The following is a 70,475-nucleotide window of genomic DNA, read 5'->3' as shown; positions in this document are numbered from 1 at the left end:
AGATAGGGGTGGGCCGAAGGGCCCGGCCCAGGCCTGAGAGGCCCATTACGAAGAATGGGCCGCCAACGAAGCCTACGAGTCCTGGGGAACCCAGCAGCAGAATTTGAAATTGAGGAGGAGCAATCATCATGGCCCTGACGCCCGCGTCCAATCATGCTTCCGTTAAGCCTAGGAAGACCCACAGAAGGAAAAGGCCTGCAATGGAGAGCATGCGACGAGGCTCCCGAGGCCGGGGATGTGACAGGAAACCTCGAGCCCCGCGCACCTGAGGAGGATCCCAATCTATTGGAGACAGAAATCCTCGGCGCATTCAAATTTCCAGCAAAGCGGGAAGAAGGATTATGACGACGAAATGAGACAGCGTTTGCACCGGTCAACGGCGGACGCCTAACCATATCAGCGAACGAGATTTTTTTCCTGCCCTTAACAAACCACCAGTTGGCATTCTCCTCTTGAAGGAATAATCTGAGTTCATAATTCCAATTTGGTCCACCAGAGTTCCACAAGTTGAAGAAGGCTTTGAATTCCGGACGGACAATGCATCTAGAGTTGTAAATGTGGAACCCAACATCCTTGGAAGAAACCGTGAATCGAAAAACCCGGTCAGCAAGCGAGAGGACCTTGAATCCCCTGGCAAAACCACCAAAAGCAACTTGAAGAAGATGACCAACCGAAACCGAGTCGAGCTTGAAGATGCATCTTCCAAACGAGACAACTAGCCAAAAGGCCGACGGAGAATTCGGACTACCAGAGCAAACAGGAACAGAAAACCGGCGCCTAACATCCGCCTCAAATAACGAGCCCGGCCAGAAGTCCAAACGAGAGAGGTTCATCATCCAGCACGAAGAGGACCAAGCGGGAAGGGGGAGCAAAGAAGACTAAAAAGAGGGGAGAGGAGAGGCCCAGCGTGCACCTTGATCAGAGCCCCCACCCCGCGTCCAAAGACGCCGGCCACGGGGCAGCCTGGTGGTGCGCGGCATCCCCGCCGGTGGATGCCATCTCACTGTTGAGCTCTTCGATGGGTGGAAGCGAAAAGGGACGGGTTACCCATGACTCCTTTAGCAAACTTATGATGTGCTGCAGACCATGCCTGGTTTTAATAGTTAGAGAGGGTGTCCCTGTTACACGGTTTTCGTCACGGTTCAGGGTTGAAAATCAGACTGAATTAAGTACAAAACTTGGAGGTTCTAAAATGTAATTGATTACCATCTGTACAAGTTTGAGGTGTTTTACAGCAGGAATTTCAGAATGCGGTCACTAATATCTACTTTAACTTTGGTGACGTACTCCATACAGCTTTCATGAGAATTTAATAAACTATCATCTTAAGAAATATACTGACATGACACAATAACAAAAAATTAGGGATGATTAGCATCAGCTAAATTTTTCTCTTCTCCTGTCAGCGAAGCTCTCATGGAGGAAGAAATGACTCTCTGCCGGCGCATGGAAATAACAATACCTACGGCGGCCATGACAGCTTCCTAATGACAAGATAATGAGCAAGTAGTGACAGTCAAAATCATTTTATGCACTGCATTTCCTTCGTTCCTTGGCGCCCACCGACCAGCGACCGTCATGGTGTTCGCGTTCGTGGCCGGCAGCCGGGTGGCGGCAGCAGAGGCGCTGACGACGGCGCGGTTCGCCCGCCAGGTGCTCTCCGGGCGATGGTTCACGCTGCTGGCGTGCCTGCTGATCCTGTCGGCGTCGGGCGCCACGTACGCGTTCGGCATCTACTCCCGGGCGCTCAAGTCGGCGCTGGGCTACGACCAGCGCGCCGTGGCCACGCTCGCCTTCTTCAAGGACCTGGGCAGCAACGTGGGCGTCCCAGCGGGGCTGCTCAGCGAGGTGGCCCCGCCGTGGGCGGTGCTCGCCGCCGGGGCCGCCATGAACCTCGCGGGCTACCTCATGGTCTACCTCTCCCTCGCCGGCCGCGTCGCCGCCCCGGCCCCGCCGCCGCTCTGGCTCATGTGCGCCTACGTCTGCGTCGGCGCCAACTCGCAGGCCTTCGCCGGCACCGCCGCTCTGGTGACGTGCGTCCGGAACTTCCCCGAGGCCCGCGGCGCCGTGCTCGGCCTGCTCAAGGGCTACGTCGGCCTCAGCAGCGCCATCCTCGCGCAGATCTACCTCGCCCTCTACGGCGGCGGCGCCGACGCCCGCTCGCTCGTCCTGCTCATCGCCTGGCTCCCCGCTGCCGTCTCCGTCGTGTTCCTCGGCACCGTCCGCGTCATGCCGCCGCCGAATGGCCGGACCAGGAGGAGCACGAGCCGCGGCGGAGTAGGCGACGTGTTCCTCTGCTTGCTCTACATCTCTGTCGCGCTCGCCGCGTACATCCTCGTCATGATCATCGTACAGAGGCAGGCCAGCTTCTCGCGCGCCGCCTACGCCGCGTCGGCAGCCGGGCTCCTCGTCCTTCTCTTCCTGCCCCTCGCCGTTGTCGTCAGGCAGGAGTACCGGATCAAACATGAGCTCGAGGGCTCCCCGAGTGTCGACGCACCCTTGCCCGTGATGGTGACGGTCGTTGAGAAATCCATCGCCATGCCATTGGTAGAGCCGGCGATCACTACTAGCGATACGCCACCGTCTTCCTCTTGCTTAGTAGGAATAAGATCCTTCTTGCGGCACGCGTTCAGCCCTCCGGCGCACGGCGAGGACTACTCCATCCCGCAGGCGCTGGTGAGCGTGGACATGCTGGTTCTGTTCCTGGCTATCGCCTGCGGCGCTGGCGGCACGCTGACGGCGATCGACAACATGGGGCAGATCGGGCAGTCGCTGGACTACCCGCCCAAGAGCGTGGACGCCTTCGTCTCCCTCATCAGCGTCTGGAACTACGCCGGCCGCGTCACCGCCGGGTACGGCTCCGAGGCGCTCCTGTCGCGCTACAGGTTCCCGCGGCCGCTGGCGCTCACGCTCGTCCTCCTCGCGTCCTGCGCCGGCCACCTGCTCATCGCCCTGGGCGTCCCGCGCGCGCTCTATGCGGCGTCGGTCCTCATCGGCTTCTGCTTCGGCGCGCAGTGGCCGCTGCTGTACGCCGTCATCTCCGAGCTGTTCGGGCTCAGGCGCTACCCCACGCTTTACAACTTGGGCGCCGTCGCCAGCCCCGTCGGCGCCTACGTGCTCAACGTGCGCGTCGCGGGCCGGCTCTACGACGCCGAGGCCGCCAGGTGTTAGCGACGTGGAAGGAGAAGGCAGGGAATGGCGTGAGGAAGGGGAAAGAGTTAGAGAAGTTGGGAAGACGGTGGGAGCACGAAGGCTTTTCTGGTATTCTATTTCTTTGATCACCAGTTCATACAGAATACAGACTCAAATACCCTTCACCCTACGACCCAACACATGGCCCACTCGTTTACATAACCCCTTGGCTCGGATATGCGAGCTGCTCCTTGCTGGGACATCGCCGCTCTTCCGCGACGGCTGCCTCGTCTAGCGTCTCCCCTAGACTGCTGCTGACATTCCCCACCGCTTGAAATGTGGCTTGCCCCCAAGCCACTGATGGTAAGAAATTTTAGTTGTCATGCCGGGAGCATCGGTGATAGCCACTAGCCAGCAGTTGCAGATTTTGAGCTACTAGTGTAGTCCTCCACATATGTTGGTACTTCGTTGGTTGGGGCAGTGCACGCAGCAATGACTCCTAGATCTTTCCTCAAGGAGATGGCAAGTGTCACGTTGGGTTTCTGATGCCTGTTGCCATCAAATGGGTCCTTCTGGAGCAGCAAAACATCCTCTCGAGGTGACTCATCTTTGTCCTTGAGAAAAATCATCACTTGGACCGCATACATCAATGCAATCAATGGATCTGTCATCTGATTAACAGCCCAGACAAGTAAACTTGCGTCAGCCGGTGGGAGGCATTTCACTACCCGAGTACAGCCCTCTTCAGATTTGTATTGCATCATCTGTTCATAAAGGCATCTTTGCATCATCAAGAGGATTGTCGAGACACTGTTTCCTTGGGAATCATAGGCACACTGCGTTGATTCTGTTGCAATACCAAAGACACTTGCAGATGATTCTGGTCTGTTCACAGGAAAGCTGTAGATATCAGTATCAAATGGTTGCCAAGGTGTAAGCCTGACGGACAAGCCATCTCCTAGTATCACAACATGCACGGGTGGTGGCCATGGTTGCTTGTACGTCACCGCATCCCAACTACGTCCAAATGACAGCAAGAATCTGCGACGGATCAACATCATGCAGGCCATCAAATTCTGATAAAAATACACGGTATACTGATTTGGACTGAGCCCTATTGCAAAAATATCCGAGGTGATCGTTGACAATATCCCCAGCACCTCACACTCTTGTTCCAACCCAGCCTGCACTGTTCTCTCCCCTTCAAGTGCCTCATCAGAATGCTCCCTAGAACATATCGGCAGTGAATCTAACTCCTGAGTTATCTCAACTTGTTGAACCTGCTTCTTCTCAATCTGAGTGATAGTGACATGCTCAGAAGCTTCCACGGACATAGAGTTCATTTTATGCTTTGACTCAACCTGAGAGAAATGCTCCACCTCAATACTTCTGGTTGTCCTCTCAACAGTTTCACGGTCACTAGTATCTGGTGGCATAGCACACAATTCCTGTTGTGGAGTACTTTGTTCAGCTTGCCCACCCTCAGATATCTCATCTTCAAATGATATTCTCTGATCCTTATCTTTCAATCCACTATCATACTCAGGAGACTGATGAGCAGCAAAGGTCTCCATGGTTTTGCTTGTATTTATCCCATTATTAGGCGTAGCTTCCATACACGCTGGCACAAAGACTACTGCTGCGATCTGTTCATCAATCAGCTGATCAACCACATTATCAACCTTGTCATCATCAGATGTGATGTCAATTATCTCCTCATTGGTACCAATTGTGGTGAAAAACAGCCATGGAATTGGACATAAATCAGCACTTCCACACCCAAACTCAACCTGCATATGAGGTGGTGGCCAAGGCTGTCGATATGGCACTGCATCCCAGCTAAAACAACTTTGTATGAGTTTGAAGCAATTCGTCAAACACCTGTTGGGCGAGGTGGCGAGAACCTCCTCCTCCTCTGCGCTCCTGGTGTTGGACATGGGGATCCCGCTGATACTGGTGGAGTCCTCCTGGAACCTGTTGTGGCTGTAGAAGGCGATGTCGAGCAGGAACCATGTGGCGTCGTGGCCGACGAGGTGCTGGAACAAGAGCTTGCGGATTAGCAGCTCCGTGCTCTTCTTGTACTGACGGATCTCGCACAGCGCGGCGGTGCCCGGGCGGAGCTGGTGCGCCTTCTTCACGCCGCACGTCCTCGTCTCCGACTTGCGCGCCCCCTTCGTTGCCAGCTGCTTCCGCGGCGCCTTGCCGCCCATCGACTTGCGCGCCATCTGCTTCATGCGGGCTATCACAGAGGGGTGGAGATCGGGGAGGCTGCTCTGCTCTGGGGCTCGAACCAGGGATGGGGCTCTGACTTCGCGGGGGCCGATGAGGTGGAGCCCGTGCGCGAACTCCCTAGAGAAGAGACCGAAGGTGTTGTGCTCGACAATGACCATCCCGTCCAACTTCTCCTGGTTGTTGATGTGTTTCGTCTGGACCATCCCTGAGGTCGTGTGTCCAACCTCGTCCGCGACGCTCCTCAACGTGTGTGCCCGCAAGCACGACTTTCCGTCGATGATGGCGCAGTCGAGAACGTGCTTGCCGATGGATGTGTTGAGCGCCTGGTTCAGTGACGGCAAGGAGAAGCGGAGGAGTCGGACTTCGCGGGACAACTCCGTCACGCCGACGAGCCCGTCGTGGACCTTCTCGCGCGGGTTGGAGAGCGCGGCGGTCGCAGGGACCCTGTCGACCTCGCTGTGGGACAGCTCAGAGTCGTTGCTGCCATGGACGGCGCTGACGGGGTCGACGGTCAGGTGCTGTAGCGGTCGGCGCTGCAGCCGCGCGCTGCGACCGAGATGCTGGCGCTGTCCTGGGATGCTGGCGTTGTGCTGGTGCGAGCGGTCCCAGGCGGTGTCGAGGAGGAAGAGATGGTCGTGGCACGAGACGTCGACGGACTCGGTGATGGAGTTGTCGGGCTCCTCGTCGAAAATAGGCTCTCCATGGAAGCCTGTGGGTGGGGCTGCCGAAGAGCTGAACACATCGTCGTCGTACATCGGCGCGGCGACGGAGGAGGTGGCGGAGTTGGAAGATGGCAGCCCTGAGACCGAGTCCTCCATCCTGTGCTCGCCACCACAGCCAGCCAACGCATCGGTCAAGCGGAGCTCCATGTGCGCCATCGCGTCGAGAATCTGCTGTATTGCCGCCTCCATGGGTGCAATATTCCAGGATGCGAGTAGTTCTGATACCAAATGTTAGCGACGTGGAAGGAGAAGGCAGGGAATGGCGTGAGGAAGGGGAAAGAGTTAGAGAAGTTGGGAAGACGGTGGGAGCACGAAGGCTTTTCTGGTATTCTATTTCTTTGATCACCAGTTCATACAGAATACAGACTCAAATACCCTTCACCCTACGACCCAACACATGGCCCACTCGTTTACATAACCCCTTGGCTCGGATATGCGAGCTGCTCCTTGCTGGGACATCGCCGCTCTTCCGCGACGGCTGCCTCGTCTAGCGTCTCCCCTAGACTGCTGCTGACACCAGGCAGCACGGCGGGATGCTGCCCGCCGCTGGGGACAAGGCTTGCATCGGCGTGCAGTGCTTCCGGACGTCGTTCCTCATCATCACGGCCGCCACGGTGGGCGGTGCGCTCGTGTCGCTAGTGCTCGTGTGGAGGACCAGAGACTTCTACAGGGGTGACATATACGCTAAGTTTAGGGACGGAGTGGTGGAGTCGTCGGCGGAGCAGCGGCGGAGCGAGGAGGGTAGTGGAGGTAGAGTGAACGGAGATCAACGACATGAGTAGATGACTACTATATATGGCCAACAGGCCGACCCGGCACGACCCAGCACGGGCCCGGACAATCACGGCCTATCAGCAAACGGACCGGCACGAGTCTACGTGTTTTAACGGGCCGTGTCTGGAGAGCCCACGTTTTCGTGCCGGGCCGGTCCGTTTGGCACGTTCAAAAAACGGTCGTGCCAGCACCAGCCCACCAAAGTTAAAACAACAAAAAAACAACAGAGAATATAGACAAATATAATACATGAGCTGTTTTGTGCAATGCTGCTTCATTAAAAACATTTCTAGGTAAAACTCACCCTTGTAAGAAACCCTAGAAAGGAAAAAAGAGCGCAGCCAGCTCAAAGTTTAGTCACTAAGTTTATATGTGTTACAAATGTATATTACAATACAAAATGACTCTCTCACAATGACTGAATGACAAAGCACAAAACAGATGACCACATCGGAGTCTAGAAGACTAAACTAAGTAGTAAATACCAAAATCACTAAGCAGCAATAGGTTCATCTTCATCAAGGAATAAGTTCTGGAATGAGTCCTCAAGCTCTGGGTTGTCAACACCATGTTGTTCTCTCTTTTCTCTTAATTCCCAATCTTTTAAGCAAGTCAGCATCTCCATATTCTCAGGCAATCAGCGTCGTCGTCGCTCCTCAATTATCCTCCCTGTCAAATTGAAACAAGACTCTGAAGAGACAGTATATGAAAGTCGCCTAGAGGGGGTGTGAATAGGAAAATATGAAATTTATAAACTTTAAGCACAACTACAAGCCGGGGTTAGCGTTAGAAATAAAGTCAAGTCCGAAAGAGAGGGCGAAAACAAATCAACCAAAGAAATAGAGCAAATGACACGGTGATTTGTTTTACCGAGGTTCGGTTCTTGCAAACCTACTCCCCGTTGAGGTGGTCACAAAGACTGGGTCTCTTTCAACCATTTCCCTCTCTCAAACGGTCACCTAAACCGAGTGAGCTTTTCTCCTCAATCAATTGGGTCACTTAGACCCCACAAGGACCACCACAACTTGGTGTCTCTTGCTTTGATTACAAAGGTGTTGAGAACAAGAATGGGAAGAAGAAAAGTGATCCAAGCGACAAGAACTCAAATGAACACAAATATCTCTCTCACTAGTCACTAATTGTTTGGAGTGATTCCGGACTTGGGAGAGGATTTGATCTCTTGTTTGTGTCTTGGAGTGAAGTCTAGAGCTCTTGTATTGAATGCAATGGCTGAAAACTTGGATTGCCTTGAAGTGGTGGTGGTTGGGGGTATTTATAGCCCCACCCACCAAAATGGCCGTTGGGGAGGCTAGCTGTCGATGGGCGCACCGGACAGTCCGATGCGCCAGCCACGTCACCCAACCGTTAGGGTTCGACCGTTGGAGCTCTGACAGCCTGGGCCACCGGACAGTCCGGTGGTGCACCAGACAGTCACTGTTCACTGTCCGGTGCGCCTTCTGGCGCCTGCTCTGACTCTGCGGGAACTATCCGCGCACTGTAGCTCACTGTTCACCTTTTGCAGACGATCGTTGGCGCTGTAGCCGTTGCTCCACTTGGCACACCGGACAGTCCGGTGAATTATAGCGGAGTGGCTTTTCCAGAAACCCGAAGGTGGTGAGTTCGAGTTGATCCACCCTGGTGCACCGGACACTGTCCGGTGGCACACCGGACAGTCCGGTGCGCCAGACCAGGGCAGCCTTCGGTTGGTTTTGCTCCTTTCTTTTTGAACCCTATCTTGGACTTTTTATTGGTTTGTGTTAAACCTTTGGCACCTGTAGAACTTATAATCTAGAGCAAACTAGTTAGTCCAATTGTTTGTGTTGGGCAATTCAACCACCAAAATCATTTAGGAAAAGGTTTTTACCCTATTTTCCTTTCAATCTCCCCCTTTCTGGTGATTGATGTCAACACAAACCAAAGCAAATATATAAGTGCATAATTGAACTAGTTTGTAAGGTAAGTGCAAAGGTTGCTTGGAATTAAACCAATTAAAACTTTCATAAGATATGCATAGATTGCTTTCTTCTTATTTAACATTTTGGACCACGCTTGCACCAATTGTTTTGTTTTTGCAAATGTTTTTGGAAATTCTTTTTCAAAGTCTTTTTGCAAATAGTCAAAGGTGTATGAATAAGATTTCGAGAAGAATTTTTAAGATTTGAAATTTTCTCTCCCTGTTTCAAATGCTTTTCCTTTCACTCAAACAAAACCCCCCCTTAATGAAATTCTCCTCTTAGTGTTCAAGAGGGTTTTATAAATTGAAATAAGATCAATTGTTTTAGATACCAATTTTTGATAAACTCCTCCTTAAAATATAGATACTAATTGAGATAGCATTTCTTAGAGGAATACTAATTTGAAGGATATCAATTGAAAACAACTTTGTTTCGATTTTTTTTGAAATTGGCGTGGTGGTGCGGTCCTTTTGCTTTGGGCTAATACTCTCTCCCCCTTTGGCATCAATCGCCAAAAATGGAGTCTTTAGAGCCCTTTTTAAATTCTCTCCCCCTTTGGCAAACAATATATGAGTGAAGGATTATACCAATGTGGAGAGCGATGCGGAGTGATGGCGAAGGGTAAATAGTATCGGTAGAGTGGAGTGGAAGCCTTGTCTTCGCCGAAGACTCTGTTTCCCTTTCAATCTATGACTTAGCATGTAATACACTTGGAAACACATTAGTCATAGCACATGAAAGAGATATGATCAAAGGTACATAGATGAGCTATGTGTGCAATGTATCAATCAATGTTCCGAGAATCAAGAATGTTTAGCTCATTCCTAAGTTTGGTAAAGGTTTTCTCATCTAATGGTTTGGTAAAGATATCGGCTAATTGTTCTTTGGTGCTAACATAAGCAATCTCGATATCCCCCCTTTGTTGGTGATCCCTCAAAAAGTGATATCGAATGGCTATGTGCTTAGTGCGACTGTGCTCAATGGGATTATCCACCATGCGGATTGCACTCTCATTATCACATAGGAGAGGGACTTTGGTTAATTTGTAGCCATAGTCCCTAAGGGTTTGCCTCATCCAAAGCAATTGCGCGCAACAATGGCCTGTGGCAATATACTTGGCTTCGGCGGTAGAAAGAGCTACTGAATTTTGTTTCTTTGAAGCCCAAGATACCAGGGATCTTCACAAGAACTGACAAGTCCCTGATGTGCTCTTCCTATCAATTTTACACCCTACCCAATCAGCATCTGAATAACCTATTAAATCAAAAGTGGATCCCTTAGGGTACCAAAGACCAAACTTAGGTGTATGAACTAAATATCTCAAGATTCTTTTCACGGCCCTAAGGTGAACTTCCTTAGAATCAGCTTGGAATCTTGCACACATGCATACAGAAAGCATAATATCCGGTCGAGATGCACATAAATAGAGTAAAGATCCTATCATCGACCAGTATATCTTTTGATCTACGGATTTACCTCCCGTGACGAGGTCGAGATGCCCATTAGTTCCCATGGGTGTCTTGATGGGCTTGGCATCCTTCATTCCAAACTTGGTGAGTATGTCTTGAATGTACTTTGTTTGGCTAATGAAGGTGCCCTCTTGGAGTTGCTTCACTTGAAATCCTAAGAAATACTTAAACTCCCCCATCATAGACATCTCGAATTTTTGAATCATAATCCTACTAAACTCTTCACAAGTAGATTTGTTAGTAGACCCAAATATGATATCATCAACATAAATTTGGCATACAAACAAATCATTTGCAATGGTTTTAGTAAAGAGTGTAGGATCGGCTTTGCCGACTTTGAAGCCCTTAGTGATAAGGAAATCTCTTAGGCATTCATACCATGCTCTTGGGGCTTTCTTGAGCCCATAAAGCGCCTTAGAGAGTTTATACACATGATTAGGGTACTCACTATCTTCAAAGCTAGGAGATTGCTCAACATAGACCTCCTCCTTGATTGGCCCATTGAGGAAGGCACTTTTCATGTCCATTTGATAGAGCTTAAAGCCATGGTAAGTAGCATAGGCAAGTAATATACGAATTGACTCAAGCCTAGCTATGGGTGCATAGGTTTCACCGAAATCCAAACCTTCGACTTGTGAATATCCCTTGGCCACAAGTCGGGCTTTGTTCCTTGTCACCACACTATGCTCATCTTGCTTGTTGCGGAAGACCCACTTGGTTCCTACAACATTTTGGTTAGGACGTGGAACAAGATGCCATACCTCATTCCTCGTGTAGTTGTTGAGTTCCTCTTGCATTGCCAACACCCAATCCGAATCTCTTAATGCGTCTTCCACCCTGTATGGCTCAATAGAAGACACAAAAGAGTAATGTTCACAAAAATGAGCGACACGAGATCGAGTGGTTACCCCCTTATAAATATCGCCGAGGATGGAGTTCACGGGGTGATCTCGTTGTATCGTGGTGGACTCTTGGGTGTGGCGGTCTTGGACCCTGATCATCTTCCTTGTCTTGATCATTGGCATCTCCCCCTTGATCATTGTCCTCCTCTTGAGGTGGCATCTTCTTGATCCTCATTCTCATCATCTTGAGCTTGATCCTCATCTTGGGTTGGTGGAGATGCTTGTATGGAATATGAAGGTTGATCTTGTGCTTGTGGAGGCTCTTCGGATTACTTAGGACACACATCCCCAATGGACATGTTCCTTAGCGCGACACATGGAGCCTCTTCATCATCTAGCTCATCAAGATCAACTTGCTCCACTTGAGAGCCGTTAGTCTCATCAAACACAATGTCACAAGAAACTTCAACTAGTCCAGTGGATTTATTGAAGACTCTATATGCCCTTGTGTTTGAGTCATAACCAAGTAAAAAGCCTTCTACAGCCTTAGGAGCAAATTTAGATTTTCTACCTCTTTTAACAAGAATAAAACATTTGCTGCCAAAGACTCTAAAATATGAAACATTGAGCTTTTTACCGGTTAGGAGTTCATAAGATGTCTTCTTGAGAATTCGGTGAAGGTAGAGACGGTTGATGGCGTAGCAAGCAGTGTTGATTGCTTCCGCCCAAAACCGGTCCGAAGTCTTGTACTCATCAAGCATGGTCCTCGCCATGTCAAGTAAAGTTCTATTCTTCCTCTCCACTACACCATTTTGTTATGGAGTGTAGGGAGAAGAGAACTCATGCTTGATGCCCTCGTCCTCAAGAAAGCCTTCAATTTGAGAGTTCTTGAACCCCGTCCCATTGTCGCTTCTAATCTTTTTGATCCTTAAGTCGAACTCATTTTGAGCCTGTCTCAAGAATCCCTTTAAGGTCTCTTGGGTTTGAGATTTATCCTGCAAAAAGAATACCCAAGTGAAGCGAGAATAATCATCCACAATAACTAGACAATACTTACTCCCGCCAATGCTTATGTAAGCTATCGGGCCGAATAGATCCATGTGGAGTAGCTCAAGTGTCTTGTCGGTCGTCATGATGTTCTTGTGTGGATAACGAACACCAACTTGCTTCCCTGCTTGACATGCGCTACAAACCCTGTCTTTCTCAAAATGAACATTTGTTAGTCCCAAAATGTGTTCTCCCTTTAGAAGCTTGTGAATATTCTTCATCCCAACGTGGGCTAGTGAGAGCACCTAGAGGGGGGGGGGGTGAATAGGTGATCCTGTAAAACTTAAACTTATAACCACCAAAAACTTGTTAAGTGTTAGCACAATTATTGCCAAGTGGCTAGAGAGGAGTCTCAACAAAACACAATACCACAAGAGATCAAACACAGAGAGAACACAGTGGTTTATCCCGTGGTTCGGCCAAGACCAATGCTTGCCTACTCCACGTTGTGGCGTCCCAACGGACGAGGGTTGCAATCAACCCCTCTCAAGTGGTCCAAAGACCAACTTGAATACCACGGTGTTTTGCTTTGCCTTTCAATATCCCGTTTGCGAGGAATCTCCACAACTTGGAGTCTCTCGCCCTTACACTTAAGATTCACAAAGAAATACGGAGTAAGGGAGGGAATGAGCAACGCACACAAGACTTCAAAAGATCAGAGCAACACGCACACAAGTAGCAATAAGAGCTCGCAACACAACTCAAAGAGTACACAACTCCACAAGAGCTCTATATGCTATCACAATGAAACGAATGCGCGAGATCGATGTCTTGGTGCTTAGAAATGTTGTAGGAATGCTTGGTGTCCTCCTCCATGCGCCTAGGGGTCCCTTTTATAGCCCCAAGGCAGCTAGGAGCCGTTGAGAACAAATCTGGAAGGCCATCCTTGCCTTCTGTCGTCGGGTGCACCGGACAGTCCGGTGCACACCGGACACTGTCCGGTGCCCGATTTCCTTCCTTAAACAGCGCAGCCGACCGTTGCAGATCTGGGAGCCGTTGGCGCACCGGACATGTCCGGTGCACACCGGACAGTCCGGTGCCCCCTTCCGACCGTTGGCCCGGCCACGTGTCGCGCGCAGATTCCGCGGCCGACCGTTGGCTCGGCCGACCGTTGGCACACCGGACAGTCCGGTGAATTTTAGCCGTACGCCGTCGGTGAATTCCCGAGAGCGGCCACTTCGCGCCGAGTCAGCCTGGCGCACCGGACACTGTCCGGTGCACCACCGGACAGTCCGGTGCTCCAGACCGAAACAGCCTTTTGGCTGTACACAGCCAACTCTTCTCTGACTCGTTTTCTCCTGTTCTTCTTCTCTCTGTTTCTAACACTTAGACAAATATATTAGTACACAAAACCAATGTACTGAGGCTTAGAAACATACCTTTACTTGTGATTTGCACTTTGTTCATCCATGGGCATAGATTCACATTTAAGCACTTGTGTTGGCACTCAATCACCAAAATACTTAGAAATGGCCCAAGGGCACATTTCCCTTTCAATCTCCCCCTTTTTGGTGATTTATGCCAACACAACATAAAGCAACTAGAACAAGTGCAAAATCACTTCAAATAGAACTTAAATTCATTTTGATTCGATTTGGCATATATGGATCATCCTTTGCCACCACTTGGTTTGTTTTTGCAAATTAAACTCAAATCTCTATCTCTAAGTCAAACACACATGTTGAAGTATAAAGAGAGTCATTCCAAAAGAGATTGATCAAAGATTTCAAAAACTCCCCCTATTTCCCATAATCATTACTTCTTCCCACAAGAACCCAACTTTTGACAGAAGAGACAATAAGAGAGTTTTGACAAAACAAAAAGCTCTATTTCACTATTTTCAAAATTTCTCAAGTTCTCAAGTGGTAGCTGATCCATTTATTGCTTTGGCCTTTATTTTCTCCCCCTTTGGCATCAAGCACCAAAACGGAATCAACTTTGGCCCTTTAACCCCATTGCCTCACCAAAATCTCCAATTAAGAGCAAATGGCAATAAGAGTTCATTAGATGGACTTGGAATAAGTTACCCTCTCATCGGAGTGCAGTGGAAGTCTTTCATGGTCCAAGTCCACCTTTCCCTTTCAATTCGCCTTTGAGACTAAATCAAGCAAACTCAACCACATAGTTAGTCTCAAAGGGTCAAGTTATAACACATCTCCCTCTAAACATGTGCATCACCTTGCAACGGACTTGTGAGGTCCAGGGAGTGTTTGTACAACTTGAGCACCACAATAAGCAACAAAATGCAGAATGAACATGATCAAAGGCATAAACACATGTATGCTACAATTCAATCCAAGTTCCGCGAATCTAAGACATTTAGCTCACTACGCAGCCTGCAAAAGGTCTTCTCATCTAGAGGCTTGGTAAAGATATCGGCTAGCTGGTTCTCGGTGCTAACATGAAACACTTCGATATCTCCCTTTTGCTGGTGGTCTCTCAAAAAGTGATGCCGGATGTCTATGTGCTTTGTGCGGCTGTGCTCAACAGGATTTTCCGCCATGCGGATAGCACTCTCATTGTCACATAGGAGTGGGACTTTGCTCAGATTGTAGCCAAAGTCCCTGAGGGTTTGCCTCATCCAAAGTAGTTGCGCACAACACTGTCCTGCGGCAACGTACTCGGCCTCAGCGGTGGATAGGGCAACGGAAGTTTGTTTCTTAGAGTTCCACGACACCAGGGACCTTCCTAAGAATTGGCACGTCCCCGATGTACTCTTCCTATCGACCTTGCATCCAGCATAGTCGGAATCTGAGTATCCAACCAAGTCAAAGGTAGACCCCTTTGGATACCAGAGCCCGAAGCAAGGCGTAGCAACTAAATATCTAAGGATTCGCTTCACTGCCACTAAGTGACATTCCTTAGGGTCGGATTGAAATCTAGCACACATGCATACGCTAAGCATAATATCCGGTCTACTAGCACATAAGTAAAGTAATGACCCTATCATTGACCGGTACGCTTTTTGATCAACGGACTTACCTCCTTTGTTGAGGTCGGTGTGTCCGTCGGTTCCCATCGGAGTCTTTGCGGGCTTGGCGTCCTTCATCCCAAAACGCTTTAGCAGATCTTGCGTGTACTTCGTTTGGGAGATGAAGGTGCCTTCCTTGAGTTGCTTCACTTGGAACCCAAGGAAGTAGTTCAACTCGCCCATCATCGACATCTCGAATTTCTGCGTCATCACCCTGCTAAACTCTTCACAAGACTTTTGGTTAGTAGAACCGAATATTATGTCATCGACATAAATTTGGCACACAAACAAATCACCATCACATGTATTTGTAAAAAGAGTTGGATCGGCTTTCCCAACTTTGAAAGCATTAACAAGTAGAAAGTCTCTAAGGCATTCATACCATGCTCTTGGGGCTTGCTTAAGTCCATAGAGCGCCTTAGAGAGCTTACACACATGGTCGGGGTACCGATCATCCTCGAAGCCAGGGGGTTGCTCCACGTACACCTCCTCCTTGATTGGCCCGTTGAGGAAAGCGCTCTTTACATCCATTTGGTACAACCTGAAAGAATGATGAGCGGCATATGCTAGCAAGATACGAATTGATTCTAGCCTAGCCACAGGAGCAAAAGTCTCCTCGAAATCCAAACCTGCGACTTGGGCATAACCTTTTGCCACAAGTCGAGCCTTGTTTCTCGTCACCACTCCGTGCTCGTCCTGTTTGTTGCGGAACACCCACTTGGTTCCCACAACATTTTGCTTCGGACGAGGCACCAGTGTCCAAACTTCATTCCTCTTGAAGTTGTTGAGCTCCTCCTGCATGGCCAACACCCAGTCCGGATCTAGCAAGGCCTCCTCTACCCTGAAAGGCTCAATAGAAGAGACAAAGGAGTAATGCTCACAAAAATTAACTAATCGAGATCGAGTAGTTACTCCCTTGCTAATGTCACCCAGTATTTGGTCGACGGGATGATCCCTTTGAATCATCGCTCGAACTTGGGTTGGGGGTGCCGGTTGCGCTTCTTCCTCCATCACATATTCACATGATCAACTTGTGCTCCCCCTTGATCACACGCCTCCTGTTGATGAACCTGTTCATCGTCTTGAGTTGGGGGACGCACCATAGTTGAGGAAGAAGGTTGATCTTGCTCCAAGTGTTCCTGTGGTCGCACATCACCAATCGCCATTGTGCGCATAGCGGCCGTTGGAACATCTTCTTCATCTACATCATCAAGATCAACAGCTTGCTCTCTTGGAGAGCCATTAGTCTCATCAAATACAACGTCGCTAGAGACTTCAACCAAACCCGATGATTTGTTGAAGACTCTATACGCCTTTGTATTTGAGTCATAACCTAATAAAAACCCTTCTACTGCTTTGGGAGCAAACTTAGAATTTCTACCTTTCTTCACTAGAATGTAACACTTGCTCCCAAATACACGAAAGTAAGATACATTGGGTTTGTTCCCGGTTAGCAGCTCATACGAAGTCTTCTTGAGGAGGCGGTGAAGGTAGACCCTGTTGATGGCATGGCAAGCCGTGTTCACGGCTTCCGTCCAAAAGCACTCGGGGGTCTTGAACTCTCCTAGCATCGTCCTCGCCATATCGATGAGCGTCCTGTTCTTCCTCTCTACCACACCATTTTGCTGTGGTGTGTAGGGAGCGGAGAACTTGTGCTTGATCCCTTCCTCCTCAAGGAATTCCTCCACTTGAAGGTTCTTGAACTCGGACCCGTTGTCGCTCCTTATCTTCTTCACCTTGAGCTCAAACTCATTTTGAGCTCTCCTGAGGTAGCGCTTGAGGGTTCCTTGGGTTTCAGACTTATCCTGCAAAAAGAACACCCAAGTGAAGCGGGAAAAATCATCTACAATAACTAGACCATACTTACTCCCTCCTATGCTCAGATAGGCGACGGGTCCGAAGAGGTCCATATGCAGCAGCTCCAGGGGTCTTGAAGTGGTCATCACATTCTTGCTGTGATGCGCTCCTCCCACTTGTTTACCTGCTTGACAAGCTGCACAAGGTCTATCTTTTTCGAATTGAACGTTAGTCAGACCTATCACGTGTTCTCCCTTTAGAAGCTTGTGAAGGTTCTTCATCCCCACATGTGCTAAGCGGCGATGCCACAGCCAGCCCATGCTAGTCTTAGCTATTAAGCATGCATCTAGACCGGCCTCTTCTTTTGCAAAATCAACTAAATAAAGTTTGCCGTCTAATACACCCTTAAAAGCTAGTGAACCATCACTTCTTCTAAAGATAGACACATCTACATTTGTAAAAAGACAATTATATCCCATATTGCATAATTGACTTACAGATAGCAAATTATAACCAAGAGACTCAACTAAAAACACATTAGAAATTGAGTGCTCATTTGAGATTGCAATTTTACCTAACCCTTTTACCTTGCCTTGATTCCCATCACCGAATATAATTGAATCTTGGGAATCCTTATTCTTGACGTAGGAGGTGAACATCTTCTTCTCCCCCGTCATGTGGTTTGTGCATCCGCTGTCGATAATCCAGCTTGAACCCCCGGATGCATAAACCTGCAAGGCAAATTTAGGCTTGGGTTTTAGGTACCCAACTCATGTTGGGTCCTACAAGGTTAGTGCAAATATCCTTAGGGACCCAAATGCAAGTTTTGTCTCCCTTGCATTTTGCCCCTAGCTTCCTAGCAACAATTTTCTTATCCTTTCTACAAATAGCAAATGAAGCATTTACAACACAATAAATTGTAGAAGGTTCATTCACTACTTTCCTAGGAGCATGAATAATATTCTTTCTAGGCATAGCATTTTTCCTAGACATAATTCTACCATGCATAACATGAGAACTAGAAGCAGTCATAGCATAAGAGTCATAAGCATGTGAACCAAAAACATCATGACCTCTAAAAGCATTTCTAGAATATCTCCTATCATAGTACATGAAAGCATGATTCTTCTTAACACTATTAGCCATAGGAGCCTTCCCTTTCTCCTGGGTGGGAATGGGAGTCTTATGGCTTGTTAGGTTCTTGGCTTCCCTCTTGAAGCCAAGCCCATCCTTAATTGAGGGGTGTCTACCAACCGTGTAGGCATCCCTAGCAAATTTTAGTTTCTCAAAATCACTTTTGCTAGTCTTAAGTTGGGCATTAAGACTAGCTACTTCTTCATTTAATTTTGAAATGGAAACTAGGTGTTCACTATAAGCATTAATATCAACATCCTTACACCTAGTGCAAATTTCAACATGTTCAACACAAGAGTTGGATTTATTTGCTTCTACCAGTTTAGCATTTAAGTCATCATTAACACTCTTTAAAGTAGCAATAGTTTCATGACAAGAAGATAGTTCACTAGAAAGCATTTCATTTCTTTTAACTTCTAGAGCATGAGATCGTTGAGCTTCTACAAATTTATCATGCTCTTCATACAATAGATCCTCTTGTTTCTCTAAGAGTTTATCCTTCTCATTCAATGCATCAATCAATTCATTGATTTTATCAATTTTATTTCTATCCAATCCCTTGAACAAACTAGAGTAGTCTATGTCATCATCATCACTCGACTCATCACTAGAAGAATCATAAGTACTAGCGTTACGAGTGATTACCTTCTTTTTCCTTGCCATAAGGCAAGTGTGATGCTCGTTTGGGAAGAGGGATGACTTGTTGAAGGCGGTAGCGGCGAGTCCTTCGTTGTCGGAGTCGGACGAGGAGCAATCCGAATCCCACTCCTTTCCAATATGTGCCTCGCCCTTTGCCTTCTTGTAATTTTTCTTCTTTTCCCTCTTGCTCCCGTGTTCCTGGTCACTTTCATTATCGGGACAGTTAGCAATAAAATGACCAATCTTACCGCATTTGAAGCATGAGCGCTTCCCCTTTGTCTTGGTCTTGCTTGGCTGCCCCTTGTGACCCTTTAGCACCGTCTTGAAGCGTTTGATGACGAGAGCCATCTCTTCATCATTAAGTCCGGCCGCCTCAATTTGTGCCACCTTGCTAGGTAGCGCCTCCTTGCCTCTTGTCGCTTTGAGAGCAAAAGGTTGCGGCTCGTTGATCGGTCCATTCAAGGCGTCGTCCACATACCTTGCTTCCTTGATCATCATTCGCCCGCTGACGAATTTTCCTAGGACTTCCTCGGGCGACATTTTGGTGTACCTGGGATTCTCATGAATATTATTCACCAAATGAGGATCAAGTATGGTAAAGGACCTTAGCATTAGGCGGACGACGTCGTGGTCCGTCCATCGCGTGCTTCCATAGCTCCTTATCTTGTTGACAAGGGTCTTGAGCCGGTTGTATGTTTGGGTTGGCTCCTCCCCCCTTATCATAGCGAATCTTCCAAGTTCGCCCTCCACCAACTCCATCTTGGTGAGCATGGTGACGTCGTTGCCCTCGTGTGAGATCTTGAGGGTGTCCCATATCTGCTTGGCATTGTCCAAGCCGCTCACCTTATTGTACTCGTCCCTGCACAAAGAGGCTAGCAACACAGTAGTAGCTTGTGCATTTTTATGAATTTGTTCATTAATAAGCATAGGGCTATCCGAGCTATCAAATTTCATTCCATTCTCTACAATCTCCCATATGCTTGGATGGAGAGAGAATAAGTGACTACGCATTTTGTGACTCCAAAATCCGTAGTCTTCCCCATCGAAGTGTGGAGGTTTGCCAAGAGGAATGGAAAGCAAGTGCGAATTCGAACTATGTGGAATGCGAGAATAGTCAAATGAGAAGTTCGAATTAACCGTCTTCCTGTAGTCGTTGTCGTCGTCCTTTCGGGAAGAGGAAGATTCGTCGTTGTCGTCGTAGTAGACGATCTCCTTGATGCGCCTTGTCTTCTTCTTCTTCCCTTCCTTCCGTCTATGGCCCGAGCCAGAGTCGGTAGGCTTGTCATCTTTGGGCTCGTTGATGAAGGACTCCTTCTCCTTATCGTTGATCACGATTCCCTTCCCCTTAGGATCCATCTCTTCGGGCGGTTAGTCCCTTTCTTGAAGAGAACGGCTCCGATACCAATTGAGAGCACCTAGAGGGGGGGGGGGGGTGAATAGGTGATCCTGTAAAACTTAAATTTATAACCACCAAAAACTTGTTAAGTGTTAGCACAATTATTGCCAAGTGGCTAGAGAGGAGTCTCAACAAAACACAATACCACAAGAGATCAAACACAGAGAGAACACAGTGGTTTATCCCGTGGTTCGGCCAAGACCAATGCTTGCCTACTCCACGTTGTGGCGTCCCAACGGACGAGGGTTGCAATCAACCCCTCTCAAGTGGTCCAAAGACCAACTTGAATACCACGGTGTTTTGCTTTGCCTTTCAATATCCCGTTTGCGAGGAATCTCCACAACTTGGAGTCTCTCGCCCTTACACTTAAGATTCACAAAGAAATACGGAGTAAGGGAGGGAATGAGCAACACACACAAGACTTCAAAAGATCAGAGCAACACGCACACAAGCAGCAATAAGAGCTCGCAACACAACTCAAAGAGTACACAACTCCACAAGAGCTCTATATGCTATCACAATGAAACGAATGCGCGAGATCGATGTCTTGGTGCTTAGAAATGTTGTAGGAATGCTTGGTGTCCTCCTCCATGCGCCTAGGGGTCCCTTTTATAGCCCCAAGGCAGCTAGGAGCCGTTGAGAACAAATCTGGAAGGCCATCCTTGCCTTCTGTCGTCGGGTGCACCGGACAGTCCGGTGCACACCGGACACTGTCCGGTGCCCGATTTCCTTCCTTAAACAGCGCAGCCGACCGTTGCAGATCTGGGAGCCGTTGGCGCACCGGACATGTCCGGTGCACACCGGACAGTCCGGTGCCCCCTTCCGACCGTTGGCCCGGCCACGTGTCGCGCGCAGATTCCGCGGCCTACCGTTGGCTCGGCCGACCGTTGGCTCACCGGACAGTCCGGTGCACACCGGACAGTCCGGTGAATTTTAGCCGTACGCCGTCGGCGAATTCCCGAGAGCGGCCACTTCGCGCCGAGTCAGCCTGGCGCACCGGACACTGTCCGGTGCACCACCGGACAGTCCGGTGCTCCAGACCGAAACAGCCCTTTGGCTGTACACAACCAACTCTTCTCTGACTCGTTTTCTCCTGTTCTTCTTCTCTCTGTTTCTAACACTTAGACAAATATATTAGTACACAAAACCAATGTACTGAGGCTTAGAAACATACCTTTACTTGTGATTTGCACTTTGTTCATCCATGGGCATAGATTCACATTTAAGCACTTGTGTTGGCACTCAATCACCAAAATACTTAGAAATGGCCCAAGGGCACATTTCCCTTTCAGCTAGTCGGCGATGCCAGAGCCAACCCATATTAGTCTTAGCAATTAAGCAAGTATCGAGTTCAGCTCTATTGAAATCAACTAAGTATAGCTGACCCTCGAGTACTCCCTTAAATGCTATTGAATCATCACTTCTTCTAAAGACAATAACACCTATATCCATAAAAAGACAATTGTAGCCCATTTTGCATAATTGAGAAACTGAAAGCAAATTGTAATCTAAAGAATCTACAAGAAAAACATTGGAAATAGAATGGTCAGGTGATATAGCAATTTTACCAAGTGCTTTGACCAAACCTTAATTTCCATCTCCGAATGTGATAGCTCTTTGGGGATCTTGGTTTTTCTCATATGAGGAGAACATCCTTTTCTCCCCTGTCATGTGGTTTGTGCACCCGCTGTCAATTATCCAACTTGAGCCCCCGGATGCATAAACCTACAAAACAAGTTTAGGCCTTGTTCTTAGGTACCCAAACGGTCTTGGGTCCTTTGACATTAGAAACAAGCACCTTGGGTACCCAAACACAAGTCTTGGAGCCCTTGTGTTTGCCCCCAACATATTTGGCAACTATTTTGCCTGATTTGTTAGTTAAAACATAAGATGCATCAAAAGTCTTAAATGAAACATTTGGCTCATTTGATGCAACAGGAGATTTCTTTTTAGGCAATTTAACATGAGTGGATTGCTTAGAACTAGATGTCTCACTCTTATACATAAAAGCATGATGAAAGCCAGAGTGAGACTTCCTAGAATGAATTCTCCTAATCTTATGTTCGAGATAACCAGCAGGATATAAAATATAGCCCTCGTTATCCTGAACCATGGGAGCTTTGCCCTTAACAAAGTTAGACAATCTCTTAGGGGCATTAAGCTTGACATTGTCTCCCTTTTGGAAGCCAATGTCATCCTTAATGCCAGGGCGTCTCCCACTATAAAGCATACTTCTAGCAAATTTAAATTTTTCATTTTCTATTTCATGCTCATTAATTTTGCTAGTTAGTTGTGCTATGTGATCATTTTGTTGTTTAATTAAAGCTAGGTGATCATGAATAGCATCAACATTAATATCTCTACATCTAGTACAAATAGAAATATGAGCAACACTAGATGTAGAAGGTTTGCAAGCATTTAATTCATCAATCTTAGCATGTAACATTTCATTTCATTTCTAAGATTGGAAATAGAAACATTGCAAACATTCAAATCTTTAGCCTTAGAAATTAATTTATCATTCTCAATCTTAAGGCAATAAATTGATTCATTTAATTTGTCAATCTTAGCAAGTAAACTAGCATTATCATTTTTAAGATTGGCAAAAGAATCATCACAAACATTTAACTTCTCAACCTTAGCAATCAATTTAGCATTCTCAAATCTAAGGTTGGAAATAGTGTCATGGCAAGTGCTTAGCTCACTAGTCAAATTTTCACATTTTTCTACTTCTTGAGCATAAGCATTTTTAACTTTAACATGCTTCTTATTTTCCTTAATAAGGAAGTCCTCTTGGCTATCCAAGAGTTCATCCTTCTCATGAATAGCACTAATCAATTCATTTAGTTTTTTTGTTGCATGTTTAAGTTGGCAAAAAGGCTAAGCAAATTATCCTCATCATCACTAGAGCTAGCCTCATCACTAGATGTTGCATATTTAGTGGAAGCTCTAGATTTTACCTTCTTCTTTTTGTCGTCTTTTGCCATGAGGCATTTGTGGCCGACATTGGGGAAGAGGAGACCTTTGTTGACGGTGATGTTGGCGGTGTCCTCGTCGGAGGAGGAGTCGGTGGAGCTCTCATCGAAGTCCCATTCCCGACACACATGGGCATCGCCGCCCTTCTTCTTGTAATATCTCTTCTTTTCCTTCCTCTTTCCCTTCTTGTCGTCGCCCCTATCACCATCACTAGATAATGGACATTGAGCAATAAAATGACCGGTCTTACCACACTTGTAGCAAACTTTCTTGGAGCGGGGCTTGTAATCCTTCCCCCTCCTTTGCTTGAGGATTTGGCGGAAGCTCTTGATGATGAGCGCCATTTCCTCGTTGTCGAGCTTGGAGGCGTCGATGGGGAGACTACTTGATGTAGACTCTTCGTTCTTCTCCTCCGTCGCTTTGAATGCGACGAGTTGCACTTTGGGTGTGGAGGTGGCGCCGCGCTCGATGATTTGTTTGGAGCCTTTGATCATCAATTCAAAGCTCACAAACTTTCCTATAACCTCCTCGGGAGACATTAGCTTGTATCTAGGATCACCACGAATTAATTGAACTTGTGTAGGGTTAAGAAAAATGAGTGATCTTAGAATAACCTTGACCATTTCATGGTCATCCCATTTGGTGCTCCCGAGGTTGCGCACTTGGTTCACCAAGGTCTTGAGCCGGTTGTACATGGCTTGTGGCTCCTGCCCTTGGTTGAGCATGAATTGACCGAGCTCCCCCTCGATCATTTCCCACTTGGTGATCTTGGTCACCTCATCTCCTTCGTGCGCGGTCTTGAGCACGTCCCAAATCTATTTGGCACTCTTCAACCCTCTCACCTTACTATACTCCTCTCGACTTAGAGAGGCGAGGAGTATAGTAGTGGCTTGGGAGTTGAAGTGCTGGATTTGGGCTACCTCGTCCGAGTCATAGCCTTCATCCCCCACGGATGGTTCCTACGCTCCAAACTCAACAATGTCCCAAATGCTAGCATGGAGTGAGGTTAGATGGTGCCTCATTTTATCACTCCACATACAATAATCTTCACCGTCAAAAACCGGTGGTTTCCCTAGTGGGACGGAAAGTAAAGGAGTGCGTTTGGAAATGCGAGGATAGCGTAAGGAGATCTTACTAAACTTCTTGCGCTCATGGCGCTTAGAAGTGACGAATGACGTGTTGGAGCCGGAGGTGGAAGGCGATGAAGAATCGGTCTCGTAGTAGACCACTTTCTTCATTTTCTTCTTCTTGTCGCCACTCCGGTGTGACTTAACGCGGGGAGGTGATTCCTCCCTTTTCTTGTTGCCGGACTCCTTTGATGGAGCCTTCCCGTGGCTTGTGGCGGGCTTCTCGTCGGTCACCATCTCCCTCTTGGCGTGATATCCCGACAACACTTTGAACAGTTAGGTTCTAATGAAGTACCGGGCTCTGATACCAATTGAAAGTCGCCTAGAGGGGGGTGAATAGGCAAATCTGAAATTTATAAACTTTAAGCATAACTACAAGCCGGGGTTAGCGTTAGAAATAAAGTCAAGTCCGAAAGAGAGGGTGAAAACAAATCAACCAAAGAAATGGAGCAAATGACACGATGATTTGTTTTACCGAGGTTCGGTTCTTGCAAACCTACTCCCCATTGAGGTGGTCACAAAGACCGGGTCTCTTTCAGCCCTTTCCCTCTCTCAAACGGTCACCTAGACCGAGTGAGCTTTTCTCCTCAATCAATTGGGTCACTTAGACCCCACAAGGACCACCACAACTTGGTGTCTCTTGCTTTGATTACAAAGGTGTTGAGAACAAGAATGAGAAGAAGAAAAGCGATCCAAGCGACAAGAACTCAAATGAACACAAATATCTCTCTCTCACTAGTCACTAATTGTTTGGAGTGATTCCGGACTTGGGAGAGGATTTGATCTCTTGTTTGTGTCTTGGAGTGAAGTCTAGAGCTCTTGTATTGAATGCAATGGCTGAAAACTTGGATTGCCTTGAAGTGGTGGTGGTTGGGGGTATTTATAGCCCCACCCACCAAAATGACCGTTGGGGAGGCTGTCTGTCGATGGGCGCACCGGATAGTCCGGTGTGCCACCGGACAGTCTGGTGCGCCAGCCACGTCACCCAACCGTTAGGGTTCGACCATTGGAGCTCTGACAGACTGGGCCACCAGACAGTCCGGTGCGTCTTCTTGCGCCTGCTCTGACTCTGCGCGAACTGTTCGCGCACTGTAGCTCACTGTTCACCTTTTGCAGACGACCATTGGCGCTGTAGCCGTTGCTCCGCTTGGCACACCGGACAGTCCGGTGAATTATAGTGGAGTGGCTTTTCCAGAAACCCGAAGGTGGCGAGTTCGAGTTGATCCACCCTGGTGCACCGGACACTGTCTGGTGGTAGACTAATCAGTCCGGTGCGCCAGACCAGGGCAGCATTCGGTTGGTTTTGCTCCTTTCTTTTTAAACCGTATCTTGGACTTTTTATTGGTTTGTGTTGAACCTTTGGCACCTGTAGAACTTATAATCTAGAGCAAACTAGTTAGTCTAATTGTTTGTGTTGGGCAATTCAACCACCAAAATCATTTAGGAAAAGGTTTTACCCTATTTCCCTTTCAGTAGATACAGGAACAGACATAATATCCCTTGCCATTATGGACAAAACTGGATATGTTAGCTTGTGGTCACGCCACCAGAGAAGTATATCAAAATCATCCTCATAAGAAGTGATATTGTCACTGTCTAAGTAGGCTGAGAGCTCATAAATAGCAGAGGAAGATGAAGCAGAAGGGGTAGAGATAGGGGGAGGACCAACAACACCTGAACTAGAATCTCCAAATATTCTTCCCCAAGCTTGTTTTTTTACCTGTATGAATAGAAGGCTGAGCAGCCCTTTGAGCCCTAACTGCACCAAACTTAGTCTCATATTTAGTAAACATTTTATACAATTCATTTTTGACATCAGCATAATATGTACTGTACTCACACCTAGTGCAGTCACCAAGTAAATGCAACACATTAAAAAAACCTCTCATCTTAGCTCTAGGGTCCAGAATGAATGCATATGAATATAGCAAAGGTATGTCACTCCAGTACTTAAGGAATTTAAGTTGCATTGGAAACACAATAGTTCTAAGATTTATATCTCTTTCACATGCTTTCAAATGAGATGCAATTTCCAGAATATGGTGAAGAACTAGTGGACTAGTTGGATAATAAACACCAGACAGAACAACAGTAGAGTCATAGTACAGTTCTAGAAACTCTAAAATCTTCTCTCAGCAACATACCAATGATTAGGAGGCAACAATTGTGACTCATAATGTGAATTGATGAAGACAGAAAAAACAGTTTTGTATGGAACCAAGTGTTTAAGCATCAAATAAGTAGAATTCCATCTAACATCCATATCCAAGTCAAATTTTCTGGGTCTAACACCCCTTGCTTTGCAGTACTCTTCAAATGTTGCTATTCTAGAATTAGAAGCATTTAAGAAATTAATTGCAGTTCTAAAATCTTCCAAAAAAGGTTTCAGTCTCTTCATTCTAGATTTAACAATGAGATTAATGATATGACAAGCACAACGTTGATGCATAAGAGTGTAGTTATGCCTATTAGGATCTTGAGATTCAGGTGAAGGATCAGGACCCAAATAACCAGCAAACAAAGGTGTCAATGTATCCATAGCCTTTGAATTTGAAGAAGCATTGTCTAGAGTGACAGAGAAAATCTTGTCAACCAGACAAAACTCCTCAACCACAACAACAATTCTTTCAGCAATATTTTGACCAGTATGTCTAACCTCAATAAGCCTAAGACCAATGACCCTTTTCTGTAATTCCCAATCAGCATTAACATAATGACATACAACACTAATGTAGTCCTCCTTAGCATTACCATACCAAATATCTGAGGTTAATGCAACCGAAGAAGTAGCAGGCAACACAGAATTGATAAGCACATTACGTCGTTCAGTGAAAAGCTTGAGAAGATCTCTAGTGGTGGTCTGTCTAGAAACTTTGGTAAACCTGGGGTTATGAGCACAAGCAATATAATCCTCCCAGGCCTGTGTCTCACCTATACCTAATGGAAGGTCAAGCCTAGCAATCAGACGACACAACTCAGTTCGAGCAAAAATAGGATCATATTCCCAATTGTGTAGAGAACCATCAGGATTGAAAGCAAGCCGAGACTGGACCCTAGCAGCGTGATCAACCTTCTTCCTACAAGCTTTCTGGTGTCTAAGCAAATGCCCAGTACCAGCAGAAGATCTAGCAGATAAACAAGTCTTACACATTCTACAAATAGCAGCAATTCGAACATTGGACCCATTCACTTTCTCAAATACCTCATCAAAATCAACCCAGACAGTAGATTTACGCTTACCAACAAATGAGGTACCAGTACCACCATCGGTGCTGGTGGAGCCGACCGGAGTATCGATGGCCGTAGCAGGCCCTCCACCAGCGTTGGTCGGATTAGAACATAGATCGATATAAGCAAAGGTTACATCGATACCGAGCAAAGCAGCAGCATCAACCTGGATGTCATCTTCGTCATCTGGGACAAGCCCTGTCGCGCGAAGGTCGTTGTTGCCGGTGACCGGATTGACATCGTCATCATCCGCCATGGCGACCTTCACCGCGGACGGTCGATCTCCAGCACCGTCCCTCAACGGTGCACGCAGTCGACGTGCCCGATCTACCCCAGAGGAGGAAGACGAGACATCAGCAACTGACCTACAAAAGAGCAAAACAATATAGGAAAGACGCAAAGGAGATCTAGGGTTAGGGTTTACTTGTGCTACCGAAGCCCGATGCCGGAGAACACGGGGGCCACCCAGACGACACACGACAGACAGACACCGATTAGAGACGACGTCGAGCGGGGGAGAGCCGAAGGGGAGGATGAGACGAACTCACATAGTTCACCGAGAGAGAGAGAGAGGATTGGATAGGGGAGAGGGGTTAGGGTTAGAGAGGAGCTGGTGGATCGGGGCGGCGCCGCGACGGAGGACGGGAGGAGCCGAATCGCCAAGTCAATCGCCAAAGGGGAATCGCCGCCGAGTCGAGAGAGAGGGAGCAGGGAGCGAGTGTGATGCGAGTGCGAGGGGCTGAGAGGTGGGGCCCAGAGGGGCGAGGAGCCGAGGAGGTAGTAAGGCTGGCGGTGGCGGCGGGCCCGACCGGGCTATCCGCATGGGAGCATGTCGTGCCGTGCCGGCCCACGTGCCTGGCTAGCGGCCCAGGCATGGCCTGCTCCACTGGGTCGTGCCAGCCCGGGCCCATCCCTCACGTGCCGGGCCGGGCGCAAACCGGGCCAAAAAAACGGGCCTCAGGCCGGGTTAACGGGCACGTGCTTCATGTACATCTATAATGACTACTAGACTTGTTTTGCATGGTTCAAAACTTCAGGAGTTAGGACCATCGGAATTAAATTTTCAAATGAGGAAGTCTTCCTCGTCAAAAAAACAATGGTCTCGAGGCTAAAACTGAACTACTTCAAAACCGTGATGATTTCATTATCTGCCATCCTTCAAACGGTTGAATTTTGACAACAATCCACTCCAACACATGTTTATTGTGGTTTTGTCTAATTTACTTAACAATAAGTTTAGAATAAATCTAAAAGATTCACTTATAAATATGATTGCATCTTGTGTGACAAGTTAGAGACCGAATCCATCAGTTCGTTGAGATTGTAACCGAATCAATTTCACGACATTGCCTTGCACCGCAAGTTCGGAACTAAAATCTCGCTCCACTAAAAAACTTGCACAGGTGGGGATGAATTAGGTTTTGGACAACGATCATGTGACCGCTTATCGAATTGATCTGCATTTCCGCGCTATGACATCTATAGACTTCAACAAACTATGTCTGGTTTATCCATTAACCATATAGTGATTGATTTTTAAAAAATAATTTGATCTTAAAAATGTATACTTTTCTCACAATCCAACAACATATGGGTAATAGCTTTCCTGATGCGATAAAATCTAAGAAGTTCAATGGGTAATCTTAAAGGTTGAATAAAACCTTATAAGTACTTTATGATGGTGTTGCAAAAACATCGGACATGCCTAATGGGCACCAGATATGAGGTTTCTCTATTGAGAGTTGGCTTCGCACCGACGTGCCAAATGCGCACCAGACAGGATACCTAGAGAGCTTGCATATGAGAGTCAAATGTTGAATACTCATCGGACATGTCTAGTGTGTCACTGAATAGGGCACCTAAAGAGGTCACAAATCGAGCGTGAAAAAGTCCAAGTACTCATCGAACATGTCCGGTGTTGCATTGAACATAGCACCATATAGATAACTTTGAGAGACATGCAAACTATGTATTTGAATAGTATACTCACGGGACGTGTCTACTAAGTCACTAGGCAAACCACCAGATACAAAGTATAGTAAAAGGGACTTTCTAAAATAGCCATTGGAGTTGCATCGGACGTGCCCGACCCTCGTGAAAGTTAAGTGGAGGGCCAATGGCTAGTTGATTGCCTTGGGGCTATTTATATCCCTCTATTTTGTCTATTTAAGGTCTCTTATTCATTTTAACAGCTAAAGAAATCCTTTGAAATGCGAGGAAGAGTCTTACCTCGAAAGACATCGAGTTTTTTTTAATCTTTACTTTACTTTACTTTACGTATTACTTTTGAGCAATTATATTTGAACAATTATATCGTTATAGTTACCACGATAATGTAAGATTGGATACAAAATTCTAGATCGTTAAATAGAAACACTTTCTAGATACAAAAGGTCGAAGTGGGCTTATTGACACGCTTTAATTTTTGTAGAAGAAAAAATAGAGAAGCCTGATAGCGTTTAATCTTCGTAGCTTTTTGAAACACTTGTACCATTATCATTTAAGAATGCGTGGAATCATGATTATTACAGAAGAACATCATGGTACCAAAGAAAAGCACATGGCCAAAAAGACATGTCCAGGACATCGGATAACCTAACAAACAGAAAACTATATCACTGTTATTATTATCATAATAATTCTCTAAGAAGCAACTCATGTACTGTAGACTTTTTTTCTTCCAGCTGGTTACGTAGCTTTGATTCCAAAAAGGAGCAGATTTGCCACGTTTCGAGTGAAGATAGAGCAGAGGTGGAACCAAAGCTACTAAAATTCTGTTCTGTTTTATGCATATATTTTATTGTACTGCCTCGTCACCCATCAAAAAAAGCCAAGTGAGAAAACGGAGTAGAATTATTCTACTCTATTTTTGGCAGAGACGACGAGACCGACGGTGGTGCAGGCCAGACTGGAGTGTGCTCAGTGGACGCGCGGGACGTCAGCAGCCACGACCGCGTGACCGCTGATCCTGATCGTGCCAAGTCGTTTTTGTTTGGTTTTATCCCCTTTCCTTCTTCCCCGAATATATCCAAACCATGCTTAGTACATGTTTCGATAGAATGAATGAATGCCCGTCCGATTAATTAGAATACACTCGTTCTCCCCAAGAAGGGGATCCACTGCCCTAGCCTTGTGCAGCGCGGCATGGCATCATGCGGCGGCGGTGTCTGTCTCAAGAGAGATCGACGAGAGGAGGAGGAGAACGACGACGACAAGGGCGAGACGAGCGGCCGCAACAAGAGACCAAGCTCCGGCGCTTATTACACGGGCGCGGGAGTCGATGCTCAGAGAACGGATGACGACGACAGCGCCGCCGCCGATTACATGTACGAGTACGACGACGGCTACGAGGAAGAAGAATCCGCTGCTGAGCAACCCAAGGGCGACGACGCCTCGGCGCGCGACACGGAGCAGAGGTACGCCGTGCTGACCGAGGACGACGTCCGCGCGCGGCAAGAGGCGGACACGGCCAGGGTCGCGGAGGTGCTGTCGATCCCGGCGGGCTTCGCGCGCGCGCTGCTGCGCCACTTCAAGTGGCGCGTCGGGCGGGCGCAGGAGGAGTGGTTCTCGGACGCCCAGCACCAGCAGCGCGTCCGCGGCGCCGTCGGCCTAGTCCCCGCGGCTTGTCCGGACGGCGACGCCCTGGTCCCCGCCGCGCGCAGCCCGCGGCCGCGGGTGTGCGGCATCTGCTTCGACGCGTTTCCCGCGGGCGGGACGCGGTCGGCCGGGTGCGCCGCCCACTACTACTGCGACGGCTGCTGGTGCGGCTACGTCGCGGCGGCGGTAGGCGACGGCGCGCGCTGCCTGGCGCTGCGGTGCCCCGACCCGTCGTGCGCGGCGGCCGTCGTCCGGGAGCTGGTCGACGAGGTGGCGCGCGACGACGACCGGGCCCGGTACGCGCGGTTCTGGCTCCGCTCCTACGTGGAGGAGAGCGGGGGCCGGATCAGGTGGTGCGGCGGCGCCGGCTGCACCCGGTCCGTGGAGCTCCTCGGCGGCTGCGACGCGGAGGCCGTGGCCTCCGCGGTCGACGTCGTCTGCGGGTGCAGGCACGCCTTCTGCTGGCGCTGCGGCGAGGAGGCGCACCGGCCCGTGTCGTGCGGCACGGTGCGCGCGTGGCTGGCCAAGAACGCGTCCGACTCGGAGACGGCCAACTGGGTGGTGGCCAACACCAAGCGCTGCCCCATGTGCCGCCGCCCCATCGAGAAGAACCACGGCTGCAACCACATGACGTGCGGCGCGCCCTGCCACCACCAGTTCTGCTGGCTCTGCCTCGACCCCTGGGACCACCACAGGGGCTGCACGCGCTACGACTCCCGCCGCCGCCGCCGCCATGGGCCGGTCGACGAGGTGGAGGACGAGGAGGAGCAGGCGCAGCGGACCCTGGCCAAGGCGTCGCTGGACAGGTACCTGTACCACTACGAGCGGTGGGAGGGCAACGGCAAGTCGCTGCGCAAGGCGCTCGCGGACGCGGACGAGCTGGAGCGGTCGGAGCTCCAGCGGATGGCCAGGCTGCTCGACCTCCCGGCGATGGACCTCGGCTTCGTGACCGAGGCCTACCGCCAGATCGCCGACGGCCGCCGCGTGCTGCGGTGGGCGCACGCCTACGACTACTTCCTGTCCCTGGACCCGGAGCGCGACGCGGCCAAGCGCGGCCTGTTCGACGACCTGCAGAGCCAGGCCAACCGCTGGCTCGAGTGCCTGCACGGCTGCGCCGAGCTGGAGAGGAAGCACCTCTTCGGCGCTGCCGACGCCGACGCCGAGGACGAGCCCACCGTCGCCGCCGCCGCGTTCATGGCGTACAAGGAGAGGCTCGCCAACCTCACCGGAGTCACGCGCAGGTTCATCGGGAACCTCGTCAGAGCGTTCAAGACCAACCTGCCGGAAGTGGTGGTGACGCTGACGCCGCCGGCATCCGACTTGCAACACATAGGTACAAATTCTTCGCTCAGCCAGTGGTTTGGTTCCATCGTTTGTTCCATCATGCATGGAATGGAACAAAGTTTCGTTATTGTAGCCCGATCCTAAAGTCGCTGCCTACCTACCTTTGACATGACATGCCGATTGCGATTGCTTGCTGACAAATTCCACACTCGAACAAACGTTCCAGTGAAGAGTGGACCAACGACGGAGAGACAAACAACGGTTGGCATTGGAGGCATCCTTTCTACAGAAGCAACTGTGACACTACCTGTTTCCAACGTGTCTTCTTTACAAGGGACATCAGCACTGCGACCTTCATCGTCGTCTCTAGTAGTCTCACAGGAAACGGACATTGCAAATGATAGCGTGCAAGAACGACACAGCCCTACAAGAAACCTTGCCCAGGCCCAGCATCCAGTTCGTCCTGGCGGTCATGGCGGCTTCCTCAGCAATCCATACCCGAGTTTCTTTGGAGAGGCTACCTCAACCGCGGGACCATTGCAACTCTACATGCCAAACATGGTGGTGTCAGGTGGCACGACATCGACGCCCTCTCTCGCCTTCTCTCTGTCTGCGCTTGGACAGCCTATTACGAGCACAGCTCTTGGCGGCTCCTTTGGCTCAAACACTCGCACTGCATGGGGCAATTCAGATATGGCTGCTGCGTCGTCCTCTCAGCCTGACCGCATGGGCATGGATCAACAAGCAGGAACCGGTTCTGCCATGAATCTGACAATTGGGCTGCATCCCAATGCCCAGCAGCCACCACCAAAATATGTCAAAATCTGGGAGGTAACATTGCGCATATTATCTTGCACGCATTGCCATTGGGGTTCTCAACAACTGATGCTTGCCGTTTATTTGTGTTACAGGGTGACTTATACGGGCAAAGGCAAGGGCAGCCTGTGTTTATTAGTAAACTCGAAGTAAGTTTCTATTTTCATTGTTGTGCTTACAAACATCATGTGTTATATTCTCAAAAAAACTTCCAATGCCTTTTTGAATCTGTAATATCATTAGCTGAATGATTGCCTACATTCTCCTAATGGTTTAAGCTTTTTGTTGAGCTGGTTAGACTGTCCTTATGCTCTTTGTAGGTCTGTATAAAATTGAAAGGAAGCATGCCTTTTTTTCCATGGAAAGCTTGTTCAGATGAATTCTGTGTTATCTTTGACCAATTTTCTTGCTAAAATTAGTTTGGAATAAACTCCTGAACGTATAATTCTGATTGCTTATGCTTCTAGTTAATAATTTAAACAAGACATTTATAATTCTGATTGCTTTTAGGGTTTTACAATCTTGCTATGATTTTCGTTTGCTACTTATTTATAGTATCAAGACATTTATTCGTGCGATTCGTAATTCTCACTCACTAATTTCTGACAGAGTTGGGGTGGAACAGTGTCCAGAAAGTAAGTGCACCATTCTCTCGAATCACTATGCCATAAGTGTTTTATGTTGATTACAGTGTTTGAGAACAGTACTCCTAGTTAGTTGATGTTATTGTAGCCCTTGTCTTATCAGGAATGATTATATCAGAATTGTTCATTATTTTTCCTTAGTAGTATGTACCTGCTGATGATGCTTATCAGCTTATGTACACTAACACAGTGTGTCATGCCCAGTGTGCATAATGCAAAAAGAAATGGCCCTCCCCCGCCCCCCCCCCCCCCACACACACACACCAGTTTCTTTTCTTTCTTTTTTTGCTTCCAGGTTAAGGCTCCAGCACTAGAACTACTAGTTAGCTGACTAAAAAATTACTAGTGAAATTAGCTGACTAACAAATAACTGGCTAACTATTCACTAATTGTAACTGGGTTTAATTAACTATTAACTAATGGATAGTTGAGAGTGTAGCTAATAGTTAGCTGGACTACTAGGTAGGGTATTTGAATGTCTCCAACTAAAAGTAGCTAATAGTTAAACTATCAGTTAGATTGTTTGGATGTCTCCAGCTAATTTTAGCGGCTAACTATTAGCTTAGTAAATTTAAACAGGGCCTAAGTTGGAAACTGAAAAGCACTGTTTTCGGTATGCAGAGTTGCAGAGGATTGGCCAGAAACTATGCAGATTGTTCGCCTCATAGCCCAGGAGCATATGAACAAGAAGTTTGTTTCTCAACTCATTCTTTTCAATGATATACTTACTGCATCATCACATTTTCTTATAACGTGTTGCTGACGATATCTTTCCTTAGATATTCTGAAAGTCAATACGTTGGAAACACAGACTTTCTAATATTTCGGGCTTTAAATCAGCATGGGTTTCTTGGACAACTACAAGAGAGGAAACTGGTTAGTGCCTGATTCTCTAATCTTTTAGTAACTTGGATATTCGGGTGTGGTTCATCTATAGTCTTCTCATACACTTAAATTTTTTGAAACCATCTCATATGGTTCTAATCGTTAAAAGTTCCATCGATTCAGTGTGGTGTGATACAGTTACCGTCGCAAACTCTACTACTTTCAATGTATGACAAAACAAGCCGTATGGTTGGCATGCTCTTCCCTAAGGTAATCCTAACTGTAGTCAAATGTACACATACCTATATCATGCATTTACTGAAATGTTGCTCTTTTCCATAGAACATGCTGATGTTCAGGCCAGAGGCCTTAACTCAGCCATCACCAGTGCAGCAGGAAGAACTTATACACCACCAACAACAACAACTACAGCAGCAACAGAGAAACATACATCGTCTTCAACGACAACTCATACAGAAGCAGCAGCAGCAACATATGCAGGTGACCTTCTTAATTATAGACCATTTCCATTTGCTAAAATATTGCCCTTTTTGCTCGGAACATGATGGTATTCAAATCGCTGGTCTCAACTTCAAAATCTGCATTTGCTGAAACAGAAGCTACTACCACAACGACTTCAATACCAAGAGCAGCTACATTTACAGCAACAGATGACGCAACAAATACAACAGCAACAACAATCTCTATACCAGCAACATCAACAAATGCAGCATCAACAGCAACTGTGGCAACAAATACAACAACAGAAGCATCAGTTGCAACACATGGATCCCCAACAACAACAGCTGTTGTCTCAGATGGTGGGTACAGAATTAGGCAGTGATGATGACACAAGGGAAGATTGGGTCACAGGGGCTGGGCCGCATGCCTAGGGAATCAGGGAGGGTTAATGAGGGCTTACACTCACTCACTTGAGGGTTAAGATGTTTCCTAGTGTTTGTCGTTAAATCATTAACTGATAACTTCAAAAAAATAAACCAGTCATTTGTATAGTTATACGGATGGGGTAAGAGTTTAAATAACACCGTTATGTTATCGAATAGCTAGTATATTGTATTGAGCTGGGAGCTAGATTTTTGCAAACTCCCCATGTTTCTTCACCAAAATCTTTAATCATCGATCAAAGATCGGTAATCCAGTGATGCACTGGCTCAGGACACGCTTAACGCACACCACCTTCTTGGAAGCTGCAGCCTGCAGATGAGCTACAAAACGGGCAGGTCGTCGATGTTGGTCCAGTGAAGGAAACTGAGCAATTTAAAGTTACAAACCATTTTTTTATTCAAATTAATTCACTTCTTTTGAAACAATACAAACTCCAAACAACGCAAATAGAGAGAGAGAGAAAAGGGAAAAGAAATAACATCTGCAACTTGCGCGAGCATTGTTGGGCTTCCACGAGCATAACAGCACGGCATCTCTGTTCGTTCTAGAAACACAAGACCACATCAGGCTTCTCCTGCTTCCACGTCACATCGACCAGCAGCTTCCCGCCACTTCCCCATTCAAATCCAGCCTCGCAGCCATCCAACAGGCAATTATGCGTTGCTAATCAGGAAGGCACTGATGAGGAGCACAGTTTTTACTCTTACTATACTCTCTTTTGCAACTTTATACTTTATTAGGGCAACTTTTTCTTTTCTTTTCTTTTCTTTTCTTTTTCTTTCACTTTTACGGTGCCAGACTTCGGATGCAACATGTATACAAGAGATCCTTCTAAAGATAAAACGTGGTTTTCCAAAAAAAAAGTACACTGTTTTTTCATGCTTTCTTCAAACACATTTTTTAACGGCAACCTAGAGATCCACGCAACTATTTTTTGCTTTTTTAAAGTAATCCATGTTTCGTGATTCATGCTAAGTGCAATACTAAAATGCAGGAAGCACTCAGTTAGAGAGCAAGGACGACGATGTTATGAATCAATACGACACAAAGTAGATCAAACATAGAGAAGACATATATTTAACGTGAAAAATCTCTCCAAGGCGAAGGGGAAAAACCACGGGCGTCGTCCAGCAACAATCTCACTATTTTTGGGTGGTTACAGATCGTAGGAGACTTACAATGAGATAACTATCTTTCGTGGCTTACAATTATATTTATAGAAGTGAACCTAAACTGAGTAGGGAACAATCCGTAAAAATGAGGTAACTACGCTTTTTCGCTCGCCAACTTGGCCACCTTCTTTATAATTTGGATCACAAACTCTACCCTGAGACAAATTCCTTGTAGCATCGTAATAACAAACTCCACCTCAAACAATGCATTATCATCTTGCCGGCGCCAATAGCCACTAGGGCCTAATTTGTAATACCAACTAAGCTTTAGCATAGCTCAAACTTAGCAATAGTAACATGCTTCGTCATCAGCAGGATTATCATGAGTACTGATCTTGCATGCCTTCACCAAACTTTTCTTAATGATATTACGAACGAAGTGATAACGAATATCAATATGCTTGGATTTCTCAGTAATCATCTCATCTGTGGTGAGATAAATAGCACTCCGACTACCACAATGAATGGTAATGCAAGACTTAATTTCACATAACTCCGAATATATATCTTTCAATCATAAGGCTTCCTTAGTAACTTCTGTAATCACCATATACTCAGCTTATGTGGTAGACAATGCAACAATATCCTGTAAACGAGTTTTCCAACTCACATCACAATCTCCAACAGTTAAAGACATAACCTTAAAGTAATCTCCTCCTGTCTAAACCACCACCATAATCTGAATCAATGTAGCCAACCAGACCATCTCCACATAAACAGGCACTAGAAGAACCACGTGGATATCTGAAAATCCACGGAACAACTTTCCAATGCTCTTTACCAGGATTAGACATATATTTAGCAACAACGCTCATAACATGAGACAAGTCAGGATGAGAGCAAATTATAACATGCATGAGTGAACCAACAGCACTAGAGTATGAAACTTTTGACATATACTCAAGATCAGAATCAGTTTCTACGCTCCGTCCAAGCCTTCCGGCGACAGGCCTCTGTTTCGCTCGCCAACTTGGACACCTTCTTCAGAATTTGGATCACAGACTCAACAGACGATCCTACTTGGATTGTCTCCAGCAAATCGTGTATATGGTTATAGTAAAATACTAGACTAAATTGAAGTTTAAAATGTAAGATAAGATAGATATACCTTTGGAGACTTCAAGTTCGAGCGCAGTTTGCGCCTCCCATTTTTTTTAGCCCGCACTACCTTCCGGCCTACTATTTATGGGCCTAGTAGGCTAACTCTGTGGCGCAAGTTGCTCGTCGAAATGCTCGGAAGCTGGCCCGCGAAGCGATCGGCGTCGGCACGGCGACCGGAGGGCTGGGGCTGACCGGCTGAGCGGGACGTGTTTGTTCAAAACTTCAAAGGGAACGTATCTGGTGCTCAAAGGGGTACCGTGCTCATGTGCACATTTTAAATCTGGTGCATCCATCTTACATTCAACGGCACCGGCTAATTTTACGAAGAACCCCTTCCACCAGGGGACGAAGGTGGAAGGGGTGCTTCACAAAATTGGTGCTGCTGTTAGATGTAAGATGGATGCACCAGATTTAAAATGTGCACATGAGCACGGTACCCCTTTGAGCACCAGATACGTTCCCTTATACTGGTTCCAAAAGGGTCACCATAGTAGTAGAAGTCTTGCCCATGTGGGACCCCTTGTGGTTGTCGACAACTGCTGCTACGCGTATGACCATTCTACCTACCTCTGTCCATGGCTCATGTACGCGCTAACATTATCGCTTCTCTTTGTATTTCACAGGGCTAGCCCACCATTAGAGGATGCTTGTTACCATCGGGAACGTATCTAGTGCTCAAAGGGGTACCGTGCTCATGTGCACATTTTAAATCTGGTGCATCCATCTTACATCTAACAGCAGCACCAATTTTGTGAAGCACCCCTTCCACCTTCGTCCCCTGGTGGAAGGGGTTCTTCGTAAAATTAGCCGGTGCCGTTGAATGTAAGATGGATGCACCAGATTTAAAATGTGCACATGAGCACGGTACCCCTTTGAGCACCAGATACGTTCCCCCAGTATAAACCATGGATAGGTTAGTAGTGGGAGTGCAAGTGATACGGCACTCGTTGGCTCATCAATGATGGTGGAACTACCTGAATATCTTACGGGGAATGAAATGCAATTCGGATGTTTGGTACCTGAGAGACCTTGTCTTTGATCCTCTTACATGTTGGACGGTTCTAGCCTTTGACCCTTCCTCCGTAAAGTGTCCTTTGTGAACCAAGGCTGCGTGGCATTTCCACGAACACCTTGTGCTCTCCTGCACGCACACGGATGGCCGGGGTGAACACCGCCGGACCCGCCCACAAAACCTTCAGGGCGAGAGAGTTGAGGATAGAGGAACGCCATGCCAGATTGTTCAGCTGCTGACAGAAAAAAAATCCCCTCTTTTCTCGATTTCGGACGAGAGCGAGCTCCGCGGCGACTGCTTGAGGAGTCAACGCCTGAGTCCTGACCTTGACAGCAGATGCCGTCCCCTGGTGGAAGGGGTTCTTCGTAAAATTAGCCGGTGCCGTTGAATGTAAGATGGATGCACCAGATTTAAAATGTGCACATGAGCACGGTACCCCTTTGAGCACCAGATACGTTCCCGTTACCATCTACCTTGCTTCCTAAGAGCTTGTTTCATCCACCTAGATGGCTGGAGCTTGTTTGCGAAAGATTGTTCTTGTTCTATTTGGATGAAACCTCTGGTATCAGAAGCAATCCGGTTACCACTTGTACTGCAAGCAAGCAGTGAAGCAGAGAGAAAATGGACATCGCGAAGCTCGCAGGGGTTGATGCCGTCAAGCTTGTCGTGATGATTGTGCGGGCAGCTCAGACTGTTCGCCGTAACAAGAAGACCTGCCGGCAGCTTGTCCACCATGTGCAGATAATCGGTGACCTCCTGGAAAAGCTGCAGACTCCAGCGATGATGCAACATCCAGAGACTAGGAATGGTCTCAACGATCTCGAAGAGATTCTTCGTGAGGTGTACATGTTTGTCACATCCTGCCAAAACAACAAATACCTGTACCACCTCTTCACAGGGAAGAAGCAAGCAGATCAGCTCCGTATTCTGCAGAAGAGGATGAACTCGTGTCTCCAAGTTTTCCCACTCATCAGCCACATCGACACCATAGATCGCTTGGACAAAATTTTAGAAATCATACAGCCTCCACGTTCACAGGTAATATTAATCGGTAAGATATAAAGTAACTTGTTCCGTGAAGGTCATGTGTTGAAAATAACTATGGGGCATCTCTAAATTGGTAAGGCTTAATAAGAAATAAGCATTGTAAACTGGTTGTGTGCAAGCATTGTGACAATGAAAGCTCCTTGAAGCTGTTTTCTTCCATTATTGAAACCTGAATCTGCTGAACCTAATTGGCTTCATAATTCCTGTTCATCCCTAAAAAACCACTGGTCTTTATTATTTCTAGATAAGAGCGAATATAAGAAACAAAGTGCTCTTGGGGTAATGCAAAAAATTGTATAAATATGGCATGAACACCTTTACATGGTAATTCTCTCATATTTGTAGACTTTCTATGAAGCATCATGTGAAAGGGTCTCTAGTTGAGTTGGCTAGATGGTCTAAGTCTCGGGTCCTGAGTTCCACTCCTCGTGGGAGCGAATTTTAGGCCGAGGTTAAAAAAACTCTTCTCTTTGTGCAATGCCCAGGGCTATCTTACCCTCGTAGGTCGATTATTTCCTATGAAACGTCATGCAATAGTCTAGTATGATTTGACTTATCCATGTCACAAATTGATTTATTTTGAGAAACACCTTCTTTCCAGATTTTTTGTGCTCAGACACCTATTTTGTTATTTCAGGCTGTAAAAGATGTGCCAAGACTGCTTACAGGTTGCTCATCCTGCGACACCAGGTTACAATGTGCAATTATTTTGTTTTTTAAATATGACATACATCCATTTTTTTGCACATTTCTATAAACATTATGGAAGACTGGCACACAGCTAGATTTCTTGAAACCCATTTCGATTCAATCAATTCTGTAAAAAATATTATTTGGAATAAAGTGATTGTTAACTTAATACTAGGGAAAAGTAAGCTCTTGGTAATTTATGTCCCTCTTCATTCTTCTTAAAAAATTCGGTCGGGGAGGGAAAGACCGCCCTCCCGGTATTATATTAAGAAGAGACCGAAACATGGTTCCGGTCACTGGCCCGCGGGCCGTCACCGCCCACTCTGCAACGGCCTAGCCGGAGGGTGGCACACGAGACGTAACGCGGGAGCGGACGGGGCACAACGATGAGATTTTTTTAAACCAAGTCCTACTACAAGAATCAAGTCTGTCTACATGTGGTTTTGAATTTTGTTAAGAAGTTCTCTACTTTAGAGAGATAGTTTGGTGAAAAGTCTTGTACACAATATAGAATTTTTAGCCTTTTTTAAACTGACATGTAAGGTACAAGGATAACATTTTTAATTCTTAGATAGCATAATTGAATTCACTCACCATGTGGCAGGACTGAAGTGTATAGTGAAGTTAAAAGGTGCTCCCTCCAAGTGAATTGCGCAGGTATGGTCAGTTAAATAGGAAAAAGGTGATCAGAAACTACATCGGTATGGTTGTGGAAAATAGTAGAGTTTTGGAATGCCTAGATTGATTTTAGGACCTCAAAGGTCTTTCTTCTGTCATAACAGATGCATTCAAGTTCAGTTTGTCCCAGTTGGTTGGTGCTACAAATAACTTCTCTGACAGGAATCTAATTGGCAAAGGTAGCTTTGGCTGCATTTACAAGGTAGACATCCCCCCCCCCCCCAAACACACACCAAAACAGGGTAAAATAAATGGCACCCTAGAATGCGTTGAACAAACTCTCATTAAATTCTGACCAAAGGTTATAGGTAGAATTTGCAATTTGGATACATCTAAATAGCATGGCTACATTTTTCAGAAGAATTTCTTTCATCTACTTCATTGATAAATATATGATAAAGTCAGTCAGCCACCAAGGTGGCATCAGATTTCAACTAAATACATGCGAGCATATATGAACCTAACAATACTAACTTAAAAAAGTAAAAAAGGTGTCCTATTCAACTTGTTGATATAAGCTTGGTCTACTTTTGATATGGTCATCACTTACGGATACAAGTTTGGCCTTCTAGACTTTGATATTGTGGTCCACTGCAGCACTGCTATTAATGTGCCTTCTATAATCGTCTATTCTGTTTCATACTGTGCTAATTTGCAATAAAATGGAAAAGGTCATAACTATCAAATAGGTTTTCAATTTTACATTAGATTGAAAACTCCACAATCATGTAATAGAACTCTTATTAGGTGCCACAACAGAACTCATCACTATAGAAACTCATGGTGGGGGTGTATTGTAGGTGTGTGGGTGCGGTATTGTACTCTTTGGTAGGCTCCCTTCATAATCAACCTCTCATGTGCGTTTGAGAGAGAAAAAACACTAGAACTCTTCATTAAGCAATCCAATCAGTTTGTGCAACAATATTGATCATCATTTGAATATTATGTTTGCATTCAGGGTCAACTGCATGATGGACTTGAGATTGCTGTCAAGAGATGTTTTGATTTATCTTCTTCACCTAATCTACTGGATGTCCAAGATTATCAATTTCAAAATGAGATTCGCTCTCTGCCAAATCTTCAGCATACCAATATAATTAAGCTTCTGGGAGACTGTGTGCAGGGAAGGGAGAAGATTTTGGTCTATGAATATATGTCAAATGGAAGCCTCGATTCCTTCATCCGCGGCATGTGTTCTCTGTTTTCGAGCTCATCTCAATTTTAGACAATATAATGATGTGCTTTAGTGAGCTGATTAGAGTAAGCACTGTGCTTAGGTGCAAGGAGAAGAAGGTTGCATCTGGACTGGCCTACACACTTTCAGATAATTAAAGGAATAGCTGAAGGGTTGCTTTATCTTCATAAGCTTTCTGGATTACATATTATACATGGAGATCTAAAGCCAAGTAATATTCTCCTGGATACCAACATGAAGCCCAAGATTTCTGATTTTGGCTTGTCTAGAACATATAGTCCGGGAGTAGGTGAAGAATTTGCTGAGTGCAGGCGCATAGTGGGCTCAATGTAAGATGTCATCATATTGGTATCATGATTGTGAAAGAAATGTTTTCCCTGTTGTAGTGGCTTTACTGCTCCCGAATGTCGGGAAAGAAATGCAGGAGGTTGTTCTGATGTTGAGCTGCCGCATTCTTGCGCTTCCCACGCCTCAGCATCCAGCTTACCTCAGCATCGAATGACATGCAGAGGCATCCTGAGGATGCAAAAACACTAGCGTGTTTTTGCTGAGCAGGCAACCATTTTGATGACACGCTACAAAAGCCATAACCTAACCTTCACGATCTGTTCATTATCGGCAATGGCTGGTGTGTTTGTGGTGTCGCCAGGTCGGTTTTGTAGTATTAGTCAATATTTGATGTTTTCGCTTGTCTAATTTCCTGCAAGACCATTGACGAGAAGATCATTATCCCTCGTTCAGGTTATCTGGTCTGGGAAGCAAGATTCTTGTTTCTTCGTATGTGCATGAATTGGATCAGTTTTTTTTTTTTGAGAGCCATCTTTAACCATTCTTCCTAAAATATACTCCCTCCGATCTGGTGCACCACCAGATATGTCCGGTGCTCCATGAAAATCAACACCAAGAGCACTTTCTTTTTTTTTCCTTCTCAAGCGAGCTAACTCTTAAAGTTTTGTCAAACATATTAGAGCCTAGCTACCATTTTTAAAGTGTTATAAATAAATGTTTTGGTCTTATGTGTGTCACTTAGTCCTATATATAATGCATATGATTCCAACACCTATTGACACCAGATGACCAAGTTATCTAATTAGACTCTCATCTTAATAGTACGATCATCTATAATGAATTTAATCACACACTCTACTGTGTCTTAACAGCTTATACCTTTGCCTTGAGTCATTGTACTTTTCTTTCTCCTATCTCCATGTTGAGCGCTTGATTATTCTTTATGGCCATCACCATCCTTCCCATGGTTGCGCTCAACATTTGGATATGGACTTAAACCTATCTTGCTCGCAATATTTAGAGTAGAGGTTATCCACTAGTTGTCTTAGTTTCCAAAACCATATATGGAGTTTCCGCTAGGCTGCTTCAGGCCTTGGATGAGTACAAGTATTATAATGAACTTTTGCTTCATGCACAACCAAGGAGGAAGGTTATAGATATATATAGTCATAGACCAAGTGCTATGACCAATGTTCTGGTCCTCAAATGGACTCATGACATTCATACTTAAACTAAACCTTAGGTTCCTTGTGGCCTCTTCAAACTTTAAAAGTTCTTTGTCCATTTTTCTCCACTAGGACCCATCAGCGGTGTGCCTCAACATAGAATCTACTTTATAGTCTTCTCTGTGCCATATAGCATCAACTTGGATGCTCTTTGCTTCTAAACAAACATTTCAAGAGAGGTATTATATTAAGGGTATAACATATCATCTTGGCAAGAACTCTCTTCATGGGACGTTTGTCCTCAACATCATCATTGAAGTCACCTCGTTAATGTCTAAAGGGGTAAATTTACAAAAAAACTCAAGGCATGTCTCTTGAGGAAGACATACGTCTTGACTCTATGCTCGAGGTAGATGACATAGCTATTGGTCCATTGAATTTATTGAATATTTTAATTTGTAAAATGAATATAGTAAGACATATGTTTTACATATGCACACTATATCATATCGTGCCAGCGGTGTGTGGATTGTACCTACCTAATCCGCTCCTCGTGCGCTCTCCTACACATTTCCAATGGAGCAAAAAAAATGAAATTTTACTCATACGGTCATACCTGACCTAATGAGGTGAGTAACAGTTTGATCAGCGGTGTGGCTCAACATAGAATCTACTTTATAGTCTTCTCTATGCCATATAGCATCAACTTGGATGCTCTTTGCTTCTAAACAAACATTTCAAGAGAGGTATTATAAGAGCATAACATATCACCTTGGCAAGAGCTCTCTTCATGGGACGTTTGTCCTCAACATCATCATCGAAGTCACCTCGTCTATGTCTAAAGGGGTAAATTTACAAAAACTCAAGACATGTCTCTTGACGAATACATACGTCTTGACTCAATACTCAAGGTAGATGACATAGCTATTGGTCCATTGAATTTATTGAAAACTTTGATTGGTACAATGAATATAGTAAGACATATATTTTACATACGCACACTATATCATATCGTGTCAGCGGTGTGATTGTACCTACCTAATCCGCTCCTCGTGCGCTCTCGTACACATTTCCAATGGAGCAAAAAAAAAATGAAATTTTACTCATACGGTCATACCTGACCTAATGAGGTGAGTAACAGTTTGATCATGCCTAACAAAAATGATTTTTACGGGCCCACGTCTTCTGGACAGCTCATTTGCCACCCAAACTAACAGAAGAAACTGCAACTGGGCCTATTTCCTCTCGGCTCCTGTGGTATTGCCTATTCTCACGGTAAATTAATGGCTGCCGTTGCCCCGTGCTTTCCCGGGAAAAATTCAAGAGCAGCGCGCCTCCCGTCTCCCGCCAAATGCGGCCAATCACTGGCTTTCCCTCCGGATTGAAATATCCCTCCTTCTCGCTTCCGACCTCCCGTCTAAACTTTTGGCCACCACCGTCTCCACCCTCCTTCCAAGGGCCACGATGAGGGCGCCTCTCCTCTCCTCGCTCCTCGTCCTCGCCGTCGTCGCCACCGTGCCTCTACTAGTCCCGGCGGTGTGCATCTCGCGGCACGACAAGTCCGAGAGCAAGGCTGACGAAGAAGCTGCTGCTACTACCGTTGCCGCCGACGAGCATGGCTCTGTCAAGACCATGTCCCTCGACGCATACGGGCCACTGGAGATGGCCGCCAAGAAGCCCAAGGAGCAGGTCCTGAACGCGCAAGCTACGCCGGCGACGACCGCTGGCGCTGACACATATGACCAGAAACCCGTTGGTGAAAAACAGGCTGAAACGGCCACGGCCTCCGCTGCCGATGAACAACCCGACAAATACGTGGAAGCTCTAGTTCCTGACGAGAAGGCGGAGGAATTTCCCGATAAATATGTGGAAGCTCTAGTTCCTGACGACAAGGTGGAGGTGAAGAAGAAGAAGGTAAAGAAGGAAAAGAAGGACGAGTCTGATGATTCTGATGTAGCTACGTCTTATAAGAAGAAGGAGAAGTCTGATGATTCTGAGGTGTCTACATCTTATAAGAAGAAGAAGAAATCTGACGATTCTGATGAAGATGCATCTCTTGATAAGAAAGAAAAGAAGGCGAAGTTTGCAGCATCTGACAAAAAAGAAAAGAAGGACAAGTCTGACAACACATCTTCCAAGAAAGAAAAGGAGGAGAGATCCGCCGATTCCGATGCATCTGCGTATTTCGACAAGGAAGAGCAGAAATCCGGCGATTCTGACGCCGCCACGTCTGTTGAGAAGCAAAAGAAGCAGAAGAAGGAGAAATCCGGTGATTATTTCGACAAGGAAAAGGAGGAGAACCCCGAGGAGGACGCTGCGCCCGTCGACGTCTCCGCGGACGGCGTGTATGTGCCTCTCAAGAAGGAGAAATCCGGCGAAGACGCCACGCCGGTCGACGTCTCCACCACCACCGGCAAATACGTATCTTCTTCTTCCAAGGCAAACGGCAAGCCCACGGGAGGTCAGCCCGCAGAGAGCTCCACCACCGCCACCGCGGATGCGTACGCGTCTCCAAAGCAGAAAGTCGTCAGCAGCCAGCCCATGGCCAGCGCCGCTCCTGACGAGCTTCCGCTGGCGGCCAAGAGCTCCACCACCTCCGACGCGTACGCATCTCCAAGGCAGCAGCAGGTCGCCAGCAGCCAGCCCATGTCTGGTGGCGCTCCCGACGAGCTTCCACCGGTGGCCAAGACCTCTGCCACGCCCGAACCGTACGCATCTCTGAACGTCGCCGGCGGCGGGCAGCCCAACGAGCCGGCGGCGGGGAGGCCGCCGAAGCTGTCGATGGAGACGTTCTCGGGGATGATCAAGAGGCCGTTCGCCAAGTTCCTGAGCCCGGTGATCAAGAGCGTGTGCGCCAAGACGGAGTACCCGGAGGACTGCGAGTCGTCGATCGGGGGCCTCCCGGGGGCCGCGTCGGCGGCGGCCACGGACAGCGTGGGCGTGCTGAAGCTGGCCATGGAGGCGGTGCGGCAGAAGGCCATCGAGGCGATGAACGCGGCCACGGACAGGATGAACGCGCCGGGCACGGACCCGACGACCAAGGAGGCGCTCGACTCGTGCACGTCGTCGTACAGCGACATCAAGACGAGCCTGGAGACGGTGGACGACGCGCTCAAGCGCGGCGACGTCGACACGGCGCACACCAACCTCGACTCGGTGGAGACGGACATCACCACCTGCGACGACGGCTTCCAGGAGCGCGGCACCCCGTCAGTCATGACCGACCACGACCAGGAGCTCCAGAAGCTCGCCAGCAACCTCCTCTCCATCGGCGCCGCCATCCACCACTAGAAAGAGAGGAGGGAGGTGCGGCGTCCACACACGCATGCATGCATGCATGCATGCATTGCGTTTGCGTCTCAAGAGTTCACTTGTAAATTTGTAATCGAGGAAGAAAAGCACCTCTCGATCGATTAACATGTCTAGCTGCTACGATCCTGTGATTCGACGATGTTAATTAATCGGCAGCTTTCATTATGATGTGTAGCAGTATACTGTATGATTAATTGTGGATCTTTTCGAAAACAAAAACTGTAATATTCGTGAAATTGTAGAGCCTTCACCTATTATTAATCTATCAAGTAATCGAGAAAATTGTAAAAGAAATAGGAAAAAGGGTGCATTCCGATAATTCAACTCGCTCGCACTCCAAGAACTTGTTCGGTCAAGAGTAGGGTGGTAATAAATCACGATCAAAATGTTTCTTTATAATTAATTTAATCACTTAATCAGATTTAGTTAAAATAAAAATAGAGTCCGATTATTAAATTTTATACTGTAAAATTTAGAGCACGTTACCGCCTCTAGTTAAGAGTGAAAGGGAAATAGGGTTTAACTTTTTCCTATAAATAATTTTGGTGGTTGAATACCCAACATAAATATTGGACTAACCAGTTTGCTCTAGATTATATATTCTACAAGTGCATAAAGGTTCAACACAAACCAACAAAAGAACAAAGTTAGGGTTTAAAATCAAAGTAGCAAATGAACCAAGGGTGCCCTGGTCTGGCGCACCGGACTGTCCGGTGTGCCACCGGATAGTGTCCGGTGCACCAGGACCATACAACTCCAAACTCGGCACCCTCGGGTTTCTTTGGGCGTACTTCGCTATAATTCACCGGACTGTCCGGTTTGCCAGCGGAGCAACGGCTCCTTCGCGCAACGTCGACTGCAAAAGCTGAAGAAACAGAGCTACAGTGCGCAAACCGTGCGCGACAGAGCAGAACAGTCATCAGAGGCGCACCGGACAGTGAACAGTACCTGTCCGGTGCCACTAGAAGACAAAGCCTCCAACGGTCGTCTGCGCCCAAACTCTAACGGTTGGGTGACGTGGCTGGCGCACTGGACTGTCCGGTGTGCCCATCGACAACAGCCTCTCCCCAACGGTTTTTTGGTGGTTGAGAGCTATAAATACCCCCAACCACCTCCACTCCAACCATCCAAGCATTAATCACACTTTATTCAATACAAGAGCAAAGTGCAACACACCAAGACACAAATCAAAGCCACTGATCCAATCAAAGTCCCCAATTCAATTCTAGTGCTTTAGGACTTGTGAAAGGATCGATCTTGTGTTTCTTTGTTGCTTGGTTGTCTTTCTTCTTTCTCTCATTCTTATATTCAAAGACTTGTAAGCGAAGCAAGAGACACTAATCGTGTGGTGGTCCTTGCGGGGTCTAAGTGATCCGGGAAATCAAGGAAGAAAGCTCACTCGGTCTAAGTGATCGTTTGAGAGAGGGAAAGGGTTGAAAGATACCTGGTCTTTGTGACCACCTCAACGGGGACTAAGTTCTTTAGAACCGAACCTCGGTAAAACAAATCATCGTGTTCATCCACATTATTTCTTGGTTGATTTGTTTTCATCTCTTCCCTGGACTTAATATTCGTTTTAACCCTAACCCCGGCTTGTAGTGTGTGCTTAAGTTTATAATTTTTAGATTTCGTCTATCCACCCCCTCTAGGCGATTTTCAATTAGTATTAGAGCCCGATACTTCATTTAGAGTCTAACCACTCGAAGTGATGTCGAGAGGATCCGCCAAGAGGGAGATGAAACCGACGAGAAGGCCACCACGGGAAGGCTCCATCAAGGTAGTCCGTCGTTGGGGAAAAGGAGGCCCTTGTTGACGGCGATGTCGAGCTAGACTCGGTACAGACCGATTTTTTTCATAAAAGTCTCCCCTAAATAAAGTCTTTTTAGAAAAAATAAACACAAAAAAACTTGTCTCTAATGGTTCTTCTAAAATGCCCCAACTTTTTTATAGCCCTTGAAACACCCTCGTTTGTAGCTCGAAAAGGTTTTTTTGGCTCCTTAGGAACACAGACGCACGAAATCGAGCTGATTTTCTTTTTTTATCACTTTGTGCGTCCGTTTGTGGCTTATCTACTCGCGTAGCGCTCAAATTCTTCCTCGTTTGTAACCGTTGTCGAGTTGTCCGCCGCTGCGATCACATGACCTCACAGTCCACCACTGCTCGCGCAACCTCGCCATTCACCACCGTCCCGCACGTCCTCGCCGTCACGCAACTTCGCCATCTGCCGTTAAGGATGAAAACGATCGAAAAAACAGCTAAATTGTTTTTGTTTTCATTATTTTTGTCGAGACGAAAACAAAAACGAAAACCAACGGTCGAAATACGGGATTGAAAGTGTCGGTTATTCGAAAACGATAAACTATAGCCGAAAAGATAACTATTTTGTAGTTTTATCAAAAACATAATAAAGTGATGTATTGTCTAATTTTTAAGATTTAGAAATACACAAACAACTCTTTTTCATCATTCATATTAGTTAGAGTAATTATAACATTTGCTTTTCGCGTATTCATTCACTTGAATACAACAAAAGTCTATAACTTAAATAAATTATATACTAGACCTATCTCATATTATATAAAACGGTAGAAAAACGGTATTAGCACGACTCGGAAACGAAAAATACGAAAACGATTGAAAAACTAGCTAAATCGTTTTCGTACCGTTTCTAATCGGTTCCTGAACAATTCGAAAATGATCGGGGAAAAACAGTATTCGAAACGGGACGGTATAAGAATTTCCCGTCCCGTTTTCATCCCTATCTGCCGCTGCCAATGCTTTTCCACTATCCGGCATTAGCCAGCGTATGACCTAATAGTCTGATACTAGACCTCCATCGCCAGCTGGGTCTTTGCTGTCGCTTGGTCCTGTCGTTGTTATAGATGGCCAATAAGCACGAGGCCCGCGAGCCCGGCACGAAGCCCGCTGTTTGGGCACGGTCCGAGCCCGATACGAATAAGTGGGCCGAGCTCGGACAGGAAACTAGGCACAGTAGGCAAGCACGACACGACCCGTTTACCCTTTAGCCCGTTAAGCCCGTTTTTTTGTACTAAAACGTGCTTACCGGCTCGTTTAGCCCGTTTTTTTCGTGCTAAACGGGTCGGACCGGCCCGTTTAGACCCGCTGCGGGCCGGACTCGGACAGAAAATCGAGCCCGTGGGCTTAGACGGTCCGGACCGGTTTTCTAACCGTGCCTGTCAGGCCGGGCCCAAAATGGGTCAGGCTTCATCGGGCGCGGGCCACCCATTTGGCCATCTCTAGTCGTTGGTCCTCTCTCGCCAGATACACCCTTCCTCGTACCGTCAGTGATCTTTGATGACGACGTAGGTTCGGTTGCTGGACAGATACGATAGAAGAAGAAAATGCACTTGTGAAAACATATCATGTGAGCCCAAGATTAACTTGGTCTAGTGTAAAATATTTTGATCCATTTATAAGGGAACTATTGAAGAAGAAGAGAATGTATCTAATGCACATAGAATTTTAGTGTACATGATGCACATATTAAATTATTACCACTCATTTTAAATCTAACGTCTGTAGTTATTTGATATATTTGCTAAGGCACCCTCCGACGTGGTGGGCTGTAGTGGTGGAAGATGTTATTTGTAAATTATAATGATCAACCAGATACGTTAGATCTGAGATAGATAGTGATGATTTAATATGTGCACCATGTACATTGGATATGTCCTCTAATATTGAAGAAAGGACTAAAATCTACTCATAATATTTTTTTGGGATTCTCTTAAAAACAGATTTTTATGAGTTATTTTCTTTTCGAACGCGATTACACATACGAATTGTGAGTTCCGGTACGAATAGGATTATTTAATGATCCATGATTTATTAATTCAGAACAAAAGACAAGAACAAGTATAATGTTGGTGTGTTTTCCTTGCTCACAGGAGCAATCACGGCGGTCATCTCGCTAACGCTTTCCTCTTGGACAGTTCCACTTCTCTGCTGGCCTGCCACAAGGCTACAGCGGCGGCGGCTGCTTCGCCGGCCGGCCGGCCGCCCCCTCCTGTAGCGCGCTGAGCAAGTCAAGTAAGATGGCCGGCGAGCGGCGCGGTCTTGCCATCGGGATCGATCTGGGCACGACTTACTCCTGCGTCGGGGTCTGGCAGAATGGGGGCGTCGAGGTCATCGCCAATGACCAAGGCAACCGAACCACCCCATCGTACGTTGCCTTCACCGGCTCCAGGCTCCTCGTGGGGGATGCTGCCAAGAACCAGGCCGAAATGAACCCCAGCAACACAATCTTCGGTGGGTGCCGATTGCTGCTCTCACTTATCAGTTCTTTACCAAAGTCAACTCCCTCCTCTCAGATCTCCCCATCCCTCCTGACTAGTACGACCACTAACCTGTTTTTGCTCCTTCTTGAATTAGATCCGTGGATCTGATGAGAGTGGCGGTGCCTATAGATCTGTCGATTCTGATTAGGCTTACAGCGGTTCGGTTTTGGGCAGCTGCCTGTTGGATTAGGCGCTTTTGGTCTCTGTCGCTTCGGCAACTTAGATCATTGGATAGATACTGGATACCTTGCTCTGATCGATTTACTCTGGCTCCTGGTCAATGAGTTGAGTTTACTATGGCTAATCCGAATTAGGTTTCCTTAGCAATAATCGGTCTGTTAATTAGATCATTTAGCAATAGCTTTGTGGCCTTATGTTTTTATGCTGAAACAGTAATGTTGTTCATGGGTTTGTCATGATCTGGCACTTTTTTCTCTCCTTTATATCAAAACAAACCAGTAGGAAAGCTGCTTATGTTAAAAAGTAGGGGCCTGCCAAAGAAAACTTTTCTCTTATCTTAGCTACTGATAAATAAGAGAATTAATTATTTCAAGGAACAAATGATGATGCTTTGTCCCCACGACCACGAGATGACCACGACTAGATTCTGATCTGATCTCCCCTCTACACAGCTTTGTCTTCTTCTTTTTTTTTAAAAAAAAATTTGTTTCTTGACTACAAGCTGATGTAGAAAGGATGGGGAACAGGAAACCAACATCCAACTAAAAAGCATCTGACAAACAAATTTATTGTTATATCTTCTGTATATCAAGACAATCGACTGTTAATGGGCAAAACCTATAGTGATTGACTTTCCAAAATCTAATTATAACCTGCATTTTTTAAATGGAGGAAGTTTTAAATGGTTTTTATTGGCATAAAATTTAGGAACCTCCACTCAAGTTTGGGTGGTTAATTTGTATTGGTGATGTTCTCTATTTACTACAAGCACCGTTGTATGAGTAAAAGTAGTACTGCAGCTGCATACTGACATCTAATCCTTCTGGCTTCTGCTGCAGATTCCAAGCGGCTCATTGGTAGAAGATTTAGCGATGCTTCTGTACAGAGTGACATTAAGCACTGGCCCTTCAAGGTCATTCCTGGACCTGATGACAAGCCTATGATAGTTGTTCAATACAGGGGTGTGGAGCAGCAGTTTGCAGCTGAAGAAATCTCCTCGATGGTCCTCGTCAAAATGCGGGAGATTGCTGAAGCCTATCTTGGCACCACAGTCAAGGATGCTGTTGTCACTGTTCCTGCCTGCTCTACCGACTTGCAGAGACAGGCCACATGGAATGCAGGAGTGCTTGCAAATCTTAATGTTATACGCATCATCCCTGAGCCCACTGCTGCTGCCTTGGCTTATGGTCTTAATAGGAAGGCTGCCCAGATTATGGGTGAATATGACGTTCTCGTGTTTGATCTTGGAGGTGGTACCTTTGATGTCTCTGTTCTCGCAATTGAACAGGGTATCTTTGAGGTCAGGGCCACAGCTGGTGCTGCTCACCTTGGAGGTGAGGACTTCGACAACAGGATGGTAAACCACTTTGTCGAGGAATTCAAGAGAAAGAAGAAGAAGGACATTAGCGGCAACCCTAGGGCTCTCAGGAGGCTAAGGACAGCCTGCGAGAGAGCGAAGAGGACCCTCTCCTCCTATTTAGAGGCGAGCATTGAGATTGATTGCTTGTATGAGGACATCGACTTCTACTCAGCCATCACCCGTGCCAGGTTTGAGGAGCTCAACATGGATCTCTTCAGAAAGTGTATGGCGATTGTGGAGGACTGCCTCAGTGATGCGAGTTATGTACGTTCAATTCATGATGTCGTCCTTGTTGGTGGTTCCTCTAGAATTCCAAAGATCCAGCAGCTTCTTCAGGAGCTCTTTGATGGGAAGGAGCTTTGCAACAGCATCAACCCCGATGAAGCTGTTGCCTACGGAGCTACTATGCAGGCTGCTATCTTGAGCCGAGAGGGTGGCTATGAGATCCAGAATTATCTCCTGTTGGATGCTACCCCTCTTTCTCTTGGTTTGGAGACGGATGGGGGCCTCATGACCTTCTTCAGCTTGTTCGCTGCGGCTTGCTGCGGCTGCAATCCGGCTGCGGCTGCGGCTTCTACAGTATTTTTCTCTCTATGGATTGCAGCTGCAGCAGTCCAAACAGCTGCAACAGTGTCGGCTTGCAGCCAACCGAACACGCCCCTTGATGATTCCAAGGAATACCACCATTCCAACCAAAAAGGAGAGGGTCTTATCGACTGACTCCGACAACCAGCCTTGTATCCGAATCCGAGTGTACGAGGGTGAGGGGTCTATTACTCGTGACAACCACCTGTTGGGTGAGTTTGAGTTTTCCCTTCTTCCCGCACCTAGCGGCGTTCCTCAGATCACTGTTTGCTTCGATGTCGACATTAACGGTATCCTGAATGTCTCCGCTGAGGACAAAACCACTGGCCAGAAGATGAAAAAAGTCATCACAAAGAGGTTTCGTTTAAAGCGTTAATTATCTGATCAATAACTACACGAACTAGACAGTTTTATGTCCTTTCATAGGATTGATCGTCTCCAAGGTCAAGGCATATAGTACTGGTGTTTGTTTAGACAGCCGATGTCTTATTTTACTTGCCAAGCTTGGTGGTTGCCTTGTAAATTGAGCATTTTATTTGGAGGTTGTAAACTGTTTAATACATCTATGTGTCTATGATCAAAGCATAAGTGTGTACGTCATTGGTGTCTTTATACCATACATGTGAAGTAAAAATATCATTGCAGTTACAGGCATCTAACCCTGCTGATGCAGATTCTTATACCATACATGTGAAGTAAAAAATATTATTGCAGTTACATGCATCTAAACCCTGCTGATGCAGATTCCAAGCGGCTCATTGGGAGAAGATTGGGAGAAGATTTAGGGCCTGTTTGGACAGGCGCCGCAGCGCGCCGCACCCGCGGCGGCCGATTTGGGCGCCACACCCGCGGCAGCCAGAGTGTGGCGCGGTGTGGCGCCGGAGCCAGCCCACCAAACACGCTCTTAGTGACGCTCCTGTACAAAGTGGCATTAAGCACTGGCCCTTCAGGGTCATTCCTGGACCTGACGACAAGCCTATGATTGTTGTTCGATACAAGGGCGTGGAGCAGCAGTTTGCAGCCGAAGAGATCTCCTCCTCCATGGTTCTTGCCAGGACGCGAGAGACAGCTGAAGCCTATCTTGGCACCACAATCACGAGCGCTGTTGTAACTGTCCCGGCAGTTCAAGAGATGGCGGTGTGATGACAACAGGATGGTGAACCACTTTGTCCAGCTTTTCAAGAGAAAAGAGAAGGACATCAGTGGCAACTAGAGCTGGAAAAAAAAGCTCGAGCTCGACGAGCTGGCTCGGGCTCGTAGCCGCTCGGCTCGGACCAGCTCGACGTTCAGAACGAGCCCGAGCCGAGCCTGTTTTTGTGGCTCGTGAAAAGAGCGAGCCAGCTCGGTTCGGCTCGGTGCAGACAATTAATTAGCATATAATATTAGTACCGAGTAGACAATTAATTTATGTTATTTGAGATTACTATAAAAAATAATTTATTTTCTATATTGTATTAGTGATATATCTATTTTACTAATTTAAAATATGTTATTTAAAATATTTTTAAGATTTTATATTATAATTTAGAGAGCAGATTTACATTTATGGCTAGGCTCGTTGGCTCGATGAGCCGGCTAGCGAGCCATGAGCGAGTCGAGCCGAGTTGAGCCGTTTTTTCGAGAGCTCGGCTCGTTGCATGAGCGAGCCGCAGCGAGCCGGACCGTTTCCATCCCTAGTGGCAACCCCAGCGGCCAGGGCTCTTAGGAGGCTAAGGACAGCCTGCGAGAGGGCGAAGAGGACCCTCTCCTACGTCTTCGAAACCACGATTCAGATCGACTGTTTGTGCGAGGACATTGACATCTACGCAACCATCACTCGTGGCAAGTTCGAGGATCTCAACATGGAGGATAAAATGGACGTGTGGTCAGTTCACTATGTCATCCTTGTTGTTGGATCCTCTAGGATCCCAAGGGTCCAGCAGCTTCTCCAGGAGCGCTTCAATGGGAAGGAGCAATGCAAGAGCATCGACCCTGATTAGGCAACTGTCCAGGCTGCCATCATGAGTGGTGAGACTGCAGACTGCAGAAACGGTGAACTGCGTCATGTATGATGCTACTCCACTCTCTCTTGCATGCATGGTTTGGACACGGATGGCGGTCTGATGACCGTGCTGATCCCAAAGAACACCACCATTCCCACCTCGAAGTAGATGGTCTTGTCGACCGACTCCCGACAATCAGCCTCTGCCTCCGTATCCAGGTATATGAGGGTGAAAGCACTATGGCTTGTGACAACAACCTGATGACGGTGAGTTTGAGTTCTCCGCTGTCTCCGCCGTTGCTCTAGGGCTCAAGGGTGTTCCACAGATCCTTGTTGCATTCGATATTGACGAGAATGCATGGCATCACCTCAGTGTCTTCGCTGAGGACAAAACCATCGGCGACAAGATGAGGAAAACCATCTCCAAGATTGAAGATCTAAGATACTAGGATTAATAGCATCAAAGACATGCATATTCCTATGTTTTCATAAAGGCCAAGCTCCCATGATGACCCACGAACCTAGACCATGTCTTGTGATTCCAGAGGTAGGCTCACTTCATTGCCGCCACCAATCCTCGAAGGAAGAAGCATCATACTGCGGAGGCAGGTTCTGGAGGTTGAACTTTTGAAAAAAGAAGGAATCAGAAATGCCTTGACAAGACACAAGAAACCAGGAGATGGGTGATGGTCTCGACATCCTGATCACAAAACAAACATCTAGGCTGATGTTGTAGACCTTTTCTAGCAAGATGATCAGATGTCCAACATTTATTATTTACAACCAACCATGTGCAGAAGCGACAATTTCTAGGCGCCCAAAATTTCCAAATGCGCTCATAAGAATCAAAGAGGATACCCCCTCAAAGAAACCTCCATATGTCCTCCAAATGTGTTTATCCTCAATCCCTAGGCACAACTCTATTGTTGATAGAATGTCCTAGAACTGTAGATATTCAAATAGAGCATACACCCCCAATGTCCCATGCATGTATATATGTCCAAACGGGCGGTCCGGCCCGGCCCAGTCCGAGCCCGACTCGGCCCGGCCCGTTTGAGCCCGGCACGGTTAGGCCCGTCTACTTAATCGTGCCGTGCCGTGCCGCCCGACGGGCTCAAACCTCTTCCCGAGCACGGCACGGTGTAGGCCCGATCGTGCCGGGCCGGCCCGAATAGCACGGCCTATTTAGTGGCTCGTGCCAGCCCGAGCCCGCAAATGCGTCCTGTCAGTCCGGGTGTGCGACGAGCCGACGAGCATGAGCAACGTCCACGACAGCGCAGCGCCGTGGTCTCGTGCCCGCCGAAGAAGAAGGTCTTGTCCCGTCCACCAGCTCCTTCGTGGTGAGCCGCCGGTCGGTGGCCTCCTCCGTCCCGGCCAGCAGCAGCGACAGGAGGTCCTTCCCCTGGCCCGACGAGGCGGTTGGACAGGAGCCGCTTTGGTCTCCTTGCGCAGCTGCTCCCTGAAGCTAGTACATGCGCCGCCGCATGCATGTAGGAACGGGCCAGCGCTTCCCCAGCATGGCTCCCGCATGCACGTATAGGAACGGACCGAACGACTCCCCAGCGCTTCCCCAGCACGGCTCCTGCATGCACGTACAGCCGTACAGGAACGGCTCCGTGCCCAGACGCGCCGCCGCAGGGAAGAGAGAGCCAGCCGCCAGGAGCAAGAGGGACTGAGGGAGGAAGAGTGGGTTAGGTTTTGCCGGTGGGTGTTGGGCTGGCGTTGGGCCGTCCGAGTATAAGGGACTTGTGGCCTTGCACCTTGTGGTTTTTTAAAATAAACGGGCCGGTTAAAAGGCCCGGCAGATACCGTGCCGTGCTCGGGCCAGCCCAACGGGCTCAAATGTTTGTCGGGCCCGGCACGCTATCCGGGCCGGGCTGAGCCCGGGCCCGCTTCAACCCGTGCCGTGTCGTGCTCGTGTCGTGCTAAAATAACGTGCTTCGTGCCGGGCTAACGGGCCACGTGCTTTCTGGACATCTATACATGCATGTCATGAATCCAAGTGTGTTGTGTTAGGGCTTCATGCATAGTACATTTGTTTGCTTTCCTTTTAGGAACGAGGGAGAAAAGTCGAGGTACAAGATCAGCAATACATTGCCCTTGGAGACATCTATCACTCTGTCAGTCCAAAATAAGGTATGTGCACCATTGATGACCTCATTGATTAAGGCAACCAAGAAGAAACAACACACTGCTTTTAGGACTTGGAGAGGAAGGTTTATCTAATTGTGTTTTATGTAACCATAACCATCTCATACGGAGTGCTGAACATATCTTTTGGATATCAACGATCCCTAACCGTCCAAGCTCCCTTGGTCATAGACCTTTCCCTAGGCAATCAGACAATGCCCCCTTAAGCTATTTCTACCTTACCACATGAACTTCCTCTCGATTTTATCAATTTGATTGACTGCTTGAGTAGGAATGTCAATTGCCATTGATAGGTACACCATTATAGAGGTGAGGACATATTGCACCATGATTCTCTTTCCTTCTCTAGTTAGTAGCTCAATGTTTCACCCTAGCAATCGACCTGTAAGATGGTCTACAAAACGTTGAATCTACGCCCTTGTTAGTTTTCATAGAGAAAGTGGTATTCCTAAATATTGCAAGGAAAATATTGGAGTTCACATGGTATAAGGATCTGAATAGCAACTAGCTCCACGTTAGAACACTGGATCGAGAAAAAAACTCTTCTATAGATTAGTTTGCAAACCTAAAGTTTCTCCAGACAAATTGAGGATGTACAAAGTTAAGGACAGATCCAAAATCTCAAGACGAAGAAAAATTACCACATCATTGGCATAGAGGCAAACTTTGTGCTTTAAGGATCTAATAGATAGGGGCTACAAGAGCGCAATGATTGGATTTAGAGAAAATACGATTGAGCACATCCATAACAAAAAAGAATAGCTTAGGGGGGAGAGGATCCCCTTGCCTTAGATCCGTTTTGTGGGAACAAAGCCTAGACAGAGCTAACCATATTGCTTCCTATGCAAGTGTTAGGATCTCACCATTGGGGCAGGGTAATGTTGAGAGCTTCAGGGCATATGCATGAGCTAGCTCGTTGAGCCTTGTCTAACCAGTTGTATCTGTAGGACGATGACGTCCGAGTCCATCTCGGTCTCCCGAGCCAACTTTACTCACCCAAAGCTCCTAGGCGAGGAAGGCTGAAGTCTTGATGGCTTTGGTCAGCTGTCAGCATCACGAGGCCCTAGCTCATTAAGAAAATATTTTAGAGGGTTAGTCACTCTATTAGAGTACTAATCTAGGGTTTTTGTTTAGTAGAATTATTTGTGGCTTAGGTTAGCGTGAGAAATATAAGTCCTAATTCACCCCCCTTTTAGGTGTCCGTGTTACTTTCAATAACAGATGGAACATTCTTTGTTGTTAGCTTCTGCTTTGGTTTCATAGACATCCATCATATATAGAACTTGATTGACATAGTCTTTGGCAAGGAAGAATGATTCACTTCTATATACAATCATGTTGAGATAAACGGTGGTCATTTCATACTCTAGGTCAACTATTACGCCTTCTGTATTCAGCTTCACCCATTATCAATGATAGATCTGTGTCGCTTCCGCACTATTTAGAGAATAGATCTTTAACATAAAGGATAGTTCACATAAGAATCTTTTATGTAATCTATTATTTGAAAACACATTTATTAAAGTGAAGAAATGAGTTTTCCTAATTTATCGAGAACAGGATTTTGGAGTGTTACATTTGGTGAACATCTCGAGGCCCTAGCTCATTAAGAGAATAATTTAGAGGGTTACCCACGCTATTAGGGTGGGGGGGGGGTTAGGTGACCAAGGTGCTAGATATTCACGTAGCTTTTATGATGTATCTGAAAAGGTAAGGGTACCTCATATAGTAGGGACTAGGGAGTACGTGACTGTGTAAATTTGAGTTTGATTCAAATTGCACTTTAACAGATAGCTTGAAATTATGATAATTGTAGTTTTATAAGCATACAGTGCAAATTATTTAAAGCACCGAAAACGTCGTGAGTCACCACCTCATCAAGTCAACTATGTCGCTTTGACAACTACTTTCTTCAAGAGATGCAGTGCGTGCGTCATCGGAGAATACTTAGCTGAGGTCATTATTGCTCATTACATGCTGTAGTAGAACATCCTAACATGCATCCAGCTGATAATACATGGTGCACGTTCGGTTGAATAGCAAACTGATGGATCGGAGCAGTGAGAGACTTATTGTGCAACGCGATCAGCAATCAATAGAGATCTTAGATCCAATCCACACATCCAGTGTGAGCTTGGACACAGCCATGAGAGATGCCATCCGAATGCATGTCAGAGATATAAAATACATGCAGATAAGAAATGCTCGCTCATGCTCCATGTGTACCACGAGAAGTACTCCTAATTCAAACTCGATCACGACGAGTTGAGATTTCTCGAGATCTCGATCGAACGGATCTCAGAATAAAAATGGAGACCTCGTTAGTTAATTTGACTTCCTGTGCCGCTTCATCGCGGTTTCTAACTATTTATTAGGACGAGCAGAGGATCCATCAACTCAGCTTTGCAGAGAAGCAGCCAAGCAAGAGCCTTTCCGAGTGTGTGGAGCAGCAGCAGCAGCAGCCGTAAGGTATGCATGCCTCGCTTCTAGCTTGATCAAATTGTATTCATATATTTTCCATGGCAAAGTAAGCTTCATATCTACCTATACGCATGCATGCAATATTTTGGACAACTGGATATTATTTCAAGTCTCTTCTCCATGCATGGGATGTTTTGATGCAATGCAGGCTCTTCGGAAAGGTGGCGATCGTCACGGGCGCCGCCAGCAAACTGGGCGAGGCCATCGCGAGGAAGTTCGTCGACAACGGCGCCAAGGTCATCCTCGCCGACATCAACCGCCACTCCTGCGAGAACATAGTAGCGGCTCTCAACAAGACCAACCATGGCCCCGCGGTGGCTCACGCGATGCGCATCGACGTCAGCGAACCCGACAGTATCCTGGCCACCGTCGAGGAGGCGAAGAAGGTCTACAAGCAAGATGTCGACATCTTCTACAACAACGCGGGGGTCAGCAACGTCTCCTCCCCGGCCTCCTCCATCGACATGATGAGCTTCAGGAACACCATGGCGGTCAACGTCGAGTCCGTCATAGCCAGCATCAACCACGCCGGCGCCGTGATGCGCAGCAACAAGATCGGCGGCGGGTGCATCCTGTGCACGGGCAGCCCCGTGGGCTCGCTCGGCGACGTGGTGCCCTCGGCGTACAGCATCTCCAAGGCCGCGGTCGTGGGCGTCGTGCGCGCCGCCGCGGCCGAGCTGGGGGGACACGGCGTGAGGGTCAATGCCATCTCGCCGTACGGCGTCGCCGCCAGGTTTGACAAGGGCGTGCTGAGGCACATCTTCCCTCACGCGACTGACCAGCAGCTGGATACTATGATCAGCAGCTACGGCACCTACACGGTGACCGAGGACGACGTGGCCAACGCGGCGGTGTACCTGGCGTCCGACGCTGGCAAGAACATCAATGGCCAAAACATCGTCCTCAATGGCAAGTTCGGTCTTTAGAAGTGTGGCCGCCAACGGTTCTGTTGGGGCTCATTAGCGGCAACTTCACACACCCTGGGCGACTTCCATTCATGCCCCGTTGTTTCCTGAATAAATAGTGTGGCTGTCAGTGAGCCACGTAACGTGTGTTTCCATTTCTCTTTTTATTTGCGAAATTTCGATGTTTCAAAGTTTGGCAACAAGATGTACTTCAAATCCATTTGTCCTCCCATTTAATTCTCATAATGAATAAAATCGTCGTCTTTACAGTCCCTTCATCTTTCCGCAATCTTTAGGCTATGTCCAGCAGGCCATGTAAACGTCGTTGTAAAATACTATTTTACACTGTAGATTGCAATGGTTGTAAGTGTAGTTTGAAATAGGAAGTGCGATAGTGAGTCTGTTGAAGATAGTATTAGCACATATGGTGCCCTCGAGTCCCGTGCAGCGAGTGGAGCATAAATGCGGCGTCGAAGTGACCATACGAGAGTACCAACAAGCGTCTGAGCACTTGCACTCTCCATGCAATCGAGCCTTCAGCCTTCCAAAAATTCTTCTTCATCCAAGCACTTCACCCCCATGTGATGACTACCTTCTCCGGCGATGGTGATGGTGCCATCAACAAAAAAGCTTACACTCTAGCGATCGAGGGTGACCAACGAGAACACCCTAGGATGTATCGGACACTGCTAAGGTGGACGAGCTCGAAGGAGCATGGCAAGGTGTCGCCAACCACCTGGCCAATGCAGACGACGATGGAGTCGGGGAAGTTTGTTGTCTTCGGCACATACATGCTGGTGGGGTAGGGGTTTCTAGCCTCGCCCTTTCTGGTCATGCTGCTGGAGTTCTATAACATCCAATTGACTCACCTCTCCCCAACTCCATCATGATGCTGTCGACCTTCGTCCACCTCTACTAGATGTTTGTCGAGTTGCACGTGACTTTGGCACTGTGGCACCACTTCTTCGTCCTCCGATAGACTGGAGGGGGAGCCATCTATGGTGGCTGCTACTTCTAGGGGCGCATCGGCGACCCTAAAGGTACATCAGGACACAAGGAGAAGTGGAAGAACTCCTAGTTCTATCCCCAGACAGACGACCAAGAGCGCTTCGTCCTCACCACTAATCCACCAGTCTCCAACTCTAGGACCTAGGAGGTGCTGCCGAAGCTAGACCCGACGTTCGCCCTAGGATTAACGAGCATCAGGGAGCTGGCGACTGTAGGGGTGAAGATGACGATGGTGCTTGCTGACTTCCTCAACAGGCGTCTGCTCCCACTTCGCCACCATGTCCATGTTGCTTGGATGTACATCGGTGTCAATGATTTGACATGGAGCGTGTAGGGAGACGACAATGAGATGACTTCATCGTACTTGTCGGAGCTAATGCGGGACCACTGGTGACGGCGACCTGGTGAGGATCGACCTCCGCGTTGGCATGCAACCCTTTTGCGACGACCTCAAGAATGTTGGCATTGATGCCGAACTATGATGAAACGAGCATCGCCATCGTGCAGAGGGGATACAACTCTTAAGGGATCAAGATCCCTAGGAACAAAGATGTACCGGTGTTGGTAGCGACATCATTGACCCCGCCCCTTCCCACCTAGACAGACAAAAGGGGAAGGAGAAGGTAGTGACAGAAGAGTCCATGCCCCAACCCCTACTATGTTGATGGAGGTTGGTAAGAGGGCGTCAACATCATGAGGTCGAAACCCTATAATCCAAGCTAGGGGACCTGGCCCTTGGGCCCACCTAAGCGGAAACACTAGGGCCCTCTGGGTACAAGGGGCATTCGACGATGAGCTCCATGCTAACCATTTGTGGGTGGCAACAACGTAGAGGAGGAGAGGCTCCCCCCTCATGTGAGGCCACCATGACGGGTCGTGATGTAAGGTAGGCCGTAGGCCTTGAGATCGTTGAGGGCCTTCGAGGCCTGTTTAGTCCATTCGAATGGACAAAACCCTAGGAGGAGTTTATAGAATGGGAGCTCTCACTCCCCAACTCTGGAAATGAAGCGGCTAAGGGTTGCCATGCTACCACTAAGGCATTGGACCGAGCATATGTTTGCTGGTGAATGGAGACAATGGATAGCCAACACTTTTTCTGAATTGTCCTTGATCCCTTGGTGTGAGACCAAGAAACCGAGGAGCTTTCCGGCATGGACACCGAAGACACATTTTCTAGATTTAGTTTCATTTGTTGGTGCTACGACTATAAAAATGGTTGCTAGATCCTAGTTGAGAATCTGGGACTCATGAGTTTTCATCATAATGTCATTGACATACACCTCTACCAACTTGCCTAAATGGTGTTTAAGTGTATGTTGAACAACGCCAACAAAAGTAGGCAAGGCATTCTTTAACACATAAGGCATGGAAACATAACAGTACAACCCTGAAGGGGTGATGAAGCTTGTTTTCTCCTCATCCTCCCTAACCATGTAGATCCAGTGGAACCTATAATTTGCCTCAACAAAAGAAAAGAGCTCACACCCAGAGGTAGAGTCCACTATTTGGTCAATGTGAGAGAGCAGATAGCGGTCTTTCGAGCATGCCTTATTGAGGTCGGTGTAGTATATGCACATTCATAGTTTGCCACCTACTTTGGAGACAAACAAAGGGTTGGTCAGCCACTCAGGGTGTTGGACTAGGTAGATGAAGCCCACAGCAAGGAGCCTATCAATTTCCTAGCGGATGAACTCCTATCGTTCAATATATTACTTTTGCACCTTCTACTTGACTGGTTGTGCGCTAGGTATGACGGGCAACCGGTGCTTAATCACCTCCCTTGGGCCCTAGGCATGTTGGATGGCTTCCATGCAAACACATTAACATTGCCCTGGAGCAAGGTGACGAGTGCGAGTTCCTATTTGCGCGTGTTCTGGGAGGGGCCCACCCTAATCTGAATGACCTTGACAAGCTTTGTGGCATCAGAGGTTGGGGAGCCAGAGATGGTGTGGTAGAGCGCCACAAGGGTGCAACGTTGCTGGCTAATGAGATGAGAAGGAGGGCTCCTCCTCCTACCCTACAGCAGCGACAACGATGCAAACAGTGGGCACCTGAGAAGGGAGGTCCAACTCAGGGGGACCATACAGAGTGTCCTAGGAAATGGCATAGAGCCTCTCCAAGACGTTGAGAACATAAAAAAAGTTTGCTAGGACAGAGATGACCCCGACCGTCCTAGGCATCTTGAGGACCAAGTACCCATAGTGGGCATCTGCCATGAACTTCTAGAGCATGTGGCACTAGAGAATGGTGTTGTAGGGGAGGTAGACTTGGCGACATCGAAGTTGACATACTCTATGCAGAAGTCATCAACAATGCCAAAGGTGACCAGAAGCAATACCATCCCCAACGAGTAGACGCTTCCTGGAGAGACCCCTGAAAAGGGGTGTCCAGGGGACAGACGATCATAGGGGATCTGCAACTTGTAACACCCAAAATCCTATTTTGGATATATATATTCTTTCTCCAAAAGATTAAGAATTAAAATTATTCTTAATATGGGCTCCTCAGTTTTGAAGATATCATGCTCCCTAAAAGAAATGGTATTATTAAAAGTATTAATAGTTTAGAACATGGATCTAGGTCTCAAACATGGTATGAAATTCCAAAGAATACAAGAGAAATGAGCCTCGATTATTGAACCACTTTTATAGACTAAATGGTAGAAAGCCTTCTAAAAAAGGATTGAAGTAAAAGTATCACATGATAGAGATTATGCATTAGAAAGTATTTTATTGAAACAAATATTTTTGACTAAACTTTTAATTTGACTATATATCCCAAATAATATTTTCTGAAAAATGAATATGGGGTGTAATGCATATTTAAGATATTTAGATAAAACAAATTGATATACATATATAAACTATATTTTGCATACATGCTGGAGGTTTTATTACTTGTGCATTTAAATATGAATGGGAAAACTCAAAACTGGTTTTGAACCCAAATTTGAATAAAGGAAGGGAAATAGAATTCAAAAAAGGATAAAAATACCAGCTGGGCCGAACCCTCAACACTCTAGCCCAACTCACCCTCAGCACCGGCCCTGCGCCTCTGGCGCGCGCTCAGCCGTGCTCACCGTGCCGTGGGGCCCACAAGTCGGCGGTCTCAACCGGAGTCTGCGCGCGTGCCTGGACATCGCCACACGGGCCCCATACTGTCAGGTCATCTTCCTCCTGAAACTGAACACCGGAGGGAGTGCAACAAATTCCACCTCCGGCGCTGCTTCAACAACATAACCACTGCGCCGTGATCGTCGGTCGTGTCTTCCTCCCGCATGGACTTCGATTGCTACAGGGTATAAAGCCCAACCTTCACCAACCCGTAGTGCCATCATTGTCGCGTAGAAGCAGAGAGAGAGAGGTCGGGTTGGTTGTCGCCGCAGGTCGCCATGGCCGCCTCGCGGGCAACCCGCATGTGTCGGTTTTCTGGACCATATGGGTGGCCTTGGGGCTTCATCATCACTCGAGGAATCTGTGTGGTGCACCGTCGGGAAAATACTCGGCCGATACTGGCCAGGTTGCCTCGATGGAGTTCATTCTCCACCGCGGAACCGCATCCTCAGTGCGACCAATGCCGGTGAGTTGTCTCCTCTATTATTAGTGGCGTCATCCGCGTCGCGTGTAGCACCTAAAATTCTATTCTAGGAAATAACTTCCAATAACAATTTCATTCCTTTATAGAATATATCTCTCTAAACTAAACACATAGTGATAACTAAGAATTTGTTATTCAAGATTTACATCCAAAACTTAAAACTAAAAGGGTGGAGCAACAAATAAAAGAGAGACTTTCAAACCACTTACTATTTCCTTTATAAAATATACAAATAATAAGCCCCTTAAAAATATAGTTGAACTAAAATAATTCATGGGAGATTATGTATTAACTTCTCCTAAGTAGATATGTAATGAAGATTATCTTTTCTAAGTGTGCATTCAAAGTAATGTTTTCTAAGTAAATAAATAAATACCATGTGTATATTCCATCATTGAAGTGTTCATCTAAATAATAATAATAATAATAATAATTATATATATATAAAGAAATAAGGAATGCATCATGCTAGAAATTTTGGATGTGCATTTAAAACACAGATTTGAATTCAACTTTGAAAACTAGAAATGAGGAATGGAAATAAACAAAAGAAAAAAACAAAACAATTCTACCTATTTAGGCCGAATCTACCGAGGCCCATCTCCACCTGAACGGCTCCATCGCGCGCATACCGCCCACGGGTGGCTCCCTGGCGCGTCGGTCCCACACCGGCTACACACCCACACCCGCACCCTCGTTTCGCCGCCATATGGACCCCCCTTGCCAGTGTCGTCGTCCAGCTCGATTCGTTGCAACTGAATGTGTTGTGGCCACCAGGAATCACGGACCGAAGGCGACCTGGCGACCTGCGCTTCCTCCAACCTCCCACGACGCTTTCACCGCAACAGCAAATCGCGGATCTTGCGCCTACCTCGATTTCCACCACACAGACTTCGGCCATGGTGCATAAATGTCGAAGCTACGCGACCCCTCCTCCTGCAGCTCGCCGCGCTGGGCGCCATCTTGAAAGTCGCCTAGAGGGGGTGGATAGGCGAAACCTGAAAATTATAACTTTACACCCCAACTAGATCCCTTGATTAGTGGTTAGAACAAGATACACAATTATCTGAGTATAAAAACTAAGTCCTTTGCTTGTAAAGAGTATTGCTTTCAAATAATGCGGTAATGATAAATTAATACAACTAATAGGTCTATGAGAATAAAACAAGAGGGCTTAGATAAGAAGAGCAATAACACAAGTTCTTTCTTGCAAGGTGTTGCTTCACTAAATGAGAATTTAATTTGAAGCTACACCAAATAATGTTAGCAAAGGATAGTGCAAGAAAACTTAGTATGAGGGAAAGCAAACAAATCACAAGAAATGAACACAAGAGACACGGGTGATTTGTTTTATCGAGGTTCAGCCCTCGAAGGCCTAGTCCCCGTTGAGGAGTCCACTAAGGACGGGTCTCTTTCAACCCTTTCCCTCTCTCCATCGATCACAAAAGACCGGCGAGCTCTTCTTCTTCTCAAGGATCACTTAAGACCCCGCAAGGATCACCACACTCTTTGATGTCTCTTGCTAGCTTTACAAGCCTCCAAAACTTTGGAGGAAGTTCAATGGGAGTCAAAACTCCACGCACAAATGTACACAAGATGTAGCACACACTTTCTCTCAATGAATCTCACAAGGCACTAGTGCTAAACTCAAACGAGTAGCTCTCTCTTGCTTGCTCTCTCTTTTGTGGCACTTGTGTTGGTTGTTGTGGTCTAAATCTCATGTGTAGGATGGATCAATGAATAGAGGTGGTTGGGAAGGCTTGAATATGTCAACTATAGGACTTGGAATGTTGCTTGGGCTCCCACACCTTGAAGTGGCCGGATGGGGTGGTATTTATAGCCACCAACCAAATTGTAGCCGTTGGAGAAGGCTGCTGGCGATGGGCGCACCAGACAGTCCGGTGCGCCACCGGATAGCGTCTGGTGCGCTGCCACGTCAGCTTGCCGTTAGGGCTTGGAGCTGGTCGACCGTTGGAGTCTTTGTCCTCATGTGGCACCGGACAGTCCGGTGCTACACCGGACAGTCTGGTGCCCCTCTGACCTTATACTCTGACATCTGAATTGCACCGTTTACTTTGCAGAGTCGACCGTTGCGTGCAGATAGCCGTTGCTCCGCTGGCACACCGGACAGTTCGGTGGTGCACCGGACAGTCCGGTGAATTATAGCGGAGCTGTGCCTTAGAAACCTGAAGCTGCAGAGTTCGGAGTGAACGGTCCCTGTTGCACCGGACACTATCCGGTGGTGCACCGGACAGTCCGGTGCGCCAGACCAGGGAGCACTTTGGTTTCCTTTGCTCCTTTCTATTTGAGTCCTTTTTAATCTTTGTATTGGTTTGAGTTGAACCTTTGGCACCTGTAGAACATATACTCTAGAGCAAACTAGTTAGTTCAATTTATTTGTGTTGGGCATTTCAACCACCAAAATTATTTAGGAAAAGGTTTAAAGCCTATTTCCCTTTCAATCTCCCCCTTTTTGGTGATTGATGCCAACACAATCCAAAGCAAATATATCAGTGCAGAATTGAACTAGTTTGCATAAGGTAAGTGCAAAGGTTACTTTGGAATTAAACCAATATATTATTTCTACTAGATATGCATGGATTGTTTTCTTCATATTAAAATTTTGGACCACGCTTGCACCACTAGTTTTGTTTTTGCAAATTCTTTGTAAAATTCTTTTCAAAGACTTTTTGCAAATAGTCAAAGGTATATGAATAAGAATGAAAGAAGCATTTTCAAGATTTGAAATTTTCTCCCCCTGTTTCAAATGCTTTTCCTTTGACTTAAACAAAACTCCCCCTCAATGAAATTCTCCTCTTAGTGTTCAAGAGGGTTTTATAAATTTTGAAGATACTAGAGCTTTCTCCCCCTTTTCAAAACACATTAAGATACCAATTTGAAAACTTCATTTTTAAAATTCATTGGTGGTGGTGCGGTCCTTTTGCTTTGGGCTAATACTTTCTCCCCCTTTGGCATGAATCGCCAAAAACGGATACTTGTGAGTGATTATGCCCTTTTTACTTTCTCCTTAATGGCAAATAAATACGAGTGAAGATTATACCAAAGTGGAGAGTACTATGTGGAGTGATGGAGAAGGATAGATAATACCAATGGAGTTAAGAGGAAGCCTTGTCTTTGCCGAAGACTCCATTTCCCTTTCAATCTACGACTTAGCATAGAGATCACTTGAAAGCACATTAGTCGTGGACATAAAGAGATATGATCAAAAGATATATCAATTAAGCATAATCATAGTTCTATATAACATAGATTGCTCTCCCTAAATATGTGCATGGAGAGGAACACATATTTTGGCCTTAAATGCCAATTGCACATAATTAGGTTAATGAGAACATTCTATATCATACAGAATGTGAAGTGCATTGTGTCATAGTATAAGTGTGACGCTCATGACAGTTTATGCACTTATGAAAGCATGTTATAAACATCTTAAGCATTTTCCCTTAAGGATTTCAAAGAGGCTTAAGGACCATCCACCTTTGGAACAAAGGCAGCTTATCCTCGTTACAAGGTTAAGCTTTAAGCTCTTTGACAATAAAATTATTTCACCCAGTTTTAACATAGATGCATAAATGCAGGAATGAAGTGTTTAATAAGTTAAACTAGGTATGAAGCAGGGATAATGCATGCTCATGCTTTCTCTTCCTTTTATACAAGACATGCAAAGAAAGTAGAGAAAAGGAAGATCTAGGTACATGTGTAAATGAGAGGAAGTAGTTTTACCCTTTTGTACCTTCACATAGAGACGCTCTCTTCACTGTGCTTTGTCCTTAGTCTTAGTTGCTTAAGACCTATATTCAAGACAATATATGGAAATATTTTGCACAAGAGAGAGTTCTACAACTAGTGATCCTTCTCCAAGTCATTGTTAGCATATATCAAATGGATCACAAATTGCATAAATGTATCATGAATTCTCCTTTTAGCTTAGTGCATATCAAGAGAGATCAATTGATAGTATATGAGGCACTAAGAAACATAAGTGATAATTGAAGTTATTCAACGATCAAACAAATAACAGATGCGATCAAAAGAACAACATATGCATTAAATTATCAATTAAGCTTAAACTAGGAGAATCCAGTAAATATGCTACTTTAGCAATGAAAGCAACAATCCTTTATAAAAGTGACATTATTTTAACAAGTTGGATTGATATGTAGTAGCATACTTTATGAGAAACTTATTCTCATACTTGAGACTATATGAAATTACTAAGATAAAGTGTTAGTCTCAATATGATCAAGATATAGAAATAGGCTCCCCCTAAAGATATGCATCAAAGTATTTGAATGGATTGGATAGATGCACCCACTTTTAAAGACAAATAGGGAGAAGCATTATACATCTTGATCAAGGCTTATAAAATTTGCAATAGACAATTTAAGCCTGGTATTCTCACAATGAAAAGATTTAGAATGCTTACAACCACACCATTGATTGTTTTGAAGATCTTACTATCCAAGTAGGTGTTGTTGTTCTTGATGTCCTCCTCTTTCATTTGAGAGTCCTCCCTTTGTAGTTATCTCTTTTTCCTTCCAAACTTATTGAAAATACTCAAGAGAGATGTTAGTAGCACAAGGGAGTATATGATGAAGGATGATTTCTTTAGATAGGAAATAAAAACAATTCATCATCCATAAGTCACATAGACATGAAGTAAAACCTTAACATTGATGCACAACATTAGAAAAGAGGAATATGCACCTTTAAAACATTTTGATTAATCATAGG

General features: G+C 46.6%; 7 protein-coding genes and 1 pseudogene across 7 annotated transcripts; 7 read left to right on the top strand and 1 right to left on the bottom strand.

Annotated features, from left to right (window-relative positions):
• The first annotated feature begins 1,193 nt into the window (after positions 1-1,193).
• LOC103648199 (uncharacterized) lies at positions 1,194-3,195 on the top strand. Its single transcript, XM_008672686.3, has one exon. The coding sequence runs from the start codon at positions 1,579-1,581 to the stop codon at positions 3,169-3,171; it is 1,593 nt and encodes a 530-aa protein (XP_008670908.1). The 5' UTR covers positions 1,194-1,578; the 3' UTR covers positions 3,172-3,195.
• A 47-nt stretch (positions 3,196-3,242) lies between these two features.
• On the bottom strand, positions 3,243-5,448 carry LOC100502426 (uncharacterized). The gene has a single exon (NM_001196904.1). It carries the CDS (start codon positions 5,364-5,366, stop codon positions 3,540-3,542), a length of 1,827 nt encoding a protein of 608 aa, NP_001183833.1. The 5' UTR covers positions 5,367-5,448; the 3' UTR covers positions 3,243-3,539.
• Positions 5,449-30,338: 24,890 nt separating this feature from the next.
• Positions 30,339-35,768, top strand: LOC103648198 (uncharacterized). Its single transcript, XM_008672685.4, has 9 exons — positions 30,339-32,371; positions 32,549-33,153; positions 33,234-33,287; positions 33,748-33,773; positions 34,404-34,472; positions 34,562-34,658; positions 34,791-34,877; positions 34,950-35,108; positions 35,225-35,768. Exons 1-9 carry the CDS (start codon positions 30,586-30,588, stop codon positions 35,498-35,500), a joined length of 3,159 nt encoding a protein of 1,052 aa, XP_008670907.1. The 5' UTR covers positions 30,339-30,585; the 3' UTR covers positions 35,501-35,768.
• Positions 35,769-39,276: 3,508 nt separating this feature from the next.
• LOC100275341 (cell number regulator 13-like) lies at positions 39,277-42,731 on the top strand. Its single transcript, XM_034059691.1, has 2 exons — positions 39,277-39,836; positions 42,172-42,731. The coding sequence occupies exons 1-2, from the start codon at positions 39,420-39,422 to the stop codon at positions 42,436-42,438; spliced, it is 684 nt and encodes a 227-aa protein (XP_033915582.1). The 5' UTR covers positions 39,277-39,419; the 3' UTR covers positions 42,439-42,731.
• A 2,563-nt stretch (positions 42,732-45,294) lies between these two features.
• Positions 45,295-47,338, top strand: LOC100217105 (uncharacterized). The gene has a single exon (NM_001143474.1). It carries the CDS (start codon positions 45,327-45,329, stop codon positions 47,151-47,153), a length of 1,827 nt encoding a protein of 608 aa, NP_001136946.1. The 5' UTR covers positions 45,295-45,326; the 3' UTR covers positions 47,154-47,338.
• Positions 47,339-51,086: 3,748 nt separating this feature from the next.
• On the top strand, positions 51,087-54,244 carry LOC100277908 (uncharacterized). Its single transcript, NM_001151353.2, has 2 exons — positions 51,087-51,443; positions 52,492-54,244. Exons 1-2 carry the CDS (start codon positions 51,230-51,232, stop codon positions 53,730-53,732), a joined length of 1,455 nt encoding a protein of 484 aa, NP_001144825.1. The 5' UTR covers positions 51,087-51,229; the 3' UTR covers positions 53,733-54,244.
• A 938-nt stretch (positions 54,245-55,182) lies between these two features.
• Positions 55,183-56,027, top strand: LOC109944449 (heat shock cognate 70 kDa protein 2-like; annotated as a pseudogene).
• Positions 56,028-59,941: 3,914 nt separating this feature from the next.
• On the top strand, positions 59,942-61,393 carry LOC103648197 (short-chain dehydrogenase reductase ATA1). Its single transcript, XM_008672683.3, has 2 exons — positions 59,942-60,256; positions 60,359-61,393. The coding sequence occupies exons 1-2, from the start codon at positions 60,249-60,251 to the stop codon at positions 61,134-61,136; spliced, it is 786 nt and encodes a 261-aa protein (XP_008670905.1). The 5' UTR covers positions 59,942-60,248; the 3' UTR covers positions 61,137-61,393.
• The last annotated feature ends 9,082 nt before the right edge of the window (positions 61,394-70,475 follow it).

This window comes from Zea mays, chromosome 2 (assembly GCF_902167145.1).
Source record: "Zea mays cultivar B73 chromosome 2, Zm-B73-REFERENCE-NAM-5.0, whole genome shotgun sequence".
NCBI classification, from domain to species: Eukaryota; Viridiplantae; Streptophyta; class Magnoliopsida; order Poales; family Poaceae; genus Zea; species Zea mays.
The sequence above is the reverse complement of the archived record's forward strand: the minus strand, read 5'-3'. Positions and strand labels throughout refer to the sequence as shown.

What these genes read in the sequence shown, in the direction of transcription:
- LOC100217105 (NM_001143474.1), top strand. Translation starts at nt 45,327, where the DNA reads ATGAGGGCGCCTCTCCTCTCCTCGCTCCTCGTCCTCGCCGTCGTCGCC.
- LOC103648198 (XM_008672685.4), top strand. Translation starts at nt 30,586, where the DNA reads ATGGCATCATGCGGCGGCGGTGTCTGTCTCAAGAGAGATCGACGAGAG. An exon ending in ATCCGACTTGCAACACATAG is followed by an intron (nt 32,372 to 32,548) that starts GTACAAATTCTT and finishes CAAACGTTCCAG; the next exon opens with TGAAGAGTGGACCAACGACG. An exon ending in TTGGCATGCTCTTCCCTAAG is followed by an intron (nt 34,878 to 34,949) that starts GTAATCCTAACT and finishes TCTTTTCCATAG; the next exon opens with AACATGCTGATGTTCAGGCC.
- LOC100277908 (NM_001151353.2), top strand. Translation starts at nt 51,230, where the DNA reads ATGGCCGGCGAGCGGCGCGGTCTTGCCATCGGGATCGATCTGGGCACG. An exon ending in CCCCAGCAACACAATCTTCG is followed by an intron (nt 51,444 to 52,491) that starts GTGGGTGCCGAT and finishes CTTCTGCTGCAG; the next exon opens with ATTCCAAGCGGCTCATTGGT.
- LOC103648199 (XM_008672686.3), top strand. Translation starts at nt 1,579, where the DNA reads ATGGTGTTCGCGTTCGTGGCCGGCAGCCGGGTGGCGGCAGCAGAGGCG.
- LOC100275341 (XM_034059691.1), top strand. Translation starts at nt 39,420, where the DNA reads ATGGACATCGCGAAGCTCGCAGGGGTTGATGCCGTCAAGCTTGTCGTG. An exon ending in TACAGCCTCCACGTTCACAG is followed by an intron (nt 39,837 to 42,171) that starts GTAATATTAATC and finishes GTTTGCATTCAG; the next exon opens with GGTCAACTGCATGATGGACT.
- LOC100502426 (NM_001196904.1), bottom strand. Translation starts at nt 5,366, where the DNA reads ATGAAGCAGATGGCGCGCAAGTCGATGGGCGGCAAGGCGCCGCGGAAG.